This window comes from Mustela putorius, unplaced genomic scaffold (genome assembly GCF_011764305.1).
Source record: "Mustela putorius furo isolate JIRA1106 unplaced genomic scaffold, ASM1176430v1.1 tig00003867_pilon_pilon_pilon, whole genome shotgun sequence".
In the NCBI taxonomy this organism is placed as follows: domain Eukaryota; kingdom Metazoa; phylum Chordata; class Mammalia; order Carnivora; family Mustelidae; genus Mustela; species Mustela putorius.
Window position 1 is genome coordinate 13,617,919 of NW_025422019.1, and position 72,089 is coordinate 13,690,007.

At 39.1% G+C, this 72,089-nt stretch overlaps 1 long non-coding RNA gene across 2 annotated transcripts; it reads left to right on the forward strand.

The window, feature by feature from the left end:
* The first annotated feature begins 5,723 nt into the window (after positions 1-5,723).
* LOC101677283 lies at positions 5,724-10,884 on the forward strand. Of its 2 annotated transcripts, none has more exons than XR_006602395.1 (4): positions 5,724-5,805; positions 7,976-8,066; positions 9,748-9,945; positions 10,582-10,884. It is a non-coding gene; the product is annotated as an uncharacterized LOC101677283 (long non-coding RNA). The 2 variants fall into 2 exon arrangements; XR_006602394.1 differs by lacking the exon at positions 5,724-5,805 and adding an exon at positions 6,026-6,205.
* Positions 10,885-72,089: the final 61,205 nt, after the last annotated feature.

A 72,089-nucleotide genomic window follows, 5' to 3' on the forward strand; every position in this document is an offset into this window, starting at 1 on the left:
TATATAAAAGTATACATAGAGCCTCACTTAGACATTAGAAATAGGTTTGCTGATATTTTGTCATGCTCAGCCTCTTACCCAAAACACAAAACTTTGGTAGTTGTTCAACATGAGAAAAATAGTTGTGGTGTATTATCAAATCCTGTGAGAGACCGAAGCTTCAGATGAATCAATAATACAAGATGACTTCTGTCTTAGTGAATTAGGCCCAAGAGCTAGAAATCTTTCTGAAAGTCAAGACAAAGATTTCACTGTACCAAGACTGAGGGAGTTTTTACCAAATCCGGCCCTATTAAGAAAAAAGCCCTAGTGATGGAAAAAGTGTTTTCTGTGTCCTATAGCAGTTTTCCTCTTGATCCAACTAAGTAATTCCTGGGGCAGGCAGAGGGGTAGGGAACGAGATTGTTAAGCTTTGCACATAAAAGCTATACCTTCAGAAACCGAAAACTTCATTTTCAGTGCAGTACTTTATAAACTAAATAGCCCCCAACTCCAACCTTTATCAAGCAGTCTGCCTTTAATATTCAGAAACCAAAATTACTTTCTACTTTAATCGATGAAAAGCAAGCTTTCACATATAAATGGATTTTTTTCCAGAATTCTTTATAAACCACTGAAAATGGATGTGTATAATGGAAGTCCACTTGGTTCTCCATAAAGCTAATTCTGGCTGGCTAATTCCCTTCAGGCAACAGCAAGCATTGTTCTCCTCAGCTCCTGTATAATTAATACTAAGATACAAATATATTCCTATCTATTTCAGGGGGAGTAGAAGTGAGAAAAAGAGAAGGGGAGAAGATACTGGTGTCAAATGAATTCTTTAATACATTTCCCAACTAAAGGGAAAGATAAATTAAATGTGCAATAAAAATTTAATAGCAAACAGTGATTGCACTATAGGAACCCTGATAGAAATAAGCATAATGGCATAATAAATTTTCTTGTGTGAGGAATGATTTTTTGGAGCTTTAAGCTTTGACAATTCTGGTAAATCTTATCCGTTTGTTAGCAATTAATAATATTAAATTGCTTCACATCTCCCTAGATAAACATCAGCAATCTTTCAAATCATTGTTGAAGAAATGCATATAATGGAGTGCACACTGCTATAAGATTGTCAAATTTCTATGAGATGTTTAATAGCACTGTTCCAAGGAGAAATAAGAGCGATTTAATCTTTACTGCTGATATAAATACATCAACAAATATTTGTTAAACCCCACTTTGCACTTAGCAGAGACAGCTAGCTGCCCATCAAAATCCATTCTTGCCTCGTCTTGACAAGAGTTCCGGCTTGTCTGGGAAGTGGCTGGTCGGGAAAGGACTATATCCCCCGGTCCCCGAGGAGGCTGATGTGGCCACGTGACTCATCTCTCCAATAACACTGACTGGAAGTTATGTTTGGGTGCCAGGTTTTAAGAATGGGATGTGGCTCCTCTAAACTCTTTCAGCTTCTGCAAGCTTGATGCAGGAAGCAATCAAACCCCAGGGAAGGGAGGAACAAAACATTGAAAGTTCTGGCGCTGAATTCACTTGTTCATGAACAGCCACACCGGGTTTGGTTAAATGGATAAGATATAAGACATAAGATGCAATATGTTTAAGCCATTATAGATCTGCGGGTCTGTTTGTTACAGCTTTTTGACCCAGCCTGACTAATACAATAACATTCTCGTAGACTTTGTGAGACCCATAAAGACGTGAAAAAACTTGTGCTTTTAAAAAGGGTAACATTCCTCTGCTTAAGGAGACAAAACATACAAAGTAAAATTATACAATGATATGTAACTGTATCTTATTTTAAGAGTGGCTAGAGGACAGTATAATAGTAAACTAACAAATAATTGGCATTGGCAATAAATGTCAAGCATTCAAAGGAGAAAAAATATTTATTTAAAATGTGTATTTAAAATATATCCATGCAGAAATAATAGGTTCTTCTGGTGAGAGTTACATATCAAAATCTAGTGCTGGTAATGAAATCATTTATAATGGAGTTTATTCATTTGGAAAATTCCTCAATAGGGCATATAAACCTAAAGCTCCAAATATCAGCAACCCTTTTTTTGATATATTGTAGTTCTTTTTCCCTGGTTCTAGGATCTCTGATTCACCTGCAGTTTTAAGCTTAATTTTTCTGGCAATGACTACCTTTGACCTGGCTAGTCCACTTACACTCTTAAGTCGTCTCCTTAAAACAACACATTATCATCAATCTTTTCCCATAATGTAAAAGTTATCCTAGCATTACTCAGGAAATCTACCAATTTTAGCTGAAAGTGATGCAGACCAAATACCAGCCCAACTAGAAGAGTTTCAGAAATAAGATGTATTCATATTATTTTTTGACTATATATTGTATCGCTATTTGTTAGACACCGGGATGTAAAAATGATCAAAACAATACAGCACATTCTCTTTGGCACATATATTCTAATGAAGCTCCCTCTAAGGGATGAGGACATCACATGTTATACAGAAAGAACTGGATATATTAAGCCTGTAAGCCTAGAGATGACGTGATGGTAAAAAGATAATGGTCTTCAAAGACTTAAAGGCTTTTCCTATGGAATATGGATTAGACTTAGCTAATGGCTTATGGCTTCCGTCCACTGATACATACCAAGCAATTAGAACTAACTCCTGGCACATGTAGGAATTCAAAAGGTATATTTTGAGTGAATAAATGAATGAATGAATGTCAGTCTGGGAACTTAGTTACAATCCTGCTCATTAGCAACACTGAGCAATGGTGGTTAACTATGTCATTTATTTGCTGGGAGACTTTGGGGGGAAAAAATCAGTTAGCCTCTCTGAGAACCAAGTCTGCTTGGGGAGAGCTCTAGGAAGCTTGATATATTGGGGCCCAATATAAGGAAGCATTGCTGAAGATCAATCAACACAAATGGTCTCACTTTCCAAAGGCAATTATTTACTGGAGGTTCTCATGCACAGTAGACTCGGACGATGGACATTTTCTTTGGGAAACATTCAGACATTGGAGACTGGGACACTGGGAAGGGCTCAAGCTATTATCAGCTTTTCAGAGGAAACCTGGGGTGGAAACGGGCAGAATAGCCCTAGGACAATTAGGAGAGGAAATAGGAAAAAGAGCTAGATGGGGAACCAGTACTCCATCAGTAGTCCACAGGGTGGAATTAAAGCACTAGATAAGGCTAACGAACTTAATTTTGTGGGCGGGATCTCACCGAAACTTTGTCCTGTGGGGTGGGCCACCCAGGAAAGAAAGACAGGAGCTTGGGACACACATATACAAGGACTCATCCCTGAGCATCCAGGTCTGTTTGCCCATGAAAACCCAGTTTGTTTGTTTCAACCACTCGACCCTGAGCCTGGGGCTTGACGGACTTCTGTGCCTTCTTAGACAAAGGTAGTAAGGAGTGAAGGGTGTTCTTACATGCTTATTAACTCTGTGACTCTGGGAAGGTTACTCTGACCTTCAGCTCATCAGTAAATGAGAATCACAGCATGAAGCTGGTAAGGTGGCCAGGAGAATTAGCCACAAGGGTTGGTTCTGAGCACAGAGCTTACTTCCTGACCTATGCTAGGTGCCTGTCTCATCAATGTGTTACCCCCCTTTTTCCTTCCAGTCCTGAAATTATATAATTCTGTCCCCCAGACAAACTTCAGAATCTTTTCCTTTTCATTTCCTGTTGGGAAACTTTAATTGATCCTCTGAGAAAAATCAAATGGCATTTATAGTTCCACAGAACTGGAATGTGTCATTAGCTCAAATGCATCTCCCTAAACTATAATAAAGACATTTCCTTCAGTATCACAGTCCCCCATTTGGGCAATTTTGAGATCCATCTATTTTTTCTTCCCCCTTCCTGCTGGTGGTACCCTGAATTAAATTAAGACTGTAATTCTTAAATTAATATATAAATTAAGGTGTAATGCATTCTGGAAATTCCCTGACACTTGGAGGCTCTTCTCTAAACTGCATTTAAACCCACAGAGTCAGCGTAGCATCCTAGAAAGGAGATTTTTACATCCATTTCAAGATATGGCAGAAAACCTAAGACTGCCATTTTTCATCTAGAAATTTTTCATCTAGAGATTTTTCATCTAGAAAAATCTCTCATTACTGAAGCACATTTGCCTCCTGATTAGTAGGAGTCACTAGACTTGCATCAAATAAAAGTATGTTGGCATTACAACGATCAAAGCAGAATCAACTCTGCTCTTTAGTCTTCAAGCTCCTTTCAAACCAAACAAAAAAAATGGGCCCAAATATGTATGTCCCAAACAATACACTCCCATGGGAATGGGAGTAAAAGACCCTATTCCATTTACAAAGCAACTTTCCCTATATTTAGATCACTCAATTTATAGGATTCCAAAAACTCAAGACGATCTGATAGCTCTCCTCCCTAGCACAATTTGGTTTTTCAAAGAAATTTCTTCTTAAAAATTCTAACCCAACTCTCAGAAATAAGTGCTTTAGTTGGGATATTTCCAGCCACATTAATGTTTCTTTCTTTTTATACTTGCAAACTGTCTGATCCACTTTGTGTGGTTTTTCTTTTCAAGGGGTCTGTCTAGGCTGCATGCAACAAAACAAAACAAAAGAATCAAGCAATCACACTGTTGTCCAATATTCAAAAAATGGTCATTAATGCTTAGAATAATATTTTCAGGACACTTAAAATTCAAAATTATGCCAAAATCCTTCTAGGACTATTAGACCTTATTTTATGTTAATCTATATGGTCTGACTTGATTTCATAACAAACCTCTGGTATGTGGGTAAGTCATTTGTCCTCAATACACTTCAATATAATTTTTTTTTTCCTACCTAATAGCCAGCCACATAAGGTGAGGGCAGGATCAGGGTGAGAAAATATGAAAAGTCTTGTAAAATATTCTGAAATAAATACATCAGAGGGAGAAATGGGTCTTAAGAGCAATATTGAGGTAAAGAGATGATCAGCAGTAACAAAAGAAAAAAGAAAAAAGTTATTTCTTTACATTAGTGCCTAGAAGCAACTAAAGTGCTAAGAACCACAGAGCTTTACTGTTTTTTTATTTGTTTTCAAGTGGATAACCCTTATTTCTAAATTTACGTTTGGGTTGTAATGAGTGGTAAATGGTTAGTTTAGGCCTTCAGGCAATTTCCCGCATGAAAATGAGAGTCATTTCTAAGGTCCTACCAAAATGCAGTCCTTCATTTCCTAATAACTAATTTGACAGAAATCTAACATATGAAAATTTGAAAAGGCAGATTTTTTGCATGGAACCTCTCAATTTCAATTCAAGGAGCAACTCTTTTTTCTTTCTGGTTGCAACTGTACCTCAAAACTTTTCATGCTGTGTTGAAGTCTTGGTAGAAAGAGAATGTGAAGATCTCAAGGCACACTGGGGCGCTTCCTGGCGGGGCCCTTGAAGCACAATTAACCAAGGAAGCAGGGAAGGGAGGCACCAGCTTGAAAAAGGAAGTCCTGTTGAGCTCTGTCGCTGAGAGCAGGCAGTGGCAGAGAGGCGTGCCACACTTCAGGTCCTGACAGATGGAGAAATGCAAGCTCAGAGATTTGAGGACAACAGAGTTTAAACATAACTGAGGCAAGAGTTGAACCCAGGTCATCTTGACCCAAATTGCAAGCTCCCTTCCTGACATCACAATATCTCTGTATTTTGTAACTCTGATTGCCTGGTATAAAGCATTGTGAAGGTCATCTAAACCATTCACACCACATTAAAAGAAAAGGGCTTCCCGGCAAGGCTTAGAATCCCAAACAGATGTCCACAAAATATAGACGAACAAACCAAATGCTGATCAAGTGAGTGAGTATCAAGAGGATAGAAGAAAAATAGAGAGTAAACAGATTTGGGGGCTGAAGGCCTGGCTTCAGAAAAGGCTGCTACTGGGCACCAGTAGACATCCTAAGACCCTGACTTAATTTTTTGGAGACTTGCAGAAGTAGGTAGATGTGACTTGTCCAAATAGCTACCATTATTGTTAACTGTACTCCCTCCCATCCTGCCTGGTCTGACCAGAGGCATATGAGTACATGGTTGTCACCACAGGACCATGCAACATGATTGATGGAAAGACACCAACCGGCACTTTGGATACAAAAGTAGGTTATGAACTCACCCATGACAACTGACAGAGATAGCTGCATTGACAGAGGACTATACGTCATGCTCCCAGACAGAAGGGGAAGCTCTGCAAATCTCCCATGTAAGCGCAGGTACAGCCCTACATACAATGTCAACATTGTACCAAGTACAAGAAGTTCACATTTTCCACTCCCATGGCATTGGTGTAGAGAGCGATGGGGAGAGGGAGATTTTGTATACTCCCCCATCCAACTCCCATATCCCTCTTTCCATATTCCTCATCTGGAGATTCTTGCTCAGTCTGCCTATTCACCATATGCTTGGAATTGCTACTAAACCATCCCAGTAGGTCCTTGAGTGAATCCTCCAAAGTCTTTATCAACATACAGCTTGTCATAAGAGGTCCAAGAATCAGGCTTGTTTTAGGTCCATTCTTTTTTTTTTTTTTTAAAGATTTTGTTTACTTACTTGACAGAGAGACACAGAGAGAGAGGGAACACAAGCACAGGGAGTGGGAGAGGGAGAAGCAGGCTTCCCACAGAGCAGGGAGCCCGATGTGAGGCTCAATCCCAGGACCTCAGGATCATGACCTGAGCCAAAGGCAGACACTTAATGACTGAGCCACCTGGGCCACCTTCGGCCCATTCTTACAGAGGATGTGATGTATGTGTATATGTTAAAAAGCTGAAGTTGGGGTTTCCAATCCTGGCTAGTCTGGAAATGGTGACTTCTGGGAAACATTCTGTTTGAAGATATCATTAGAAGTCTCATCCAATCTTCACTGTGATTGCTTTCAGGCCTTAGCTGATTTCTAATGTCCCCAGCTGATCTAAGTTAAGCTGGAAAGTAAAGGCCTAATTACAGCAACTACTTTTGACTATTATAAATGATGTAGCAGCTGCCAGAGATAGTAGGACCCTAGCCATGGCTCCTACTCTACTCAGGTTATGAGGAACCTTATTTAACACTTAAACTCTGTAGGCTGATGAAAGAAAACACGATTCTGAATTCAGCCATGCTTTCAAATATGCTTTTTGAGCTAAAAAGCATTCCTGTACCTAGTAATATTATATGTTCATACATCTGTTTATTAAATCTAAGTGTGTGTGTGTGTGTGTGTGTGTGTGTGTGTGTATTTCTGGGGTCTGTGACTAAAGCTTAGGAATCATTATACTTCATTATGAGTAAAAGGGAGCATGAGTGGCTCAGTCCATTAAATGTTGTCTCACCCTTAATTTTGGCTCAGGTCATGATCTCAGGATTCTGAGATCAAGCCCCACATGGAGCTCCATGCTGGGTGTGAACCCAGCTTCTGTCCCTCCCTCCTCAGCTCCCCACCCCAGCTCATGCATGCTATTAAAAAAAATAATAATAGGGGGCGCCTGGGTGGCTCAGTGGGTTAAGCCACTGCCTTCGGCTCAGGTCATGATCCCAGGGACCTGGGATAGAGTCCCGCATCAGGCTCTCTGCTCAGTGGGGAGCCTGCTTCCTCCTCTCTCTCTCTCTGCCTGCCTCTCTGCCTACTTGTGATCTCTCTCTGTCAAATAAATAAATAAATTCTTTAAAAAAAATAGTAAGTATGAAGACCCAGGTTCTAGTTCCTGCACCAATACTATTAGCAGAGAAGTAAGTTTACATCTCCAGAGTGATTTACCTATGTTCATCTACAAATAAAATAAGGTAGTTAGACTATGTTAATGTTTATCCAAGCTTTTTCCTGAAGTTTCTAACTGGCCCCACCTGGGGTGCTTATTGAAAAGCAGAACTTTATGAATGCAACCCAGACTTCAGTTTGGAATCTTTGGGGAAGAGAACCAGAATACTTCACCTATAGCAGATTTCCCCACGGGGACACTGAAGCATAGTAATATTTGAGAACCACTTGTTTCAGGTAGTTGGCAATCCTTTCTATCTTGGATATCATTCAAAAACAAGGACAGAGCAACCAATCTCCATGAATCTCAACTGACTGCACAAACAAGGTAAATTCAGCAATTTGGCCAGAATGGGTTAGGTCACCTCCATCATATTTGGTATCAAGTAATTAGGTTATAAAACAGACAAAAGAGTACATACCATATGATTACATTTACATGAAGTTCTAAAGCAGGCAGAACTCATCAATGGTGGGGAAAAAAAGAGAACACTGTTGAGAGGGAGAGGGGGAAATTGAAGGAGCACAAGGGTACTTTCTGAGTGATAATACTTTATATTTTGATGGGGGGGGCTGCATTATACAGAAACATGCGTTTCAGAAACTCATTGAATAATGCTGTTAACATGAATGCATTTCAGTTTGTGTAAATTTTCCCTCAAAGAATAAATAGTAAATTTGTGTCACCAAAAAAAAAAAAAAAGAGAGAGAGAGAGAGAGAAAGATAAGATATTGGTGAAGGCACTCAATATTTTCAGTCCAGAAGACTGGAATTGAAATCCTGCCTCAGTTATGTTCCAACTTTCTTCCTTCCTCAAACCCTGAGCTTCCATTTCTCTACCTCTCAAGTAGGTATGACCATAACAATGCCTATTATCTTAAGCAGTAGGATTACAAACATTTCTAAAAAGAGATCAGAGGTAAGGGGATCTGGTAGGAGATGCAAGGTCAGGGAGTGGAAAGGGGATTGATCTGGAAACTTCATTTGCCTGGCAAAATCCATCTGAGGTGGCTTTGGCAAAAATGGGGGGAAGGGACAGATGGAGATTACTACTGCTTCTCATATGATTATTATGAAGATTAATAATAAAATATGGATTTTACATAGCAGAGTGCCTGACATAAAAAAAAATCAATGCACAACTGTTCTCATTATTAAGTTGAATAATATGAAATTGCTGCTATTCTACTCTTTTTGACTTTCAAAAATGGCAATTCCATTCAGTTCCAACGTGATGTAATTTAATATTGAAATCCCAGTATGACACAATCAGGCAATTTCTCCCAAATTATTCAAATCCTTTTTAAGTAAGAAAAAGTGAAAGCTATATTACTGACAATATAATGATTTTTTTTCCTTTCATACCTATTTTTTTCTTTTAATGAAAATTCAAAAGGCTTCACCTCAAGTCACACTACAGTCATTTTTCTGAGTAATGATATGATAAAAAGTGAGGCAGCAGGTGGGAGTTTTGATAGAAAACACCCAGGAGGAAGTCAGATGAGGGATTTTTATGCCTTGTTCTAACTATTATTATAACAGGCTGTCCTTCTTGTAGAGCACACCCTGTTTCAGTGACTTTAATTATGACCCAAAACTCTCCTGATCAGATGTTAATGTGGCTCATGGACTCCACTCGGTGCTTAAAAAGTCACAGAATCTCTGCCTGGTGGTAATGGATGGCTCTGTATTTCCTTCCCTTAGAGGCCATCTTATAAACAAGAACTAGTCATATGGGGCGTAAAAATAATTAATGGACTTTACTGAGCTATTAATACTATGTTACTAACCAGATGAGATATCAATCTGTTTTAATTTGCTAATTTTACATTCATGTTTTACCTAAGAGCGGAAATGATGAGTAAATCATTTTGACTCTCATATGTTTATATTTTACATTTTTAAGCCTTGAAGGTGTGTATGTCTTGATTGAAATTTATTTTTTCAAAAAAAATTAAAATTAAAAATAAATAAATAAAAAATTTATTTTTTCTCTGAGTTCTCATAGAATACCTGGAAAACTTTCTCAATGGAATAATATAAAGCTAACATTTCCTAAGTGATTACTACTCTGAAGTCCAACGTCTCCCCCAGCAAATATAACATGTGTAGCTACCTGAGGCCACATCCCCGGGCTATCATAGAAGAACAGAACCAACGCAGAGAACTAGAAGGCTAAATGCTCTATCGGAACCCCAGAACCCAGGTTTGGCTAAGTGCATCCACAACAATTACCACTCGTCAATAATTAAGTCAAGAATTCTATCTCTTGGGTGACAGACAAAAGCACTGAAGAAAAGTATTCTTTCAAAAGTAGAAAGAAAAGAAAAGTATTCTTTTAAGGGGAGGGTATGTGATTTGGTGAGTGCTGTGAAGTGTGTAAACCTGGTGATTCACAGACCTGTACCCCTGGGGATAAAAATATATGTTTATAAAAAATAAAAAATTTTAAAAAAAAAATAAAAAAAAGTAGATTTAGTGAGGGTTTTCTTGTGTCTTTCATGACCATTTAGTTGTTTCTGTTTAGTTGGAAGATGGGGGAGGAGAGAGTTGATTTTGCCTTTTTTTTTTTTTTTTAACCTGCATTTGTATGGACCTCTATCCCTGACTTGATCTGGGGTCGGACCTGGGGAACCCCTCTGAGATTCTATTTCCGGGTCTCAGTGAATAATGTTAAGTCAGGAAAGAACGTTGAGCTTAGAACTAAGAAAATGGACTGGAGCTCTTCAATTTCCTTTGATCTGATTCAGCTCAACATATGTAAGCAACAGCATGAGGGGAACATGAACAAAATATGAATAAAAAAACACCTCCGTTCAGGTTCTGTTTCCACTTCTGGCAGGAGAAAGACCATACCATACAAAAAGCGAGAGAAGCACAATCCCTCTGCCCGCCCCCCCAGGTTCAACATCCAGCAGCAACTGTACAGACACTGACGTGGAAATCCTGGCACCCTGGGAGACCGCGGTCTCCTAGAGAGCACTGGACTGGGGTTCATCATTGATAAAATGGGAGGATGCCAGAGTCTAGAGCGCAAGTAAACTACACCCAGAGGGCCAATTTCAGCCACACACGCATTTGGATTGTTTGGGGGTTTTTTGTTGTTTCAGCTCTGCTGAAGTGTTATTGAACAATAAAATCTTATTTCAAGTGTGCCATGTCATGATTTTTTTTTTTTTTTTTTTTTTTTTTTAGAAATCACAAGTAGGCAGAGGGGCAGGCAGAGAGGGGGAGGCAGGCTCCCTGCTGAGCAGAGAGCCCGATGTGGGGCTCAATCCCAGGACCCTGAGATCATGACCTGAGCCGAAGGCAGAGGCTTTAACCCACTGAGCCACCCAGGCGCCCCCAATGTCATGATTTGATGGACGTATACATTGCCAAAGAATTCCCACCTTTGGGTTATAATTAACACATCCACCACCAATCACATGTACAAAACGGTTTTGTAGGAGAATGCTTGGTTTTACTCTATTAGCAAGCTTCAATTATACAATACAGTATCATCAACTATAGTCACCATGTTAAGCATTATATCCTCAGACCTCAGTTACAACGGAGTTTGTAGCCATTTACCAGCCTCTCCCTATTTCCCCCATCCCCCACCCCAGCCCCTGGCAATTACCTGTACTATCTACTTCTATGTGTTTGATATATTTTTTAGATTCCACTGTTAGTTTGCAACTTCCTTGGGGGCTCCGCTGTGGTCGCTGCCCTCCCCCATCCCAAGTGGAAGGCAGGGAGAGAACAAAGAAAGAACCAGGCTATTTCTTTTTCTTTTTTTTTTTTTTTAATTTTAATTTATTTATTTTTCTCAGCATAACAGTATTCATTGTTTTTGCACCACACCCAGTGTTCCATGCAATCCATGCCCTCTCTAATACCCACCTCCTGATTCCCCCAACCTCCCACTCCCCGCTCCTTCAAAACCCTCAGATTGTTTTTCAGAGTCCATAGTCTCTCATGGTTCACCTCCCCTTCCAATTTCCCTCAGCTCCCTTCTCCTCTCCATCTCCCCTTGTCCTCCGTGCTATTTGTTATCCTCCACAAATAAATGAAACCATATGATAGTTGACTCTCTCTGCTTGACTTATTTCACTCAGCATAATCTCTTCCAGTCCCATCCATGTTGCTACAAAAGTTGGGTATTCGTCCTTTCTGATGGAAGCATAATACTCCATAGTGTATATGGACCACATCTTCCTTATCCATTCATCTGTTGAAGGGCATCTTGGTTCTTTCCACAGTTTGGCGACCATGGCCATTGCTGCTATAAACATTGGGGTACAGATGACCCTTCTTTTCACTACATCTGTATCTTTGGGGTAAATACCCAGGTGTGCAATTGCAGGGTCATAGCTCATTCTGATCAAAATTCCACCAGTATTTTTCAAAGAGCTGGAGCAAATAATCCAAAAATTTGAATGGAATCAGAAGAGACCCCGAATCGCTAAGGAAATGTTAAAAAACAAAACTTGGCGCAAATGGATTATGGACATTGGGGAGGGTATGTGCTTGGGTGAGTGCTGTGAAGTGTGTAAACCTGGTGATTCACAGACCTGTACCCCTGGGGATAAAAATATATGTTTATAAAAAATAAAAAATTTAAAAAATAAAATAAAATAAAAATAAAAGTAAGAGCTAAAACCATAAAAAAAAAAAAAAAAAAAAAAAAAAAACTTGGGACATCACATTACCTGATTTCAAGCTTTACTACAAAGCTGTGATCATCAAGACAACATGGTACTGGCATAAAAACAGACACATAGACCAGTGGAACAGAGGAGAGAGCCCAGATATGGACCCTCAACTCTATGGTCAAATAATCTTCGACAAAACAGGAAAAAATATACAGTGGAAAAAAGGCAGTCTCTTCAATAAATGGTGCTGGAAAAACTGGACAGCTATATGTAGAAAAATGAAACTCGACTATTCTCTTACACCATACACAAAGATAAACTCAAAATGGATAAAAGACCTCAACGTGAGACAGGAATCCATCAGAACCCTAGAGGAAAACATAGGTAGTAAGCTCTTCGATATCAGCCACAGCAACTTCTTTCAAGATATGTCTCCAAAGGCAAAGGAGACAAAAGTGAAGATGAACTTTTGGGACTTCATCAAGATCAAAAGCTTCTGCACAGCAAAGGAAACAGTCAAGAAAACAAAGAGGCAACCCACGGAATGGGAGAAGATATTTGCAAATGACAGTGCAGACAAAAGGTTGATATCCAGGATCTATAAAGAATTCATCAAACTCAACACACACAAAACAGACAACCATATAAAAAAATGGGCAGAAGATAGGAACAGACACTTCTCCAACGAAGACATACAAATGGCTATCAGACACATGAAAAAATGTTCATCATCATTAGCCATCAGGCAGATTCAAATTAAAACCACATTGAGATACCACCTTACACCAGTTAGAATGGCCAAAATTAACAAGACAGGAGACAACATGTGTTGGAGAGGATGTGGAGAAAGGGGAACCCTCCTACACTGTTGGTGGGAATACAAGTTGGTGCAGCCACTTTGGAGAACAGTGTGGAGATTCCTCAAGAAATTAAAAATAGAGCTTCCCTGTGACCCTGCAATTGCAGAACCAGGCTATTTCAAATTGGTGGGCAGCAGCTTTATGAAGCTGGAACTTATGAGTTTTATGTTGTGCAGAGGCAAAAACATGACCTCCAAACTGCCTGCTAAATTTTAAAGTTTATACAGAGGCCTTATCTGGGTTCAGTCCTGTATCTGTCCATAGAGCCTCAACACCACATCGGGGTCTCAAGACCATGTCCTCCGAGCAGCCTCTGGGCGTGGAGAAAGTAAGCAGAGCCCACATTCTCTGAACAGAGGAAGGGGGAGGAATTCCTAATTTCTCAGATCTCAGCTCTGGAGTCAAGGGGCAGTGCTCAACCTCTCCATAATCTTTCTCCACACTCCACTGGTCCTGACCTGTTCTTACAATCTCATGTCCCGCGCCCTCCCAGTTTGCCACAAATGGCCCGCAAGGGGTTTTACTAGACTGGAGTTGGCTCCTCTGGCCCTATCTGGCTGCACAGGACACAGATGGAATAGAAAACACAAGTTTAAACAATGATATCCAAAATCAGTAACAGTATTTTCCACCAGGAGTTCTCCAAAATAAAATGGCCTTGGACGTTATCAGGACCTTGTAAGGAATCACCTGTGCCATTATCCAAACAGAGCGTTGCATATTCATACCTGATGAGTCTACTGATGTATCAACTTTACTAAGTTACAGTATCAATTCTTTAAATGTTTTGCTTGTTTCCTCAAGTGATGTTAAGTGTTTAGTGGAATCCATCACTGAATTCACCTGGCTATGAGATTTTTCTTCGTTGGAAGGTTTTTGATTACTGATTGAATCTTTCTGTAAGTAATTGGTCAGTTCAGGTTTTCTAAGTCTAAATGATTCCACCTTGATGGACTGTGTGTTTCTAGGAATGTATCCATTTCTTTTAGGAATTCTTTTAGGCTATCTAATTAGTTATAATTGTTCCTAGAAGTTTCTTATTATCCTAATCCTGTTTGGTTCAATAATCCTTAGTATTTCTGTTATCAGTTCTAATGACTCCTTATTTATTTCTGATTTATCTGAGTCTTCCTTCTTTTCTTAGTCTACCTAAAGGTTTGTCAATTTTGTTCATCTTTTCAAAAAAGCCAGCTCTTGGGGGCGCCTGGATGGCTCAGTTGGTTAAGGTCTGACTCTTAATTTCGGCTCAGGTTATGATCGAAGGGTTCTGAGGTTGAGCCAGGCATGGACCCTGCTGAAAATTCTCTTTCTCCCTCTCCCTTTTCCCCATCTGTGCAGGAATGCTTGTACGCATTCTCTCTCTCTCTCTCTCTCTCAAAACAAAACAAATCCAGACAAAGAAAAAAACAGCTCTTAGTTTTACTGATTTCTTTCCTATTGTCCTTTTAGTCTCTATATCATTTATTTCCACTCTGCTCTCTTTTATTTCTGTTCTGCTGCTAACTTGGGGCTTGGTTTATTCTTTTTCTAACTCCTTGATGCATATATAAAGTTAGGTTGTTTATTTGAGGATTTTTTTTTTTTTTTTTTTTTTTTTTTTTTTTTTTTTTTTTTGCTTATAAAGTATGCGTTCAAACTGCTTTTACAGAAAGATTGAACAATGGACATTTTGGTCTGCTCATCTCCAGTGAATACTCAAGTGCCCATTAAAAACTTTTTCATTTACTATAGTTCTGTGGGTCTTGAACCTGAAATCTACCTTGGCTTTGAGAGCAAACTATTTTGGGTGCCCATCCCTCAGGTGGCAATCTTAAGTTAGGGCACAACATGTCCAAATCCTTCCCTTCATTCCTTGGGGAGAACTGGGAATTAGGTGTTCCCTCCTGACTATATAGTGCTGTTTTAGGGGTAAGGCTTATGATGAATGTGTTCTCATCCTTCTCCTACACATGTTGAGGTGGGTATCTTCTCATTTGCCAGAGGTGTAGGAATCACTCCTCTAGTTTCTGGATTTCTTTCCGAGGGAATTGCTGCATGGATAGGTATACATTCAGTGCCTCCATGAAAAGAGGGAAGTTCAAGATCCTCTATGTCATCTTCTTGGTAACCCCCCCCCCGACACACACACACACACACATACACACACACACACACTCATTTGTTTCCATGCCATCTATGGCTGCTTGCTTGCAACTACAACAGAACTGAATACAGGGGTTGCAACATATGGCCCACGAAGCTGAAAATATTTGTTATCTGCCTTTGACAGGAAAAGTCTACTGATCTCTGAACTACAGTCATTCATGAGGAAGGAAAGAATATCACAACAAAAGCAGGAAGTTATGAATAATCATAATACATGAGAGGGCAGAGAGAAGACAATCTGCTCTCAGCAAGACAGAGTGGGGGAAGGAGAGTGTCAGTTTAGAAAGTCCACGTTCTATTATGGTTTCTTGATGATCAAATCAAAGAATTTTCACTTCTTTCTATAGGTAGGAAAAAGAAAGCCACTGGAAGGGTCTTTTATGAGCATAATGAACTAAACTGGAAATCTCCAGGAAAATTACCTTCAGGATGCATCAAAGAGAAAACTGTAAATGGACCAGCTCAAGTAAAACCTAGGATTCCCTTATACCCCATTCTAGTCCAAAGATTACTGCTTCTCCATAAAAGTGAAGCATTTTGATTTTCTTCATCCAAGCATTTTTCCTTTCACACCTTGTTTTTTCTACTTTTTTCCCTTCTTAACTTATTGAGCATAGCTCTGCCAGTTGGGATCAATTCTTAAAGCCCGAGAAGGAGACATCTGTTGCTGAAGCGGGATTCACTGCTCCGCAAGCAGCCTGTAAGTTAATAATGGGACCCTATCACTGAATAATAACTGTTACTTTCCTCCTAATGTCCCTAAAGCATTATTAAATGTGGCACTTACAGCCCCTTATATGCAATTTACCTCTGTAAAAGGTCATCTGCAAGTACAGTACTTAAAAATATGCCACAAGGAGCTGTGATATTACATGTTGAACCATTCATTACCTATCACCAGACCTACATCAGACAAGTCCCATTTTTGAATGTAGACACTTTCTATTAACAACAACAATGGAACCTTCTTTGGTATGTATTCACTCCCAGCAGAAAACATCCCATCTCTCTCAGTTTTCTGAATGTTCAGAGCATTGCCTGGGTTAAGGAGGAATACCATCAGATTAAATATGAAGCAGGTGAGGTTTGCTTTCAGTGAGTCCCACAGCTCTTTTCTGGGACCTGAAGGATACCAAGGGTCACCATGCCTCCTTCAGGCTATCCAGAACCCCCTACTCTAACCACACTCTAGCTTTCTGCTCTCAACAGCATCTTAGCTTCTGGACCTTACCCAATTTTTTCTCTTTCCCAAGACTGACATGTCAAGGAAGTTCCAGGTTAAGACAGTGGATTAAAAACACAAACCTGGGGCAACTGGGTGGCTAAGTGGGTTAGGCCTCTACCTTCAGCTCAGGTAATGGTCTTGGGGTCCTGGGATCGAGCCCCACATCGGGCTCTCTGCTTGGTAGGAGTACTGCTTTCCCACCCCCCACTCCCCGCCTGCCTCTCTGCCTACTTGTGATCTCTGTCAAACGAATAAATAAAATCTTAATTTAAAAAAAAACACACACAAAACTAATATTACACCCTCTGTATTAGTTAGGTTAGGCTATTAGTCAGGTTAGGCTATCATAAACTGTGATGAATATCATAGACTATGTGAAACTATAGACTGGTTTCACAGCAGAGTTAATTCTCACAGTTCTAGAGTCTGGGAAGTCCAAGATCAAGGTTTTGGTAGATTCAGTTCTCAGTGAGGGTATTCTTTCTGGCTGCAGTCAGCAGTCTTTCCACTGTACCCTCACAAGGTGGAGAAAAGGAAGGCTCTGGTGTTCCTTCTTTGAGTAAAGACACTAACCTGATATTCCCCTCTAAACCCAGTTATTTTCCAAAGGCCTCATCTTCAAACCATCATAGTGAGAATTAGAATTTCAACATATTAATTCAAGGGTGACACTAACATCTGGCCTATAACATTCTGTCCTTGGCCCCCCAAATTCATGTCCTCCCATACAAAATGCAGTCATTCCACCCCATTAGCCCAACTTCTTGACACCAATTCTAAAGACTAAGTCGTTAAACTAAATACAAGTGACACTCAAGGTCTAATTCATTCAGAAACAAAACTCCTTCACCTGTGAATCTGTGAAACCAGACAAGTTATGCACATCTGAAGTACAATGGTGGGACAGGCACAGGACAGACATTATCATTTTAAAAGGAAGAAACTGGGAGGCACAAGGGGATAACAGCTACCAACCAAGTCTAAAACCTAGCAAGAAAATCACCACTAGATTTTTAAGGGCTGAGAATAATCCTGTTTGGTTCAATAATCTACCTTTTGGAACCAATGGGGCCATGTCTCCACTTCTGTGGCTCTGCCCAATGGGAATTGCACCCCCAAGGCTCCAGAAGACCACTGTCTGGCTTGTTGAAACCAAAGCAATGGTCTTCCCCTTTGAAACCAAGGAAGCATTTCTGATGATTTCTGAATTGCTTTTGGGTTCATTGTTTCCTTATCTTGAAGAACTGTCATGTTCATAGCCAGATAGCTCTCTGCTCTAGTCCTATATGCTCTCTGAAATCTGAAAGCCTTTCCTCATTTGGTTCCATCTCCATCCCCTTCAGCCCAAACCAGCAGTGTTTCCTCTGCTGTGGCTGATTAGATCCATGGGTTCACACTAATAACAATCACAAATGGTGGCTCAGCCACACCCTTGGTGTTCTCTTTAGAGCAAGCTTCTCAAGTGTTGAAATATGGAGAAGCTGAGAATTTCCTAAATCTCTAAGTCCTGAATTCTTTTCATTTAACAAGTCCTTCTTCAATTCATCTCTCTCTTCTTGAATGTCACTATGCAGTCAGAAGGACAAAAGGCACTCCTTCAACATTTTGCTTAGATCTCAACGTTCAATCGCATCACTCATTACGTTCCACAGAACACTAGAACCTATTTGCCACTTTTTGACACAAATCTCTTTTTCTTCATTTTCCAACAGCATGTTCCTTCCTCGCCTCTGAGTCTCCAGCAGAATCCCCCTTCACATTTCTATTTCTAGCGGGTTCCTCAAGTTCCTCCAGCCTCTACCCATTACTTAGTTCTAAAGCTGCTTCTACATTTTTCAGTATTTGTTATAGCAGCACCCCACTTCTCAGTACCAAAGTCCATTTGGCCTCTTACAGCAAAATACCATAGACAGAGTGGCTTAAACAAAAGAAATAAATTCATTTCTCATGGTTCCAGAGGCTGAGATGGCCAAGATCAAGGTTTTGACAGGTTTGGTCCCAGATGAGAACGCTCGTTCTGGTTTTCTATGTCTTAACATAGAAAAGAAGAAGAGCCCAGTATTTATAGCCCAGAATCCCCTTTCCTACTGCCTAGTCTGCTTTCTCAGTCCTTTGGTGTGGGAACTATTAGTTTCTCCTCATCTTTTTCAGTTGTGAAATCTACATTTTGCCTCTGACAGTCTTAGTTTATATCTGTCTACCTTCAATCCTTGCTGTCCTGTGACTGAGTCTACACTCCGTGTTTGTTGTCTTCACACTGTGACAGCATGATAATAGGATGGGCCAACAGCACGGTGTGTGGGAGACAGTAAGAAAGAGATAGAAGGCAGCATTCTAACACTTACTGAGCCTTAACCATATACCAGCAGCTAAATAAAATTGTTTTTTTAACTCCTCAAATAACTTTGAAAGGAAGGTAATGTTATTTTCCCCATTTTACAGATGAGGAAACAAATCCTAGTTTGTTTTTTTGTTTTTTAATACGCGCGCGCGCGCGCGCGCGCGTGTGTGTGTGTGTGTGTGTGTGTTTACTTATGTGTGAAAACACCAAAGAGGACTCTGAGCACAGGTAATACTTCTTAGTCAGCACTTTAAGAGATACCACTTAAAAGCCGGAACAACACTCTTGTGGTTAGATTTGATCTATATAACCTGACCCCCATCCTCATTCTTCTTAACTCCATGGCCTTTCCTCTAACTGCTCTTCCCACCCTAGATTCACTCAGCATCCCTGGCCATCCTGGTTTCCTCACACATTCTAGATATGCTCTTTCTCAGGACCTTTGCATTTACTGCTTCCCCTACTTAGAATGCCTTCCTCCTAGTAGCTGGTTCCCTCACCTCCTTCAGGTCTTTTGCTTAACCATCTATCTCCTCAACGATAACCACTTAACTGAAAACTGCAACTCCCCATCATTTTCCTCCCTACCTCTCTTGCCTCTACTCTTCTCCATTGTACTTACCATGATTTGATAGGCTGTTTTGTGTATTTCTGTCTCTCTCTTCCCACTCGAATGGGAATTCCACAGGACGGGGGCTCTTTCTGATTGTTCACTCCCTGCGCCTAGACCATTTCCTGGCCATAGTCGATGTTCAATTCATATTTACCAAATAAAATGAAGTAAATGAATACAGTTTTGGAAAAGTTGAGTTAGACAAAGTTAACCAGATTTTTTAGTTGCAAGAGAAAGAGCTTTTAATATTCCGATGTGTATTTTCTTTTACCAAGAACAGAATCTAGCATGCAGTTTCCCAAACTTCTGTGAACATAGAACCCTTCTTTCATGGAACAGGTCGCAGAGAATTGTGCTTAAATAGAAGTGGAGTTGGAAGAGTAGATTTTGATGAGAAAGAAAAAGGGAAGGACACCAAAATCCAACATGTCTTAGGTGAAGTGGGAGGGAGCAATTCACTCACTCACTAATTCGTTCATTCATTCCTTTGTTTGTTTGGAAAATATTTATCAAGTGCATCCAATGGGCCACAAACTTTTCTAGACCCAGGAAAAGGCAGAGACCAAAGAGGTGGAGGCCCCAGGTCTCAGAAAGTTCACATCTTCTACTGATTTCTCTGGTTTTGCTGAATGCTTTTAATCCTATAAAATGCAAAGAAAAAAAAGTGTTCCAAGCCTGTGTCACTGCTATTTTATGACACTTCTTTCTGATTAGAAAGATACTAAAATATAATTAATTAATCGCCAGATTAAGAATCCACATGTAAATCTGGGAAGGAACACAAGCTGTGGATTTCCCTACTCCAGCTCCATCCCTTCAGGACCTGTCCTATAATCAATACCCTCCATCTAGAAGGTATGACTGAGGAATCCCTGATGACCACCACCACAGAACCGCACTCTTTCATCATATCCTCTACTGCAGCAAGGGAGATGATCATAATGCAGAAGAGAGGGGGATGGCTAGAATACTAATTGGAAGGAGGGTGCTTTATCATCTCTAGGAGCCAATAAAAATAAAGAAAGAAAGAAAGAAAGAAAGAAAGAAAGAAAGAAAGAAAGAAAGAAAGAAAGAAAGAAAGAATTTTATCTTTAAAATGCTCCTGTCCTCCTGATACACAGAACAGGACAACAACATGCTGCTCAATGAGTTATTGTGGCTACAATCTCACTCTGAAAATTACTTGTCATGGCAACAGGCAAGCGTCATCCCCAAAGCCAGCAGCCTGAAGCAGATAGATTGTTTCAATTATCTAATTTTCACAATGAATGAACCCTGCTTATAGGAAATCCATAGGTGGCTGGCAGTGGCAAATGGCAGCTGTGACACGTTGGGAGCTGGTAGATTTACATTCTCTCTCAAAATACAGAACAGGATTGTAATTTTCTGTAAATACAGAAGTAAAAGAGGAAGAGTAGAAGGAACTTACAAAAATTCCCATTTTGTCTTAGCTCTGGGATGTGGATGTTCTTTCCAAATCGTCCTCTCTTCCCTTAGGTCAGACAATCCTGCACAGAGGCATAGGCCCTTCTGTGGTGTCCCCTCTAACTGCACCTCCCTCTCTTCCCACTGTGCCTCTTCCAGGGCTTTGGAGGTGTTCTACATACAGCCAGCAGATGTCCCCAAGAACTCCTTGGCCTCAGTGGAAAGTGCTATCACGCAATGTAGATTTCTCATCAAATGTATGGTAAAATTTTGTATAAAGCTCTCTGCTAAACAAGAAATTCAGTTATGCTACATTTGAATTACCTCTCCTTTCTTTGTCTTCTCCCAACATTTTCAGGCCAGTCGTCCAGAGCATTTCTAAGGAAGCCAAAGGGGTAATATTAATTTCCTGCCTCACCCAGATAAGTGACCTTGGTTTTATAAAACCGAGGAGGATATAGGCCTTGTGATTGGTGTGTCCCCATCCTCCATCTCTCCCCTCAGAAGCATGGACCTCACCATCATGGTCCTTCTTCATGCCTTCTCACCTCTACTATGGCTCCAGTTTTACCTCCCCTTTTCCCACCTCAGTTCCCATCTCCTACTCTCTCCAACCCTACATAACTGTTTGTGACTTTCTAGGAAGGACTACAGCAAAAAATCTGTCATTCCCTGCAGCGATTTTTTTTCTCCTAATAATCAAATCTTTATTCATGCAGATTGAAGGAAGAAGGAGGAGGAGGAGGGAGAGGAGGGGGAGGGGGAGAAGAAGGAGGGGGAGGGGACGGGGGGGAGGAGAAAGAGAATTTGATTTTATTATATTCTCTTTTTATTGGTGGTGCTGACATTCATGGAGTTGATGTGTTTTCTAAGTCATGCCTGCTGAATCCCTAAAATGAACAGGGACTTGGGCATTCAGTTATGCTTCAGTTTCATATACCTATTTGCCAAAGTTCAGTTTACAAAGCAAAACTCAGAAATGATTTTTCTTTTTACTACAACAAAATAAGAAAAAGGTTTTCCAAAATCTGTTGGACGGTGTAAAATGTATGCCTCTTCCAAAAAATCTAGAGCCATATTTTTCCCCAAAAGACTCTGGTGACAAGTAAGAGAAGTTATAGTCATCAGTGTTTTAAGTTCCGGCCTTGGGAGAATTTCTGATCACTCTTCTCTTTTCAGTCTTTGTGCAAAGAACGTCTGTCTTCAGTTCAACAGTTGAGACTCTAATGGCCAAATCAGTAAATGTTTATTTTGTAAATTAGTAGAAGGCGAGGCAGAAGGAAGCTCAACTTTTCACTGATATTTTGTTTACAGTGATAGAAAATGCCATCAGATAAATTTGAGCCAGAAAGCTCTTTTCTAACAGGAGCGTAACATTTATTAATAAGAAGTTGAGGATTATTTTGTTTCAAAAAAATGAAAAATGTGTTGTAGCATTTTTAGATGTTCTGTATCATTGCCTTTTACTCATGATGCATTGAGGTGATGATGAATTCTTCATAACAGAATCAGTATATTGAGTGTTGGAGGTATTAAACACACTGCAGTGCTTGCACAATACTTGAAGAATAAATGTAATTGCGCTCTTCGAGTGGGTCGGCTTCAAGTGAGAAGTGTGGAAAATCAAAGGTAAAACAATTTAAGGCTTCATAAAATTTAGAATCAAGACTACAGTTTCTAGAATCAGAACTAAAGTTACTCCCATTCTAGTGTGGGGTTTTTTGTTTTGTATTATTTTGTTTTGCTTTCCAACCACATGCAAGTAACTCTCCCTGCACCAGCTGAGTGTCCTACAATTCAACTCAATTCTGACACTACCTACCCAGGGATAACAGCAGATTCTACCACTAAATGTTCAGTCTCACAAGACTTCTCTCCATTTCTGATACCAATCAGAAACTCAGGTTGTGGGTACCTGGGTGGCTCAGTGGCTTAAAGCCTCTGCCTTCAGCTCAGGTCATGATCCCAGGGTCCTGGGATGGAGCCCCATATCCGAGGGCTCTCTGCTCAGCAGGGAGCCTGCTTCCTCCTCTCTCTCTGCCTGCTTCTCTGCCTACTTGTGGTCTGTCTAACAAATAAATAAATAAAATCTTAAAAAGAAAGAAAGAAACTCAGATTGTTAACCTGTGTCTCTCACCAAATGGTTACAAATCTTGAGTTCCTACCACCCCTTCCTTGAGATCAATTACTTTGCTAAAACAGCTCACTACACTCACAGAAACATTGTATTTATTCACTAAATTACCAATTTATTGCTAAGGATTTTTTTTTTTTTTAATATATGAATCAACAGCCAGATGGAAGAGATACAAAGGGCAAAGTCCTGAGCAAAAGAGCTTTCATCCTTTGTGGAGTATGGGGCCTGGCATGGTGGCACATGGAAACATTTAATTTCCCCAACCCGGGAGTTCTCTGAACCCAGTCTTTTGGGGTTTATGGAGGCATCATTATAGAAGCATGAGTGCTTAAATCATTGGCACTTGGTAATTGATTCAAGTTCTAGCCCCTCTCCCAGGGAATCAGGGAACCCCTCTATTCTGGGTTGGTTCCCTGGGTAACCACCACCCTTCCTTAGGTGCCTGCTGAAAGTCACCTCATTTAAATAAACCCAGTTGTCATGGATAGGAACCTGTGGTGAATAACAACACATCCATTTCACCTTTATGTTTTTTTTTTAATTTAATTTTTTTTCAGTGTTCCAAGATTCATTGTTTATGCACAACCAGTGTGCATAAACACAGTGCTTCATGCAATACATGCCCTCTGTAATATCCACCACCAGGCTCACCCAACCCCTTATCCCTCTTCCCTCCAAAACTCTCAGTTTGTTTCTCAGAGTCCACAGTCTCTCATGGTTCATCTCCCCCTCCGATTCCCCCAACTCACTTCTCCTATTCTTTACCCAATGTCCTCTATGTTATTCTCTATTCCACAAGTAAGTGGAACCTTATGGTAATTCACTTTCTGTGCTTGACTTATTTCGCTTAGCATAATCTCCTCCAGTCTTATCCACATTGATACAAAAGATGGGTATTCATCCTTTCTGATGGCTGAGTAATATTCCATTTTACATAGGGACCATATCTTCTATATCCATTAATCTGTTGAAGGGCATCTTGGCTCTTTCCATAGTTTGGTGATTGTGGCCATTGCTGCTATGAACATTGGGATACAGATGGTCCTTCTTTTCACTACAGTCGTATCTTTGGGGTAAATACCCTGTAGTGCAATTGCAGGGTCATAGGGTAGCTCTATTTTTAATTTCTTAAGGAATCTCCACACTGTTTTCCAAAGTGGCTGAACCAACTTGCTTTCCCACCAACAGTGTAAGAGGGTTCCCCTTTCTCCACATCCTCTCTGACGTTAGTTGTTTCCTTTCCTATTGATTATGGCCATTATAACTGGTGTAAGGTGGTATCTAAATGTGGTTTTGATTTGAATTTCCCTGATGGCTAATGATGATGAACATCTTTTCATGTGACTGTTAGCCATTTGTATGTTTTCTTTGGAGAAGTGTCTGTTCATGTCTTCTGCCCATATTTTGACACGATTATCTGGTTTTTGAGTGTTTAGTTTGAGGAGTTCTTTATAGATCTTGGATATCAGCCCTTTGTCTGTAATATCATTTGAAAATATCTTCTGCCATTCCTTGGGTTGCCTCTTTGTTTTGTTGACTATTTCCTTTCCTGTGCCGAAGCTTTTGATCTTGACAAAGTCCCAAAAGTTCATTTTCGCTTTTATTTCCTTTGCTTTTGGAGACATGTCTTGAAAGAAGTTGTTGTGATTTTAAAGCGATTTCAGAAAGTGGAGACAAAAGACTACATATGAACGAATGATGCTCCCCTTCTTCTTATAACCCCAAGGTTTTGGGAGCTGTGAGCCAGGAATATGGATAAAGACCAAATATACATGAGATGTACATTTTGGTCATCTTAATGGTCAAATATGTGTTTCTCATAAGTCAAGATATCACAACGACTTTGTGAAGAAAGGATTTCTCGTGGTAAGGGGAATGTTAGGTAAATGTACAGTTGGTACATCCATCATGCTTCTATTTATACTTTTATTCCCAAACTGTATCATTTATATTCTTAAGTTTCATGGCATTGAAGAATCCCCAAAACCTGACTTCTTATAAATTGCAACAACCATATTTTCAAAGCAGATCAATTTACAAATATTTCTACTTGGACTTCCTACTTATATATGCCAAGAGAGGAAGTTGAGTGAGGTGTGGCTTAATTCTCATGGTGCTATATATTAAGAATTACAGCTATTTTTTGGTGTGTGTGGGGGGGGTCTATCAGAACACTACAGCTTTAAAAATACAAAGATTTTGAAGACTTCCATTTAATATCTTTTTAAAAGATTTTATATTGATTCGACAGAGAGAGACAGATCACAAGTAGGCAGAGAGAGAAGGGGAAGCAGGGTCCCCGCTGAGCAGAGAGCCTGATATGGGGCTCGATCCCAGAACCCTGAGATCATGACCCAAGCTGAAGGCAGAGGGTTTAACCCATTGAGCCACCAAGGTGCCCCGAAGACTTCCATTTAAACAGACTTTGAGCAAAGGCTCAGACCACCAGGTAGGGACTGTCAGATATCAGGTTTTGAGTAATCAGTATGAGGTCAGATTCCAAGAGCTCAGCTTGGATCAAGACATGAAGCAGGTGCCCAACAGAGAGAGTGCAGGCAGCATGCCTCCCAAGACCAGCACCGAGGAAGCTGTCACATAAGGACACACAATAAGGCTGTGCCCACTGATCCAAGGGCTGAGACCAAACATCCCATGAAGTGGTTTTAAAAATGGGTAGATAAACTTGACAGATGGCATGAGAAGACAGTTTTTATTCATTCAATAAATATTTATAGCACCTCTTTTGTGTCAGGCACTCTGCTAGGTGCTAAGGATATAGTGATGAATAAGGCAGATTTGGTTCCTGCCTGAGTTTATAAACCAGTGGGAAAGCAGACTTTTTTTTTTTTTAATCATCACACATGCAAAATATACACTAAAAAAGTAGCCCTAGCCTTAAGTGCTATGAAAGGAAAACACAAGAAACAGTATGAGGATATATTTTTATTTTGGACTCAGGGAAGACTTTCTGAGGAACCAACTTTTAACTGAGACATGGAGGACTGGTAGATGTCAGACTAAAGGAGGGAGGAAGAGAGCTCAGGTAGAGGTAAGAAAACAGGTGCAGGGGTTGTGAAGATGGAAGACCTCACTGGATCCAGGTTGTGATAGAAGTCCGTCTCTACTGCAGCACAAAAGGGAGGGGAGAGCAATGAGCAGGAGGCTGGGCTCCTGCAGGGAACTGACAGCCATGATAGGATTTGGGATTTTATGCCAAGGGAAATGAAAGGCCATTAAAAGGCTCCAACCAGGGATGCCTGGGTGGCTCAGTGGGTTAAGCAGCTGCCTTCGGCTCAGGTCATGATCCCAGCGTCCTGGAATCGAGTCCCACATCGGGCTCCTTGCTCAGCAGGGAGCCTGCTTCTCCCTCTGCCTCTGCCTGCCATTCTGTCTGCCTGTGCTCGCTCTCCCCCCACCCCCTCTCTGATAAATAAATAAAATCTTTAAAAAAAAAAAAAAAAGGCTTCAACCAGGCTTGTTAAGTGGTTCCTACTGAAAATTATCTAAAAAGCTCACCTTGGCTTTCTGAATGGGAGCAGGGAGAAAGTGGAAGCCAAAAGAGTAGTCTGGAGGTTGCTACAGTGGTCAGAGAACCAGTGATTGGGCTACAGTTGGTCTGCAGGGATAGAGAGAAACTAGAGGGGATTCATGTTTCAGCTGTCCTCTGCTCTGGCAGAGAGGCACCCAACCTCCACTTTCAGTCCCCACTGGGGCATCCATCCCAATTGACATCATCCAGTTGCATCTAATGGGCCCATGGGCCCAACAGCATCAGAGAAAAGAACTCAAGACCACTCCAGTAGTTATCTGGATCAGTAATCCCCCCAAAAAGCTTTTCATAACTAAGATTCACTTGAAAACCATTTTGTTAGATTGAAAGACTGTTTAAGGTGAGCAAAAGGACCCCACTGCCTGCCAATTTTTTTGCATCTGTTTGGCAGGAGTTGTCTGAAATATGAGATCCAAACACGTAGAACAGACCTAACCACAGGAAAAGCAAGGTTGCTTAGTTGCAAACCTGCAAGAAATCCATCATTTATTATTAATGTCACCATGGGCATGGAAGGCTTTGATATGGACGCTGGAGATACCTGCCTGCTTTCCACCAAGCATGACAACTTTACACTCTTTTCCCTGCCCCAGAGCCTTTAATTCATGGGGAAGAAGCTTCCTCAGTGGTTTGCCCTCCAGACCGTTGGCACAAAAGTAGAAGTTTTGAGTGCAGAAATTGAATCATTTCAAAGGGGATGTGGGATTTGCTCTCAACACAATTTGGAAAACCACAAGGTTTAGTGGAAACAGGCCGGAAAAGGAAATGAGGGCTTCTGAGCAGGACTATTTGCGGGGCACAGTCCATGTCATTTAAATGTGACACCCTGGCTTGTCACTTAAGGTCTAAAGTTCCTGACTCTTCCCCTCGCCTCTAGGTGCCCCAAGGCAAAAAACACTTAGGGCCAGACACAGAAGTAGGTACAATTGGCTCACAAGAAGCATCTCAGCTGAGTGCTGTGAGTTCCCAGAGGCACCTGGCATAACCGGGTGGGGTGGGAAGGACAGTGGGCAGGGCCACACCCTCTGGACTTCATGGGGGGCATACTACAGAGTGTACTACCCAGAAATCAGAGATATGACCCCCGTCTCATCATGCCAGCTATTCATGCCAATAGCTTGGTTTAATAAGCTCCCCTTTCCAGTCTGCTAAGTCTTCCGCTCTGCCACAGATACTGATTCCTTTAAATCAGAGAGAAGATAAGCTCTCTTTGTCAGTTCCCTGTATTGGTTGTGTAGCATTCATTCATTCATTAGTCACTCAGCAAAGGTTCGAATGACAGACACTAGGCTCCTTAGACAACTTGATGACCTATTGGAGGGCCCTAGTTCTCACTTGTACATTGGGGATCATAATCCCATTGCAAGATGACTTTGAGATTTAATGAGATATAATTTTAAAGTACCAAACACAGTGCCTGGCAATCAGTAGCTGCTCTGTTTTCCTTTCTCTTGCCTTCCACTTGCCCTTGCCAATTTTCAACATAGTCTTTCTTGTGGCTGAACTTGTGCCCAGGCAGAGAATGAGGCAACAACACAGCCCTTAAAGTAGCCAGTGGGAGATTCTACAGCAAATATTTTAGAGCTATCTCTGTGCTCATGGGAGAATGAATAGGAAACCCCTGTAGTTCTCTGTAGTCTCGGGACATAGACCTCCACTGGGCTGGTATCCCACCTCCACAACTGGGGGATGCATTTACTTCCCCTTCTCTATGCTGGTGACTTCTAATGTGTAACCCTTTCAAGGCCAAGTGAAACTTCTTTTCGCTCCATGGGCCCCAAATTGGGCATTTTATTTTAGAGGGAAGAGCTTCTTTGGTTGACCTCTGGATTTCCTAAGAAGGCACAAAGCTCTGCTCCGCTGCAGCAGAGGACCTGAAAGGTCTCAAAAACATCTTGTTATTTGAAAAGGTACCATAAAACACCAAGCAAGGCTGACCACACAGCAATTGAGAAAAATAAAATATTCATCAGAAGGCATTACTGGGAAGAAAACAGCATAGTTAATTTCATGAAAACTCCATTGTAATAGAGGAGCAAAATTAATCACGCAATAGCGTTATGACTTCTGAGCCTCAAAGCCAACATAAAATAACGGAAGAAAAAAAGGAAAATAAAACAAATCTCTGGCATCCATGTAGACAATGCATGATTGGAAGTGGATGGAAAAATAACAACAAGTAAAGTGTATGCTGGCTGGAGTCCTCTCGTTTACTTAGGAAAGCAAAACTTACATTTTGCTAATGTTAATGCTAATAGTTCTATCTTGTTTGCATATGTTTGATGAGAGCACTGGTGAAGTAGGAAGACCTGAAAACCAAGGGCAAAAGGCAGGCAAAATAAGAATGGGGTTAGTTTTGCCAGCCTCAGCAGCAAAATTGTGCATGCCCGTAGTATAACATTTTCCCACATAAAGTATCTAGCGAGTCCATTTTTTAAAAATTCTGTCTCACTGCAGGGATCATTGAGAAAAAGTCCTGCCTATGAGAGTCTGCATTCCAGGGAGTGGAGCTGGAAAGAGAGTGGCTAAACCTGAAGGAGCAGCTAGCACAATGGAGCACCTGCTCTCTCCCATGGCCTGTGCCATGCCTACCTCGGATGGTTTCGGAGAAGACCACATAATATAGCAAAGGATATGAAACAAACAACACAAATGCCACGAGCTTTTGCTTTGTTTTGTTTTGTTTTGTTTTTTTGCTTTTGGAATCCTTTGAACTTAGAATACTGATCAAAGGGATAGATGAATTCTCTAAACCTACAGAGACATGGCCTCAGCCTAAATGGATACAGGATTTTGCGGAGGGGCGGCGGGGGACTGAATATCTCCTGCTTTTATGATTGATGTGCCCTTTGCAGAGCTCCTCACTCGTTATTCCTTGCTCTAATTAAAAAGCTGCTGAAATGAAGGGAAGGTTAAGCAAGTGGTTTTGTTACCCACCCCCTCCCCCGCCAGGAATCTTGGAGTCTCTGCAGATGTTTAAAGAGATTGGACTTGTGGGATAAACCTCCCAATTATTTCTCAAATCCCAGCAACATCCATGCACTCTTCACATCTTTAAAGTTCAGAAATTGATAGTAGCCAAACCATCTTGCTTCTGTGTTTTCCCTTTTCAGTGACAACTGTGTGCGCTTTCCCCTCTCATTTCAAGCCTTCTTTAGAAGTACACCTGTGTAGGGACGCCTGGGTGGCTCGGCTGGTTAAGCAGCTGCCTTCGGCTCAGGTCATGATCCCAGCGTCCTGGGATCGAGTCCCACATCGGGCTCCTTGCTGAGCAAGGAGCCTGCTTCTCCCTCTGCCTCTGCCTGCCATTCTGTCTGCCTGTGCTCACTCCCTCTCTCTCTTTGATAAATAAATAAAATCTTAAAAAAAAAAAAAAAAGTTCTCAAAAAAAAAGAAAAGAAGAAGTACACCTGTGTAATCCCAGCAGGTCCTTGTCAGAGATGGATGTGAGATACAGGCCTTTTTTTTTTTTTTTTTTTTTTTTAAGATTTTATTTATTTATTTGACAGAGAGAAATCACAGTAGACAGAGAGGCAGGCAGAGAGAGAGGAAGCAGGCTCCCTGCTGAGCAGAGAGCCCGATGCGGGACTCGATCCCAGGACCCTGAGATCATGACCCGAGCCGAAGGCAGCGGCTTAACCACTGAGCCACCCAGGCGCCCAGGATACAGGCCTTAAATCACCTGACATCACTGTCTGGGTAATTCAGAGTAGATGACGTAGATAACATTGCTCCCACCTTCTCATAGAACCTGAATATTTTAGATTTCCCAGTGGACCTTCCTGATTACCCAGTGTATGTGTCAATGAAGAAAATTTGGCCCAAGAAGGCTCAAAACTTGCCTGAAATTGGCACCTGGAAAAAGTTTCATTTACACTGGCCCTCTTTTCCTCTCAGGACCCCTCCTCTGGGTGATGAGGAACCTAGTGAGGGAAGCGCTTCACTGTAGGCTGCTGAAAGAAGTGGCAGAAGACCCTAGGAAACCTAGTGGTAGAAATCCAGAGACGTGAACATCCCAGGGTGTGCAGGAGTCTGTCCGTGTTCCCCACACAGAGTCTGTGAGAAACAGAAAACAAGACGTACATGACGGTGATGACAAATACACGTACTGAAGCCAACACAGCCGTAGGCATAAGACCTGAGGCTTGTGATCCAGAACCGAGGGAATCAGGAAGAATGGGGGGAATAAGATAAAGTGTATCAAGAGGTGCCGAGAAATGCTGTTGTTTAAATATAGAACCAAAATAGAGACTTAGGCATTATTCCTTATTTAATTTCCATTATATAACTTAATGTAATGTTTAAAAGCTGAAGTCTGCAATAACAGAAGTATTCCAAAAAATGTAAAGGATTTTGCACACACACACAAAATGATAAGTAACTCGTTTACTTGGTTACAACATCAAATAATACAGAAAATCTTAGGATAAAACACAAGTCCTATCTGACCTCTCTCTCCCTTTTCTCTACCTGAAGAAACCTTTTTTGTCTTTCTAATGTGTTTTTGTTGTTCAGCAATTTTCTAATATATATTTCTTGACTTACCACTTAACCATTTTGTTATTTTGTATCATTTTGTTTTTGTTGTCATCAGGTGAACAACTAAATATTTAGTTAAACTAAATTAAGTAGGTTTCATGTCTATAGGGCTATTTATAACCTATGAGGCCACTAAAGTATGAAAAGTTATATGAGCACTGTTATCTCTAGGTAGAAGTAATGAGCTTATTTATTTCTCTCTGAGCTTTGACATTTTTCCTAAGTTTCTTACGTAGAATTTTTCTTTTTACTCCTAAACTCTAGGAAAAAACCATGCATTAATAAAACTTAAATAGGGAGACATCTAGTTAGGAATGGTGAAACCAAGATATGTCTACCATCAAGCAAAAACCACACAATGAGTGAGAGGGAGAGAGAGATGTGAGAGACAAGGCAAATCCTACCCTCACTAAAGTTAGAAAATACCCATAACCCATACATTAAGTTTTTATCAAATATGTGGAATAGTCAAAACTATCGCATGTACCTTTTTGTTCTCACATGCCAGAAAATGTCCTGTGTTATATGGCAAGGCCTTGAAAAGCCCAAAGTACAACTCCCTTATTTAGGGCAACAAGGTTAGGGGATTGAGAGGCTATTGATGTGGCACCAAATTCTTGTTCCTCTGAGGGATATGAGGACAAAGGAGGAAATCAGAGGCATGCTGTCTTCTCAAGAAGCCAGGTTCTGGTGTGGCCGTGTAAGTGTTCTGTTTTGCAGCTGCTTCTTATAATCAGATAAAAAGAAGAAATTAAAGAAACACTTAGAACATTCAGGAGAGAGAGAGAGAGCAATGAGAACAATGTCTAGGAATGAAAATTATGCAAAATAAGTAAGAAAAGACTGTATTGCTTTCTCAGATAAGGATCTTCCAGGCGGAGTGAAGAATTGCTCATCATTAAATAAAACATAGAATGAAGTAATAGAAAGCTATTGCAGGTCCACAGACGATATAGCAGATGATATTATTGTCGACAAGTATTCATTCTTCCCCATCCTCCATCCGCGTGGTGTACTGCCCCTATTCATTAATGCAGAATTCGACCACATGACTTCCTTTACTCAGTGCAACGTTAGCAAATTGGCATAATCTGGGGTTTCTAATGAGATTGCACGATTGGGTATATTCTCTCGAGGCTCTGACATTGCCATTAGGTAACTGTATCATATATCACGTAGTCCCAGAAGTAAAAATAAATGGGTGCTTACAGACTAAAAAGATAAGCCATGGACGAGGAGAAAATATTTGCAAAACACTTATCTGACCAAAAGTCTACTTTTGGTCAGTTTGGTGTACTCCAAACTATACAAAGGACTCTAAACACTCAATAATAAGAAAATAAACAACTCAATTTTAAAATAAGCTAAAGATTTGTACAAACACCTCAGGAAGAAGCACAAATGGCAAGTAAGCACATTAAAAAATTCTCTACATCATTTCTCATTAGGAAATTGAAAATTAAAATGTAATACCTCTATACACTTATTAGAGTACCTAAAGTACAAAAAAAAAAAAAATAAGAAGAAGAACAACAATAGGAAATGTTGGCAAGGATGCAGAGTACTAGGAGTTCTCATTAGTTGTTCGGAGGGATGTAAACTGCTACAGTCATTTTAGAAGCAAGTATGACACTTTCTTACAAAGATAATTATAGTCTTGCCATATAATTCTGCAGTTGTGCTCCGAGTTGCTTCCCCAAATGAGTTGAAAACATGTCTGCAGAAAATCCTAAACAAAAAAGTTTAAAGCAGTTTTATGCATAATCACCCAAAACTGGAAACAACCAAGATATCCTTCAATAGCTGAATATATAAACAAACTGATACATCATAGGGACAATACTATTCAGTGACAAAAATAAACAAACTGTCCAGTGACAAAGACATGGAGGAGACTTAAAAGCATATTGCTAAGGGAAAGAGGCCAGTTACAAAAAGCTGCATACTATAAGATTCTAATTATATGACATTCCGGAAAAGGAAAAAGTAATATAGGGAGAGTGAAATGTTCAATTGTTACTAAGGTTTAGAAGAAGAGAGGAAGGGCTAAAGCAGTGAAACAGAGAGCATTTTTAGGGCAGTGAAACTGTGTAATACAGTAATGACAGCTCATGACATTACACATTCATCAAAATCCATAAAACTTTACAATACACAAAATAATGAACCTTAATTAATGCAAATTTTAACACTTCATTTGGGAGGTTGGGGATCCCAAGAAACAATGTAGTGTGACAAGAGAATTTAATTGCATTAAAAATACATGAAACAAACTTCCTGAAAAAGTTAAGCGGGATATGTGTTTGGCCAAAGTAAACTTGGAAATGGGTAGAATCTGTAAGACTAAAGGCAAAAGGAAATGTATGTAAGCACTGTACTCTAGTTCATAAAATTGTGTCCCATGAGTTATGGGTTATTAATTCTGAGCTGCTGTGCATGTCCACTGGAAATGAATATCAAAGAGATGGTGGGTGGTGAGAGCCAGATTTCTCACTTTTGCAGTGGGAGGTTACCTCCCAGCAAGGGGAAATAGCTAGCATGACCATGTGGTAAGGGATTATCACTGGGGTTAGAGACCTCAGTAAGAACTCAGGTATAACCTAAGATATACTTCATTACATATAAAAATATTTGTATATGTATGGCTAAATATTGGTTAGTATATACACATGTATTTTTGCTCTAGCAGATAAGAGGGGCTACAAGAAATGGGGTAGAAATTCTACCCCAGTAGAAATGAACACACCTCATAGCCATATCTTGGTTTCTAATATCATTTTCCAAGAAGGGACCAAGGCATACTGGCTAAATGGCAGTTTCTAGGACTGAGGCAGGAAATATTTAAGATGTTCCTGGAGCATCTTACAACTCAGAAGGTAAGGAAGTGCTTGAAGGGAAAAGAATATACAAGTATACTGATGAGAATATATCAAAGGGGCAAAATAGATAAATGAAAGAGCTCCCGATAGTCACAGCTGAAACAATTTAAATAACAGTGAAAATGCCACTTTATTTCTGTGAACTCCTTCCTCAAAATCAATAACCTCAATCTAATCATTAAAAAAAACTGAAAAATTCCAGGAGAAATACATCCTATAATATACCTGACCAAAACTCCTTGAAACTGTCAAGGTCACTGAAGACAAGAGAAGTTAAACTGTCACAGCCATGAGCCCAAAGAGACAGGACAACTAAAAGGAATATGGTAATCCAGATAGGACTCGGGAAGAGTTAGCAGACTCTAGGCGAAGAATTAAGGAAATATGGATAAACTACGGACTTAAGCTAATAACTATGTATCAGTATTGGCTTACTAATGATAATAAATACACTAATGATAATAAATAAATAATTAATAATAAATAAATAAATATGGGATATTAAAAATAGGGGGAACTTCCATATCAATTTTTGAAACAGCTTCAGAAGAATAGGCATTAATTCTTCTTTAAATGTTTGGTAGAATTCCCCCGGGGAAGGAAAACTTTTTAACTCTTTCTATGAAGCCAGCATTACCTGATTCCAAAACCAGAAAGACCCCATCAAAAAGGAGAATTACAGACCAATATCCCTGATGAACATGGATACAAAAATTCTCACCCAAATACTAGCCAGTAGGATCCAACAGTACCTTAAAAGGATTACTCACCACAACCAAGTAGAATTTATTCCTGGGTTTCAAGTTTGGTTCAACATCCTCAAATCAACCAGTGCGATAAACTACATAAATAAAAGAAAGGACAAGAACCGTATGATCCTCTCAATAGATGCAGAAAAAGCATTTGACAGAGCACAGTATCCTTTTCTTGATTAAAACTTTTCACAATGTAGGGATAGAGGGAACATAACTCAATATCATAAAATCCATCTCTGAAAAGCCCACAGCAAATATCATTCTCAATGGGGAAAAACTAAGAGCTTTTCCCCTAAGGTCATGAATGCAGCAGGGATGTCCACTATCACCACTGCTGCTCCACATAGTACTAGAAGTCCTAGACTCAGCAATCAGACAACAAGAAAGAAATAAAAGGCATCTAAATCAGAAAAGAGGAAGTTAAACTCTCACTCTTTGTAGATGATATGATATTCTATGTGGAAAACCCAAGATACTCCACCCCAAAATTGCTAGAACTCATACAGGAATTCAGTAAAGTGGCAAGATAAAAAAAATCAATGCACAGAAATGAGTTGCATTTCGATACACCAACAATGAGAGAGAAATTAAGGAGTCAATTTAATTTACACTTGCACCCAAAACCGTAAGATACCTTGGGAATAAAACTAACCAAAGAGGCAAAGGATCTGTACTCAGCCAACTATAGAATACTCATGAAAGAAATTAAGGAAGACACAAAGAAATGGAAAAACATTCCATGCGCGTAGATTGGAAGAATAAATATTGTTAAAATGACTCTGATACCTAGATAAATCTATACATTTTTCAATGCAATCCCTATCAAAATATCAACAGTTTTCTTCAGAGAGCTGGAATAAATAATTCTAAAATTTGTATGGAACCAGAAAAGACCCTGAATAGCCAAATGAAAGTTGAAAAAGAAAACCAAAGTTGGCAGCATCACAATTCCAGACTTCAAGCTCTGTTACAAAGCTGTAATCATCAAGACAGTATGCTACTGCTCATAAACAGACACATAGATCAATGGAACAGAATAGAAAACCCAGAAATGGACCCTCAACTCTATGGTTAACTAATCTTTGACAAAACAAGAAAGAATACCCTATGGGGAAAAGACAGTCTCTTCAATAAATAGTACAGGGAAAATTGGACAGCCACATGCAGAAGAATGAAACTGGACCATTTCCTTACACCATACCCAAGGATAGACTCAAAATGGATGAAAAACCTAAATGTGAGATAGGAATCCATCAAAATCCTAGAGAGGAACACAGGCAGAAACCTCTTTGACCTCAGTTGCAGCAACTTCTTGCTAGACACACCTCCAAAGGCAAGGGAAACAAAGGTAAACATGAACTATTGGGACTTCATCAAGTTAAACACATTTTACACAGAAAAGGCAACAGTCAACAAAACCAAAAGACAATAAATAAAATGGGAGAAGATATTTACAAATGACAATATCAGATAAAGGGCTAGTATCCAAAATCTATAAAGAACTTATCAAACTCAACACCCAAGAACAAATAATCCAATCAAGAAATGGGCAGAAGACATGGTCATTTCTCCCAAGAAGACATACAAATGGCTAACAGACACATGAAAAAATGCCCAACATCACTTGGTGTCAGGGAAGTACAAATCAAAACCACCATGAGATACCACCTTACACCAGTCAGGGTGGCTCAAATTACTAAGTCAGGGAACAATAGATGTTGCTGAGGACATGTAGAAAGGGGAACACTCTTACACTGGTGGTGGGAATGCAAGCTGGTGCAGCTACTCTGGAAAACAATAAGAAGGTTCCTCAAAAAGTCAAAAACAGAGCTACCTTACAATCCAGCAATTGCACTATTTGGTATTTACCCCAAAGATACAAATGTAGTAATCCAAAGGAGCACCTGCACCCCAATGTTTATAGCAGCAATATCCATAATAGCCAAACTGTGGAAAGAGCACAGATGTCCATAGATAGATGAATGGATAAAGAAGATGTGATACACACACACACACACGTGTATATATTCCAAAGGAATATTACACAGCCACTAAAAATGAAAGTTTGCCATTTGCAACAATGTGGATGGAACTAGAGGGTATTATGCTGATTGAAATAAGTCAATCAGAGAAAGACAATTGTCATATGATCTGATATATGGAATTTCAGAAACAAGGCAGAAGATCATAGGAGAAAAGAGGAAAAAATGAAACAAGATGAAACCAGAGAGGGAGAAAAACCATAAAAGACTGTAATCATAGGAATAAAACTGAGGTTTGCTATAGGGGAGAGGGTTAGAGGGATGGGTAAACTGGGTGATGGATCCTGGGGAGAGTATGTGCGGGAATGGGCACTGGGTATTACAGAAGACGATGAACCACAGACCTATACTCCTGAAGCAAATAATATACTATATGTTAACTTCAAAAAAAAATTGGGGGAACTGTGTGGGGAGTGCTATATGGGCTTTCAATACTATTACTATAAATCTAAAATAGCTTTAAAAAATTAGAGCCTATTCATTTAAAAAAAGTTAAAAACATGGGACAGATCTGACCCTGTAGAAAAATGAGGAACAAAGTCCAGCCAGACCCATAGCAGGAAGCAGAGCTTCTACCCAGCCCAGATGACCTGACTCACAGGTGGAAAGGAAATTCTGAAAATTATTGGAATTCCTAAAATAGAGGACATACAACCTCAGTTTTGCTAAATATTGCCAAATTGCTCCCCAAAGTGGCTTTACTATTTAAACTCCCACCGAATGCATGAGTTTCTGTCTACTCCCTTTATTGCTACCACTTTGCAACACAAAAGCTTCAATTTTTGCTAATTTAACCAGTGAAGTTTTTACTTCCCTGAACTTGTATGTTGCTAATCTCTAGTAAAGATGGACATCTTTTACCAGTAAATACTTCAGTCAGCATTTCCACAGATAAGGACTTTTTTATTTTGTAAAAAAAAACTGACTCCAATAATATTACCATGAAATTAACAATACAGGTTTCCTCTGCTATTAGAAAATCATGCAAACTCAAAGAGGATAGAGCAAATAAGAATTACTGTTAATTGATATGGATTTGTTTTTATGTTCCTAGATTCAAAAAATAATCTCCTAGGTTTTTCTGATACCTTTCAGGCACATCTTGCTAACAGATGCACAAAATAAATCAAGATAAAGCCTGGATGCTCACAGAGTTCAAAGCTCTGGCAGCTTGATGCTGAGATGTTGTCATTCCCAAGGAAGGAGTGGTCAGGGCCACTCTCGCTGCTTCGGGTGTTCACCTCCCTGACAACAGCTCACGCAAAACAAATGCTAACTGCTACTTTTATTGTTCATATTTTATTTATTTTTTTTTTGTAAAAGCAAAGATTTTTTGGATCTCTTCTGTTAGCAAAAACAGGTAATAATAATGTAGATCTTCTGTAAATGCAAAGTAATATAATGCGAACTTTTGAAAAGTGGGGGAGACCTACAATTTCTTTGTGACATCTTAATAACTAGTCCAAATTCAATGTTCTCATTGAATTATTTTTTTATTCAATAAAATTCATATTATCTAAAATATCTTTTAAAAGTTGATTTGCTTGGATCAGGATCCAAACAAGGTCTACACATTGCATTTAGATTATGTATGTCAAAAGTCTCTCTTAATATGTAAGAACTCTCCCTCCCCCTTGTGCTATTTATTTTTTTTTTAAAGGTAAATTATTTGTCTTACAGAATATCTAGATTTGGCTGATTAAATTCTTATGATGTCATTTAACATGGCCTACATTCTCCAAATTTTCTCTAAACTAGGAGTTAAATCTAAAGGCCAGATCAGATATGGATTTTTTCCTTTGTTAACAATACTTCACAATGTTTCTGTACACTTCCTATTGCCTTACACCACCCCCCCCAAAAAAAAGTAATGTCCTGTTTGCTCCTCTTTTAGTGACACAGAGATTTAATTAGTGGATTCAGGTCATGACAGCCTGATCCATCTGTTACAAAGTTTCCCATCTAATGTTTCTTATCTAATGGTTTTAGCAACTATTGATGACCATTATCTAGATCCATTAAGGTTTGTAAATGTGGTTTTCTATTTCTATCATTTCTTCTCATTTTTCACCCATGATTCTTAAAAAAAAAAAAAAAAAGACAACACAAAACTTGACTTTGCTAATTATTTTCCTGCTCTGAAATACTTTTCATGCAAGAAAGACAACTGACTTTCTTATCTGGAATACAAACTAAGAATCTGGGAGACATTGCAACCTTCCTCTGCCAGTGGATGAGGGAAGCTGACTCAGGAAGTACAACATGGGGATTTCTTCAGCATGTGATTTCTTTTCCAATGCAATTAGTTGAGCACTGAATGCCTCATGCCAACCGCCCTCATCTTCACCCTCTGAGATCCTTCTGAGGGCATTTGCCAGGACTTCATCTGGAGAATATGAAGACACTATCTGTGCCAAGCAGGCTGTGTAGAAACCGACGAAGCGGGAAAAGGACAGTGACACTGTCGACATTGGTATTACAGATAGGGTTTGACTGTCTTTGAGGTAGCTTTCTATTCTGAGGGACTGGAAGCAACATGTAGTAGCCCACTTGGCACTCTGTCACTTAGCTTGATTTCTTATTCTTTAACTCTTAGGATATATGTCAGAACTGATAAAATAGACATGCAACAATCTTTAAAAATCATGCCAAAACTTACATTAGTACCTTCTCTATCCTGAAGATATTTGCTTGTGTATAATACCAAGAACAAGACCAAATCTTTGTCTATAGACAAAGATATATGATTTGTTTGTAGTCAAAGATATAAAATTTGCAGAAATCTTTCTAAGTCTAGAAAAGCACAAATCTCCTCCATCACCAATAATAGGAACTTGTTAGTCCCTAGCTATATACTATGCCAAGTGATTGAAAATTCATCATTTGGTTTTGACTCTTCAAACTCTGCAAGGTTGTTTTATGAATAGGTACAGTACCCATGATTGTTCAGAGTGTTAAATGGTAGAACTGATATCATAACCTAGACCAGTACTGTTCTAAGGTCTGCATTCATTCTTTCATCCCACACCACCATCAATACTTATTGAGTATCTTTGATGTCCAAGGCACTGTTCAAGGTGCTGGAGAAATAGAGCAGTACGGTGGCTCCTACCCTCTATAACTTTGCTACCTGTTTCTCATGTGTGGTCTGAGGTCTAACAGCAAAAACATCACCTGGGAGCTTGTTAGCTATGAAGTATCTAGGATTTCATCCCAAACCTACTGAAAAGAAATCCGTATTTTAAGAAACCTAGGTGTTTCATATGTACATAAACATTATATTTGGGATGCAGTAATGAAGAATTTTCAATCTAACTGTGAAAATAGCACACAGAATTTTAAAAAGAAAACTAACCACAGATACAAGCCATAGATAAGTAAACATTGAGTGCAGCAAGAAGTCAGCTCTATGGGAAGACATGGGGAACTAAAAAGTGTGCAGCACAGATCCTGCAAAAACTGTTTGGAGGAGGTAGAGGTCAAGCTGAGTCATGCAGGATGGATGGAGAGAGCATCCTATGTAGAAAGACTGTGACAAGGAAGCCATCAAGATGAAGACATTGATAGAAAATCTGAGCACCAGAACTGACTACCCGGAATGACCACTCACCAGACTCTCCAGGAGAGGGCAGAAGCTCTGGTTTCATCTCTTCGCCTAGGATCCTCCCACAACCTAATACTTTGTTGGTATTGAATAAATATTCATTGAATGAAAGGCACGTCATAAAAGTAACACGCCTTACTAAAATATTTTATATGTTTTTAACTTTCCTTATAGTTACTGACGTTTTCCTAATGAATCTGTTGGTGATGGTGTTACCTTGAGGAGAGATGCCCAAACATTGCTGACCAGAACTTTGTTTGGAAAAAAAAAAAAATGTATACACAGGATTAATTTCCTTAAGTGCTATGCAGAGATCAGGAAACTACCTAAGCATCTGATTTCATGGATGGATATATTATAGCCAGTATTTAGGAATATTTCCTTAGAATAGGGTCATAAATTGGAACTACTTAATGAAAGATATATAAACATTTTAAAGTTTCAAATCACACTGCCAAATTGACTTTCAAAAATTATATTCCCTTCAGCAGTACCCTGATCTGGAAGAATTGCTTAGGAAAAAGAAGGTACAAAGAAGTTGGTTAACCATTTGATGAATAACAGATAATTGCTTCTGTGTTGAGTTATTATTATTTTCCAGGAAATTTAAGAGCCACTTTACATTTTAATTCTCAACACAGCCTTTAAAAGATGTATTATTATTATTATTATTATTATTATTGCCATTTTACAGACTAGGAAATGAAGGCTAAGAGGCACTTCACAGTTGTCCCCAAAGTCAGAAAGCTATTAAATGTTGAAGTCCTTATTTGAAACCAGGTCTGTAAGTCCCTAAGGTCTGTGCTCTTCCACTGTACCAGAACTCCTGCCCTCGATATCTACTGCTACAAATGAGTTACCCCAAATCCAATGGCTCAAAAGAGCCACTGTTTTCATTATATCTCCCAGTTTGGGGGCTAGGACATTCTTTTTCTCCACATGGCATTAGCTGGGGCAGTTCATGTAAAGGTGAAGTATCAAAGTCCAAGGTAGCTTATTCACATGATTGCAAGATAATGTTAGCTATTGACTGGAAATTCATCTAGGGCCATCCATTGGTGGCGGGGGGGTGGGGTGTCTTACTTTTCTTCCACATGAATCCCTACATTGTGATGATTGAGTTTTCTCACAGCATGGAAACTGGGCTCCAAGATAAGTATGCCAAGAGTTAGGAAATAGGGTGAGCCTGGGTGGCTCAGTGGGTTAATCCTCTGCCTTCGGCTCAGGTCATGATCCCAGAGTCCTGGGATCGAGCCCCACATGGGGCTCTCTGCTCAGAGGGAGCTGGCTTCCTCCTCTCTCTCTGCCTGCTTCTCTGCCTACTTGTGATCTCTGTCAAATAAATAAATAAAATCTTAAAAAAAAAAAAAAAGAAAGAAAGAGAGGAAATAGTAGCTTATAATCTCCCATGACATAGGCCCTGAAACTGGCACAGAATCATTTCTACCTCATTTAATTCTTCAGAGGGGTCACAAAGCCCACCCAGATTTAAAGGAAAGGTCTATATAGCTATAGACCCCCATACCAGTTTCAAACAATCATCTTTAATTTATCACATTTCCTAAAATAGAATGCCAAAATTACATGCGTTCCAGTTACGTATCATATATACTTATTCCAGAATAGTCACAGATGCTAATATTGCAAAGAAAAACGTTGTTTGCCTTTATAAGCCCTTCCATTCCATACTATTTTCTGTAACTATGTACATGAGGTATTTTAAGAAGAAATAAAGACATCTTCTTCCAATTTTACCATAAAGTTTCTGTTTATGTCAGAAATCAGAAGTGGTCAGAGAGAATGCTGAATCATGGAAAGTGTGCTTTGCACTTTTCGTTTTCTCTCTCCTTTGCTATATGACCTGCCTGGCTAAGTCACCAGCAAGAAGCTGCAATTTGAGAAGTGACAACTCTCTGGAGGGAAGATGTGGTTTCCAGGATGATAGCAGTTAGATAGATGCTGCTGTTTCTTCAGTAAAGCATGGCAGAGTGATGTGCTTCATCGGTAACTGCTGAAGAGAGCCCTGGTTTTCCCAATTACAGGATAAAACTGGCCTGGCTTCATCAGTGTCATTAAGCCTTGGTTAGAATTTAAATGAGGTTCCCATTTTGCAAATCCACGCAGATCTCATTCTAAGCCAACACAGGTGTATCTGGCTTTCTGGCAATGATAAGCAGTCTTGATATATTTCTACTCCATTAAAAATTTCCCTTCCTTCCGCATCTGTGTTAAGACCCCCACTTGTAGTTGGCCAAGTGCACCGGTTTCAGGAGTCAACCAAAGCAGCATATAATCCATTTTCCCAGTTTAGGCAACTGTGGAAATCCAATCTAATTTCCATTTATCCATTTAATTTAATGCCTACTCTCCTCATCTAAATAAATCTCCCTTGGAGACTCTCTCAGAAATCCAGGTTCTTATTCCTGCCCTCTGCCCAGCTAAGTCTCAGAGTCTCGACCGTGAGGCCAACTTGGAAGAGCAGCCACAGGGCGAATGGATGAGAAGTTATAAAATTGGCCTTTACAGTGCAATAGAAATTTGCTTTATGAACTGATCTCCATACAGGATGAGTGTATGATGGGTGTACCTGATCTAGCCTGTCACACTCTAGATCTAGGCCCATAACTTCAGTGTTATCTGCTGCTCCTGAAATTCACACAGAAAAGGAAGTATTCTGAATCATATATGCTCATTTGAAAATATATTTACAGAGGGACTGCTAGCCCCTGCAAGACTATGTAAACAATATGGTGGAGTGAGTGCCATGTTCCATGTTGCCAGGAAGTTGCCAGCAGCTACAAAAATGGATGTGGATCAGGACTGCTGGGGAGATGGTGCTAAAATGACCATGGTGAGTTGACAAGCCAGAGATCAGCCTTGGCTGCCCAGTTTTGAGAGATTCTAGTTATTCCAGATTCTAACCACTTCTCAACTTGCCTACACCCACTCCACTTGGAACACCTGATAAGAAGAAAGACATCCTTTAATTCCTTCTCCTCTGTGCACAATATACTAAAACTGGAGCAAAAGCTAATGAAGTTCTCTCTCCATCATGAAGGTGGGAAGGTATACATAACCAAACATCTTTCCAGCAACAGAAATCCAACATAGAGCATCCTAATGACATTCTTTTGAGCTACTTCATATTTTCTGAAAGATGACTTCTGTGGAGAGCAATAACTATTTTATAGTGTAATTCAGAGAAGAATAAGGAACTAATTCAGGCTTCATTTTATTTAGCTACAAAATTAAAATACTGAAACACATCACTTAAAGGATTTCAGGTAACATTACATCTAAAGATACACAGAGAGGTTCTTGATCACACTGAATGCTCAAAAAGTAATAATATAGTTTTTTTTTACAATGTATAATAATAACATAATTCTTTTTATGATGGAAATGGTAACAATCAATGAAACATGAAAGCAAAAACACATGTACGTTTATAAATCTGGATAAATCTGATTTAAAAGTAGGGTGGTGTAATGAAATGAGTACAAACCCACGTACCTTTGATCTAGAAATTCCATTTTTTTATGATATATATTTCTCTAAGCCCAAGTTTTCAGAAGAAAATCCTGAGGCAAAATATACATATAATGTTCTATCAAGGATACAATCTCAAGGAAACTAGAAGAGGGAATAAAGAAATGAGATGAGGAATAAGGGAAAACAAATACAGAGTGGTGTATTATGAACTTGGCCACAGCACAGCCTTACCAGAGAGCACACCTGGTTGCTCTGTCAGACCACACATCTCCCGAGAGGGCATGTGAAAACACTATACCTGGCAACAACCCATCAGGTGGAAAAAGGGAGAATAATTATCCACCGGCTCCATAATGTTCCCTATTTGGCAGTGATCAAGGCTCCCTTCTCAATTTGTAAGAATACAATTAGTGCCAAGCTAACTGTGAGGTCACCCAATAGCATCCCAGTGAAAACTACAGCCAAGAAAATCTGATGAGGAACATTTGCAAGGAAATACTCGCCCATGATCTTAATGGACATTATTTTGTATCAAGAAACTGAAAAGAGGCTGAATAGCCATTCTTAGGGAAATGGTTAAATATATTATAGTATACCTGTACCACTATAATACAGGTATAATTAATGTCATAAAATCATAATATAATGTTATTATATTATTATCATTATAAAAATAATTATATCATTATAAATATCATTATAAAAATAATGACTGAAATCTACTTATCCAAAAATCCCAAGGCTTATTAAAATGAGTCATAGAATTACACACTTACCACAATTTACTTGAATACAAAAAAATCTCCATATACATTTATATCCATATAGAGATGACATTAAATAGATAAATAGTTGCTAAGATACCTATCAAAATATTAGTGTTTACAGCTGAAGAGGGGAGTATGGAAGACCCTTGGAAGTTTGATTTCACATTTATTCCAATTATTCTTGTACAACTTGAATTTCTTAATAAAAAAAGTTAAAGGAAGAAAAGGTAGAGAGTGAGGAGAAAGGGTGGAGAAGGGCAGAACAGAAGATTGGGTTCCGGATTTCACGATTTCTGAATCCTGGTAGGATGACCAACTGTCCAGCCATGCCATGTGGTTCCCCCTTAGCTCCAATCCTAGTACTTACTGAAGTGAGTCCTGAAAGCTTTTGCTTTTGGAAAGTTTGGACACTATGTTTTAGTATTATAATGATATATATATTTGAGAGAAATCCAGTATCAAGATGAAACAGAGTTTGAATGACTTTTGTTGAATGACTTTTGTTGAAATCTACAGAAGAAAATAATCATTCTGAAAAGAAGGTTCTGGAGAGCATATGAGTGAAACCAGAGCAGCCAGACATATCAAATCCCCTCAGTTGAATGTGGTCTCAGGAAGGTAGGGTAGAAAAGGACAAGACAAGCAAAAGAGCAGAATAAGCTAATGACTACTGAGAGGGCTGAAGATTTTGCTGAAGCAATCTAGGTAAAATACGCTTTCCAAATGCATCCTAAGTGACAGCCGAGAAAGAGCCTTACAGCCATCCTCAGTCTAATAGTCAGTGCAGGGAAATAGGAGCTCTGCTGAACAGTGAGGAACTAGCCTCATTTTTTCCAATGCCTTTTAACTAAACAGAAGGAAAGAAAAAGGAAATAAATCTCGTAAGTGGTAAACAAAAGATCTTATTTTGAAGTAGGTCAGACTAAGTGTGATCATTCAAGTCAATAAGAACTAGTGATGCCAACATATTCCAAGCTGTCTTGTGTGTCTTCTAGGTCATTAACTTTTTCAAGGGTCTTTGACTTTTAAAGCAGAGATAGACCTCGAAGACTATCTTGCAGACTACTTATTTTGAAAGCAAAAAATATACAGGCATGGAGAGTGGTGGCATGCGGTGTCACTTGCTGGGTCTTATCAGAAGACTTGGGTGTAGTCCTAACTCTAACCTGATGACCTTTGTTACCTTAAGGAAGTTGCTCAACTTCACGGGAGCTCTGTCCCCTTCTCTGTAAAGTGAACACTTTAAAATATGATATGTCTCTGAATGCCCTGACATATTGATACTGTTATGGAATATTTCTCTTAGGGAAATAGGACATTTTCTTGAGCCACAAATAATCACACCCTTCTACTTTATATATGGGCTAACTGATATCTAGGAGCATTGAACTACTTGTCTAAATGCTGGTACCAAGAACTTGCATGAAGAGGTTTAAGAAACTGCATATAGTTTATTTTTTAAATGTTACACATGCTCATTGTTTAAACCAAAATGTAGGGAAAAAATATTACAAAAGAATCACTGGAAATCTTATCACCTAGAAAAAATACAACAGAAATTCGGATGAAAATATATCCTTAAATAACTCTCTTTCTCTCTCACTATGTGTGCAACATCCTGTCTCTCCCATTGGATGACAAAGGTGTCAAGCAAAGCTTTAGTTTTGATATTTTCTTTGCCAAACATTCTACTAGTACCCAGAGTTTGAACACTGCTCAGATATGTGAAGAACATATGCTATAAATAGAGCTCCCTGGAGGGGAAATTTCAAAGCTCAACAATTTTTGTTAAGATTGTAAGATACAGGGGCACCTGGGTGACTCAGTGGATTAAGCCTCTGCCTTTGGCTCAGGTCATGGTCCCAGCGTCCTAGGATCAAGCCCCCATCGGGCTCTCTGCTCAGTGGGGAGCCTGCTTCCCCCTCTCTATCTGCCTGCCTCTCTGCCTCTTGTGACCTGTCAAATAAATAAATAAAATCTTAAAAAAATATATTGAAAGATACAGAAACATTGGGTTAATCCAGTCTGATCAGCAAGACCACTGTGAAGAAATCCCTGCAAGGATAGAGAAAAACAAGACCAGTGGGTGCTTCCAGGCACCAAGGATTGAGCCAACAACTGATGAACACTGGAACCCACCAAACCTGACTTGCTCCCCAAGTGGCTGTGGGGGATCAGGATAAAGAGGTATCCAGAGCTGTGTCAGTAGGAATATTCCTCCTTTACTCAACAGAGGTTCACCTGTGTTTTTTTGAAGGAATCTTCTCTAGGGTCAGGAGCAGTGATCAAAACTAGAGATTTAGTCTTGGTCACATCAGACTAAAAGGAATTAAGATATATTCCCAGCTGTGGATCCGACAATATCAACCAACCAGAAAAAGTTACAACCCTCAAGTCTTTGGCTTGGTAACTGATGCCCCTACCCAAAGGAATCAGTATTTAGTTGTATTTGTGGGCATCTCCAGCCTCAAGGGAACATGGCTGTGAGCCAGAAGTAGCCTGAACTAATCCTATGGGTAAGAAAAAGTTTACCTACTGAGGCCATCATAGGAAAGGGAGGGAGGCCCAACAAGAGGAAAAGACCCCCCAGTTAGAGGCCAACTGGAGACTTGGGCATTTTATTTTAAGAATTTATAAGGAAATATAACATCTTATTTTGAAGAATAAGCTCATAAAATGGAGCATATTGATTACATATATATGTCATACTTTTAAATAAATGGTACCATATTATACGTGTCATTGGGCATCCAACTTTGTCATTCAGTGCTATATTATGGCTGCCATTCTATGTTATTTAATGTAGGCTGACATCCTTATTAATAGCTGCATACTATATATGAGGTACATCTAATTTAATTGTTTATTCATGGACATTGAACTTGAAACTTTTTTGTATAGCATTATAAGCAGTGCTATAATGATCATTATTAAACATTTACCTTTTTTTTAATTTTTTATTTTTATAAACATATATTTTTATCCCCAGGGGTACAGGTCTGTGAATCACCAGGTTTACACACTTCACAGCACTCACCAAAGCACATACCCTCCCCAATGTCCATAACCCCACCCCCTTTCTCCCAATCCCCCTCCCCCCAGCAACCCTCAGTTTGTTTTGTGAGGTTAAGAGTCACTTATGGTTTGTCTCCCTCCCAATCCCATCTTGTTTCATTTATTCTTCTCCTACCCACCTAAGCCCCCATGTTGTGTCACCACTTCCTCATATCAGGGAGATCATATGATAGTTGTCTTTCTCCGCTTGACTTATTTCGCTAAGCATGATACTCTCTAGTTCCATTCACGTTGTCACAAATGGCAAGATTTCATTTCTTTTGATGACTGCATAGTATTCCATTGTGTATATATACCATATCTTCTTGATCCATTCCTCTGTTGATGGACATCTAGGCTCTTTCCATAGTTTGGCTATTGTGGACATTGCTGCTATAAATATTCAGGTGCACGTGCCCCTTTGGATCACTACGTTTGTATCTTTAGGGTAAATACCCAGTAGTGCAATTGCTGGGTCATAGGGCAGTTCTATTTTCAACATTTTGAGGAGCCTCCATGCTGTTTTCCAGAGTGGTTGCACCAGCTTGCATTCCCACCAACAGTGTAGGAGGGTTCCCCTTTCTCCGCATCCTCGCCAGCATCTGTCATTTCCTGACTTGTTGATTTTAGCCATTTTGACTGGTGTGAGGTGATATCTCATTGTGGTTTTGATTTGTATTTCCCTGATGTCGAGTGATATGGAGCACTTTTTCATGTGTCTGTTGGCCATCTGTATGTCTTCTTTGCAGAAATGTCTGTTCATGCCCTCTGCGCATTTCTTGATTGGATTATTTGTTCTTTAGGTGTTGAGTTTGCTAAGCTCTTTATAGATTTTGAACACTAGTCCTTTATCTGATATGTCGTTTGCAAATATCTTCTCCCATTCTGTCAGTTGTCTTTTGGTTTTGTTAACTGTTTCCTTTGCTGTGCAAAAGCTTTTGATCTTGATGAAATCCCAATAGTTCATTTTTGCCCTTGCTTCCCTTGCATTTGGCGATGTTCATAGGAAGATGTTGCTGTGGCTGAGGTCAAAGAGGCTGCTGTCTGTGTTCTCCTCAAGGATTTTGATGGATGCCTTTCTCACATTGAGGTCCTTCATTCATTTTGAGTCTATTTTTGTGTGTGGTGTAAGGAAATGGTCCAATTTCATTTTTCTGCATGTGGCTGTCCAATTTTCCCAACACCATTTATTGAGGAGGCTATCATTTTGCATTGGACATTCTTTCCTGCTTTGTAAAAGATTAGTTGACCATAGAGTTGAGGGTCTATTTCTGGGCTCTCTATTCTGTTCCATTGATCTATGTGTCTGTTTTTGTGCCAGTACCATGCTGTCTTGATGATGACAGCTTTGTAATAGAGCTTGAAGTCCGGAATTGTGATACCACCAACGTTGGCCTTTGTTTTCAATATCCCTTTGGATATTCGAGGTCTTTTCTGGTTCCATATAAATTTTAGAATTATTTATTCCACTTCTTTGAAAAAGATGGATGGTACTTTGATAGGAATTGCATTAAATGTGTAGATTGCTTTAGGTAGCATAGACTTTTTCACAACATTTATTCTTCCAATCCAGAAGCATGGAACATTTTTCCATTTCTTTGTGTCTTCCTCAATTTCTTTCATGAGTACTTTATAGTTTTCTGAGTATAGATTCTGTGCCTCTTTGGTTAGGTTTATTCCTAGGTATCTTATGGTTTTGGATGCAATTGTAAATGGGATTGACTCCTTAATATCTCTTTCTTCTGTCTTGCTGTTGGTGTAGAGAAATGCAACTGATTTCTGGGCACTGATTTTATATCCTGACACTTTACTGAATTCCTGTACAAGTTCTAGCAGTTTTGGAGTGGAGTCTTTTGGGTTTTCCACATATAGTAACATATCATCTGTGAAGAGTGATAGTTTGACTTCTTCTTTGGAGATTTGGATGCCTTTAATTTCCTTTTGTTGTCTGATTGCTGAGGCTAGAACTTCTAGTACTATGTTGAATAGCAGTGGTGATAATGGACATCCCTGCTGTGTTCCTGACCTTAGCGGAAAAGCTTTCAGTTTTTTTCCATTGAGAATGATATTTGCGGTGGGTTTTTCATAAGTGGCTTTGATAATATTGAGGTATGTGTCCTCTATCCCTACACTTTGAAGAGTTTTGATCAGGAAGGGATGCTGTACTTTGTCAAATGCTTTTTCAACATCTACTGAGAGTGTCATATGGTTCTTGTTCTTTCTTTTATTGATGTGTTGTATCACATTGATTGATTTGTGGATGTTGAACCAACCTTGCAGCCCTGGAATAAATCCCACTTGGTCATGGTGAATAATCCTTTTAATGTACTGTTGAATCTTATTGGCTAGTAATTTGGTGAGAATTTTCTCATCTGTGTTTATCAAGGATATTGGTCTATAGCTCTCTTTTTTGATGGGATCCTTGTCTGGTATTGGGATCAAGGTGATGCTGGCCTCATAAAATGAGTTTGGAAGTTTTCCTTCCATTTCTATTTTTTGGAACAGTTTCCGGAGAGTAGGAATTAGTTCTTCTTTAAAAGTTTGGTAGAATTCCCCCGGGAAGCCATCTGGCCCTGGGCTTTTGTTTGTTTGGAGATTTTTAATGACTGTTTCAATCTCCTTACTGGTTATGGGTCTGTTCAGCCTTTCTATTTCTTCCTGGTTCAGTTGTGGTAGTTTATATGTTTCTGGGGATGCATCCATTTCTTCCAGATTGTCAAATTTGTTGGCATTGAGTTGCTCATAGTATGTTCTTATAATAGTTTGTATTTCCTTGGTGTTAGTTGTGATCTCTCCTCTTTCATTCATGATTTTATTTATTTGGGTCCTTTCTCTTTTCTTTTTGATAAGTCTGGCCAGGGGTTTATCAATTTTATTAATTCTTCCAAAGAACCAGCTCCTACTTTCGTTGATTTGTTCTATTGTTTTTTTTGGTTTCTATTTCATTGATTTCTGCTCTGATCTTTATGATTTCTCTTCTCCTGCTGGGTTTAGGGTTTCTTTCTTGTTCTTTCTCCAGCTCCTTTAGGTGTAGGGTTAGGTTGTGTACCTGAGACCTTTCTTGTTTCTTGAGAAAGGCTTATACCACTATATATTTTCCTCTCAGCACTGCCTTTGTTGTGTCCCACAGATTCTGAACCATTGCATTTTCATTATCATTTGTTTCCATGATTTTTTTCAATTCTTCTTTAATTTCCCGGTTGACCCATTCATTCTTTAGAAGGATGCTGTTTAGTCTCCATGTATTTGGGTTCTTTCCAAACTTCCTCTTGTGGTTGAGTTCTACCTTCAGAGCATTGTGATCTGAAAATATGCAGGGAATGATCCCAATCTTTTGATACCGGTTGAGTCCTGATTTAGGACCGAGGATGTGATCTTTTCTGGAGAATGTTCCATGTGCACTAGAGAAGAATGTGTATTCTTGCTTTGGGATGAAATGTTCTGAATATATCTGTGATGTCCATCTGGTCCAGTGTGTCGTTTAAGTCCTCTATTTCCTTGTTGATCTTTTGCTTGGATGATCTGTCCATTTCAGTGAGGGGAGTGTTAAAGTCCCCTATTGTTCATGTGTTTCTTTGATTTTGTTATTAATTGGTTTATATAGTTGGCTGCTCCCACGTTGGGGGCATAGATATTTAAAATTGTTAGATCTTCTTGTTGGACAGACCCTTTGAGTATGATATAGTGTCCTTCCTCATCTCTTATTATAGTCTTTGGCTTAAAATCTAATTGATATGATATAAGGATTGCCACTCCTGCTTTCTTCTGATGTCCATTAGCATGGTAAATTATTTTCCACCCCCTCACTTTAAATCTGGAGGTGTCTTTGGGCTTAAAATGAGTTTCTTGGAGGCAACACATAGATGGGTTTTGTTTTTTTATCCATTCTGATACCCTGTGTCTTTTGATTGGGGCATTTAGCCCATTAACATTTTGGGTAACTATTGAGAGATATGAATTTAGTGCCATTGTATTGTCTGTAAGGTGACTGTTACTGTATATTGTCTCTGTTCCTTTCTGATCTACCACTTGTAGGCTCTCTCTTTGCTTAGAGAACCCCTTTCAATATTTCCTGTAGAGCTGGTTTGGTGTTCCCAAATTATTTCAGTTTTTGTTTGTCCTGGAAGCTTTTAATCCCTCCTTCTATTTTCAATGATAGCCTAGCCTGATATAGTACTCTTGGCTGCATGTTTTTCTCATTTAGTGCTCTGAATATATAATGCCAGCTCTTTCTGGCCCCAGGACTCTGTGGATAAATCTGCTGCCAATCTAATATTTTTACCATTGTATGTTACAGACTTCTTTTCCCGGGCTGCTTTCAGGATTTTCTCTTTGTCACTAAGACTTGTAAATTTTACTCTTAGGTGATGGGGTGTGGGCCTATTATTGATTTTGAGGGGCATTCTCTGAACCTCCTGAATTTTGATGCTCGTTCCCTTTGCCATATTGGGGAAATTCTCCCCAATAATTTTCTCTAGTATACCTTCTGCTCCCCTCTCTCTTTCTTCTTCTTCTGGAATCCCAATTATTCTAATGTTGTTTCATCTTATGTTTTCACTTATCTCTCGAATTCCCCCCTCGTGGTCAGTACAAACAGTAGCTGTTTGTTCCTCTTTTGCTCAGCTTCTTTATTCTCTGTCACTTGGTCTTCTATATCGCTAATTTTCTCTTCTGCCTCATTTATCCTAGCAGTGAGAGCCTCCACTTTTGATTACACCTCATTAATAGCTTTTTTTATTTCAACTTGGTTAGATTTTAGTTCTTTTATTTCTCCCAAAAGGGCTTTTATATCTCCCAAGAGGGTTTCTCTAATACCTTCCATGCCTTTTTTGAGCCCGGCTAGAACCTTGAGAATTGTCATTCTGAACTCTAGATCTGACATATTACCAATGTCTGTATTGATTAGGTCCCTAGCCTTCGGTACTGCTTCTTGTTCTTTTTTTTGTGATGAATTTTTCCGCCTTGTCATTTTGTCCAGATAAGAGTATATGAAGGAGCAAGTAAAATACTAAAAGGGTGGCAACAACCCCAGGAAAATATGCTTTAACCAAATCAGAAGAGATCCCAAATCGTGAGGGGGGAGAGGGGGAAGAAAGGGGATAAAAAGAGGTTCAGAAAGAAATAAAGAAAATAAAACAAAACAAAACCAAAACAAAACAAAAAAAAAGAATTTAAAAAGAAAACGAATAAAGAAAAGTATAATATATATATATATATATTATATATATATATATATATATATTAGGTACAGTAGTTAAAAAACGTTAAAAAAGAAAGGGTAAAAGTTAAAAAAATTTTAGCAGAAGAAGAGAAAAAAAATGAAAAAGAAAAAAAAATTAATTAACTGCAAGACTAAGAATCATAGGGTGAAAGCCATGAGTTCCGTTCTTTGCTTTCTCCTCCTCTGGAATTCTGCTGCTCTCCTTGGTATTGAAACTGCACTCCTTGGTATGTGAACTTGGTCTTGGGGGAATTTCTTGTTGATCTTCTGGAGGAGGGGCCTATTGTAGTGATTCTCAAGTGTCTTTGCCCCAGGCGGAAGTGCACCGCCCTTACCAGGGGCCGGGCTGAGTAATCCGCTTGGGTTTGCTTTCAGGAGATTTTGTTCCCTGAGTGCTTTCCATAGAGTTCTGGAGGAGGGGAATACAAATGGCAGCCTCCTGGTCTCCAGCCTGGAGGAGCCGAGAGCCCAGTGCCCCACTCCTCAGTGCGCCTGCAGAGAACAGTGCCCAGTAACTCCCATCTGCCTGACCTCCGACCGTGCTCTGAGCTCACCAAGCCTGGGACCAGTTCAAGATAACCGCGAGCTCTGAGCTCACTGTCGGCTCCGTCTCTGTAGCCGGCCTCCCTGTTCTAATACCTGTAAGCTCTGCGACACTCAGACACCCCTGATCCTTCTGTGACCCTGCGGGACCTGAGGCCATGCTGACCCCGCATGGGCTTCGCCCCGGTTTAGCCTCTGGAGCAATGTCCCTCAGCGGAACAGACTTTTAAAAGTCCTGATTTTGTGCTCCGTTGCTCCGCCGCTTGCCGGGACCCGGCCCCTCCCCCCGGGGTCTATCTTCCCGTCGCTTTGGATTCACTTCTCCGCCAGTCCTACCTTTTAGAAAGTGGTTGTTTTTCTGTTTCCAGATTTGCTGTTCTTCTTCTCTTCGATCTGCCGATGGATTTGCAGGTGTTTGCAATCTTTAGATAAGCTATCTAGCTGATCTCCTGCTAGCTGAAGTAGTCTCAGCCTGCTACTTCTCCGCCATCTTGACTCCTCCCCACTAAACAGTTATCTTTTGACATTTGGCTCATTATTTTCTTACAACCATTCCCTAGAGGAATTACTGTTTCAAAAAGGATTCAAGTTTTCTCTTTTTGTTGCCATCTGACAAACAGCCCTTGAGAAATACTGTAGTAATTTGTACTCTACTAACAGCGCATGACAATGTACATTTTCCTGTATTCTATTTACATGTTGTGTTATCAACCTTTTTGATATACAAATCTAACACATGGTGGGGGGGAGCTGTTGTTTTTGTAAAATATTGAATGCATTTTCTACATTTCTTGGTCATTTTTATTTTTCTGGTTGTGAATTACCTGTTTAGGTTCTTTGTATATTTTTTTCCAAGGAGGATAGTAATTTATTTCTTAAATTCTTTATAAGAGTTGTGAGTTTTTAAATATTTTATAGAAATTAATCCTGATCCAAATTAGAAATATTTTCCTCATTTTTTCATTCTTTAAACTGTTTCATGACATTTTTTTCCATATGAGAGTTTATCATCTAAGTAGTCAAATATATCATCTTTGTCTTTTGTGGTTTATACTTTAGAAGCTTTTATTCAGCCTCAAAATAACCAAAATACCATATTTTCATCTTGTATTTACATATAATTTTTACATTTAAGTTATTGATTCACCTAGAACTATTTTAGGCCCTCAGCTTTTTTCAGTGCCTAGCCACTTATTTCAACATAAATTTTTGAATAATTAGTTATTGGATAATCCATCTTTTCTCTACTCGCTTAAAATGCTAAATCCTCAAATATTCTTGGAAACTTTTCTAGATTCTGTATTTTGTTTCACTTACCTATTAGTTCATTACTTTTCCATACCACATGGTTTGTTTACCAATAGTATAAATATGATCCAATGTCAATAAATCCTTTAGAAATATTCAAGAAATTTTAACAAATCCTGTGAGATTCAGGGGTTTGAAATGAAAATGGAATACTACTGACATGAACTGATGTAGAGAACACCCAACGGAAATCACAGTTCCAAATGACCATGTAAACAAAGCCATTTAGAGATAGAGAATTTATTACTCAGGAAATTTGCAGGGGGAGGGAGAATCTTAAAGAATGTTTGGGTGTCAATAAATGCAGCTGGTGTAAACCCATCCATGCGATGGCAGACCTTCTCTACAATTTATATCAGATCCTTTTTATTTCCTTCATTCTTCATGAGAATCTGTGTCTCTGCCTTATATAACAGAGTTCCTAGAATGTCTAAGAACAAAGACATTCAACATTTTAGGGCACTCAAACCCACATGCTCAGTACAGAATAAGAAACATCAGTTTTAAAAGCTACCAAGTGTCACAGGTGTGGAAACACATGTGAAGGAGATTTCTGGAAATAGATGGAAGTAATTTGAGCCTTAAGCAAAGAGTAGGAAAGAAATCCTAGGAAGATAGTCTTGACCTTGAAAAAATGAAAGAAAGAATAGATATCTCAGTGCTTAAGTTCCTAAGTTATAAATATGAACAAGAAAAATGTAATAAACTAGGAGAAATGTGTCTGCATGTAGGATGGGGATGTACATAAAGTAGGGCTGCTCCTTGGGTGAGGCTGTACCCAGGGTGATGCGGGAACAGACTCTTGGCCATAATTTTCATTCTACTGGTCTGCCAAATAATGTGGGTCAATAAACCCTGAATTCAACAGATGATCATGAGGCCCAACGTGAAGCTTCAAAATCAAAACCCATCAGAGGCCCCCTGCTCATGGGATAATTGCTGCCAGGGACAAGCCATAACCCATTGAGAATTCTTAGTTCATCGTTTCATTACAAACAAACAAATGTTACTGATTTTAACACTACAAGTTTTCATAACATGTTTTTCTATTTTATTGTTAGCCACTATAAATTGGATGAAATTGTTTCCCAGTTAAGCATTCAGATCAACATACTGGTGAAGAGAGTATAGTCTAGTGATAAGAGTTAAAATAGGTTGTACTGTATTCAGGTAGGGAAAAAAATTTTCAAGTTCCTAGGAAAATTTTGAGGACCATTTATTCATTCATTCAGAAATATGCATTGAGAATACAGAGTACCAGGCACTATTCCAGGAACTGAGGATAGACTAGTGAATAAAAGGCTCTCTTTCTCAGAGCCTATAGGTAGTGAGAAGTTGGAAAATAAAAAAATAAACTAATCAAATATCAGATACTAAAAATTTCTACAAAGAAACATGTGAAGATGGTTTGTGTCAAGCAGATCTCTGAGAGGAAATGGGACTTGAACTGAGAACACGGGGAAGAGAGGGAGTATGAGCATGACCTTCCAAGGTCTAGAGCAGGAGCATTCCAGATAGAGGAAGCAGGGAGGCCAGAACCTTGGAGAAAATGCACTAGACAGTGGTAGGGGTCGAGGTGTTGGGATAGCAGGACCAAATCAGGCAGGACCTGTTGGGGTTGGATTTAATTTTTTTGAGTAATGAGAAGCCACTGGAAAGTCTGAGCAGTGGAATCAACGGATTGGATTTACATCTTTTTTTTTTTTTAAGATTTTATTTATTTGACAGACAGAGATCACAAGTAGGCAGAGAGTCAGGCAGAGAGAGAGGAAAGAAGCAGGCTCCCTGCTGAGCAGAGAGCCCGATGCGGGGCTCGATCCCAGAACCCTGGAATCATGACCTGAACTGAAGGCAGAGGCTTTAACCCACTGAGCCACCCAGGCACCCCTGGATTTACATCTTTAATTGATCACTTTGGATGCTGAGTTGAGAAATGATTCTAGAAGAACAGTAGCCAAGATTATTTATTGCAGTGACTTTAGGAGAGAGAGAATGCTGTTTGGTTTAGATTAATAGAAGTCAAGTTGCAAACAGGTGGACAGACGGAGAGAACAGATTCAGCAGACACACTCATAGATTAGACCTCCAGGTCATTAAGGTCTGGATTCTGGTACAGATTTTAGGTGATTCCTTAATGTAACTGAGCCACAATTGGATCTTTTGCTTTTAGTTTATAGAATAAAAATTATATAATAAAAAATATATAATAATTTATATTAACTTGCAAGATTTAATATATTCTTTGGCAAGAATATTTTTGCTCAGTTTTTCAGAATCCACCAGCTTCCCTTCTTTCTTCCAGTATACATTTTTTTTTCCTAAGGGCTCAAATAATCTTTTCCAATAATTGATTTCAAAGATAATTCTCATTCCATGCATATTGGCCAATATACACAAATCCTCAGTTTAAAAAAAAATGGATGAAATATCAAGAGCCCTCTTTTGAAGCCGTATTCTCCACATATGTAAATATAACCTTAATAACCTAATCATCGGCTGTTATCACTGATATAACAAATATCAAAAACATGTAAAATCTACGTCTCTGCCAGGATGTCTCCAGGGAATGCCATGAGCATCGAGCAAGTCAACCACGTAGGGAGAGGTCTATTAAAAGGTGAAGGGGATTTTTGAATTTTAATTCCATCAGCTTTCCTACTAATACACGCACACACAGAAACACACACTAGTGATAAATTCTATAAACAATTCCTATAAACTGATGGTCTTTATCAGATACACTGTGACATTATGGAGTATGCCACCCATTTGCAAATTCAGATATGACATTATTTTATTAACTTGTGAAAATGATGGCCTATCTAAAAGGAAAATAGGCCATTTTCCTATCTCCAAAGACATCAAGCATTGAAATTAGCAGTGTGTGATTTATCTTTGGGCCCTATATTTCACACCAATGAGGAAGATCCATTATTATCTTTGTAGGGAAGCCACTGCACTTCCCTACAGGCAATAAAGCAGTATCATTTCATTGAGAAAACACATTCTCCAGGCAGCTGTTGCTTCTTTGTGTTTCCTGCCTGAAATGTGCCAGGGGACAAGGAAGAGCGCAAAAGCAGGGTCACTGAGAGCCAAGTGGAGTAAACTTAATCGTACCTCAACCCCAAAACGCAATATTCTCTGAAGATGGAAATTCTTGACTAACCTCGTGTTTAAAAAAAAAAATTACCCTCTAATAAATTTATGCCATCATAAAATCATCTGAGCTCAGCTAAAATGGTTTTATGGATATGGTTAGAGGGCATTATTTTAAAGTTATGCTGGAGGCAAAATGACAGTGGTGAAGGCCACACATACAAAAAATTATGTCCTGATCTCTTCACGCTGATACTGGTTCTAGTATCTTTATTTTCTTAATGATCACATTCAGATACTAAATCCATTTTCAATTATTTCATTAAGAAAAGAACAAAATCCCATTTCATGTATATTTTTCCCTTTGAGTGCTTTACCCCCCAAAAGGCAATAATATTGTAAAATATTTATTCCATTAGTTTTAGGTAATTGAAATGCCAAGAGCTAAGCACTTAATCTCTGCCGGCAGGGAGAGCTGCCTGCTGTCACTTTTTATTAAGTCTTTTTCTGTTGCTTTTTGCATAGTCAATAGCAGCATCTGAACCCAAGAAAAGATATAGAGTAACATTTAAACAGCAGTCTATGATAAGGTAATGTTTACATTCAGGATAATATGAAAATGTCTACTTTAGAGTGGCAAAGATTTTTCTCCAGGTTAACTAATTAGAATGTTTATTAGCTACATTCATTATTCTGACAAGCTCAGGAATTTTCAAACATTAGTAACTTCTTATGTACCATATTCCCTAAAGAGCTTGTGTCTGCTAGAATCTGGACAGGTGGATTTCAGAGGCACTTGATATTTATCTTCCCATGCCTACAACGTACAAAAACAGAATACAGAGAGTTCATCCTTAGTACCTTCAGGGCATGGAGAGGGCCTCCAGTAACTTCCCTCATCATTTTTATGACACCCTTTACAACACTAGCTGGTTAATGTACAGCCTTCCCAGCTGGACTCAGATCGGTGACTTACCATAGTAAATGGACAGCAAACAAATCTCTTAGTGGCACTAGCTGGAGGAGGAGGGGTGTATTTCTGCTGCAAGAGGTGGTAAGCACACAAGCGGGGCTTACAGCCTCCCTGTTACCTGAGACACTACATGGCAAGAGGTGAACCCCTAGGAAATCTAGAACCTGAGGCATAAAACCTGACAATCCCATAACTCTGACTTAAACTACGTTTAGCTTCTCTTTTCTGCCACAGAGGAGCGGATATTATTCTCAATAGCATCATATCCTAAGCCTAAAATGGACAACCATACTAATTTTCAAAGTCTCCCACCAATACTCCATGGGGAAAAGGGCATGGTCTTTAGAGTCAAAATTATCTGAGTTTAAGACCAGTCTTCCCTATATATCAGCTGTGTGACCCACATCAGATTACTTGACCTCTCTTGGATTCAACTTTCTCAACTATAAAGTAAGGGCAATCCTGTCTCACAGACTTATCATTGTCAGGATTGAGAGAGATGGGAGGCAGTGTAGACAAGTGGTCCAACCATGGATTCAGAAATCAAACATGACTTTGATTCCTGATTCTACTATTTACAAAGTATGGCCTTACACAAGGTTCATGAACTACCTAAACCTCTATTTTCTAATGTGTAACATACACAGAATCACAGTATTCACTGTGTCACATGAAACGCTTACTAAGACAACTTTTCAGTGATTCTCGTGATCTAGTAACTAGTAATAGGGCAGTAACAAGAGTAACTGCCCTCATTGAGCTTACACTCTAGTAAGGGAGGGCCAACAACAAACAAAATAAATGAAAACCTTTTACAGTATTACTTGAGAAAACAATAAATTCAATGGAGAAAAAAATTGAACAGGAAAGGAGAAATTAAATGTTAAGACTTTAGCTCTTGACCTGGCACTTGGTAAATACCAACTATACACTGTTGTTTCTCAGTCTCTAGTAAGGACCTTCCAAAATACTATCATGTATTCTTTTTCATTCCTCAGAGTTCCCCTAAATTTCTCATGTTTCAAGAAGAAGTTGAAGCCAAAAACGACGTCAACAGAGAATGAGTCTTTTCAGGCCTTTCTGGCAAACAGCTATACCCATAGGTTACTCACAAACATAACAACAAAAAATGGTCTCTCATTTCAGTTCATGATGAGGATTAACACAAATACCTTGTTGAGATAATATCTGTAGTGAGAGTGAGTTGCTGTAGAAGTTTTAAGCAAATCAACACACTTAAGCCTCATTAGTTGTTTCCTATTTTGAGAGTAGAATGACAAGAGAAATTAACTATAAAAGAGTATCTCATCCAAGCCTTGAGTAAATCTTTTTAGAAACTGGCAGGCTGTGAGCTCTCCAGGTCTATATGACAAGCGTGTATACATTAGGGAGTTTGTTGAGGGGAGCAGAGTAGAAGTGATAGAAGAGGTAAGTTCACGGGGAGCTTTCATAAAAGATAGGTAGCTTCTGGAATAGAAAGAATAGCTTTCATTAGACAAACACACAAACCTCTAGGAAATCTACAAGAGAAAGACTTCCTCAGGGCCAAGAAGACAAAGTTCAGGGCAAGCATTGCCTTTATCCTGGGGAGAACTGAGCACTGTGATGACCAGCTGTGGGACACTCATGGATGATACCCTTGGCCCAGGTCTTGGGATCTGTACAGAAGAATTCAGCCACAGATCCACAGCAAAGGATCAATGTGGCAGAAACAGTAACATACCAGACATCCATCCAAAGCCAGAAATAACTGGGGAAGATATTTTGGGAAAATCTGTGTTTTGAGGAATGAAACTGATTGGGATGAGAGGATAAACCTACCATGACTACTTTTGTAAGTAGAAGTGAGTGTCCTTTTTTTCCAAAATCAATTTCAGTATCCTATAGCTAAGCTTTATTTAAAACAAAAATAAAAACAAAACTCGTTAAAAATTATGAAGGTCCCTCTGTGTGACAGTGACTTATGAAGATGTCAACTGAATTCAGATAAATTTCTCTGGAGCTGTTGTCTACAAACTATGACTAACTTCGCTTGTTTCTTAAATGACAATGCCACTCTCTCAACACACATGAGTCTTTATTTCATGAGATACATAAAGACAAGTGTTAGTCTCCCCCATGTCCATGGAAATGGAAAATAAGATTGCCCACTCAATGCTAATGGGTTAAGTTAGCATTGGTGGAGAGTATACAGCTGCTCTTCCCAGTCTCATGCAGTTGCAGCTGCATTATCATCCTTTACTGCTCTCTCTTCAAGCCTTCACCCATTCTTCATTCCCCCAGGTGATCAATGATTAGTTTGGGAAAATGGCAAAAACACGCATAGCTGAAGCTCTTTCTGACTCACTATCTCCTTGCTATAAAATGCATTCCTCTCTGCTCTAGGAGTGGAGGGAGGCCTGTCTGATCCATTGCTCAGGTGAAAATCTGCCTAATTCGAGGATTTGGTTTTAGAAGTCCATTTGATTTACACACCAACCTTTCCTTTCCCTCTCTTTTCTTCTCGGGAGCCTGTCTACTCATACAGAGCATGTGATCACAATTATTCTCCTCCTGGCAATAAATCAGAAGACCAGCCCTTGTCTGTCTGGTGTTGTAGCAGGAGATGAGTTCAAACTCTAGCTTCTGGGATGTTGAGGAGGGAATCTGGGAAACTAAAAAGGAGAACCAAAGACAAGAAGATTCTAAAGTTATGTAGGGAAACAAAGGATCTAGAAGAGTCTAAACTATTTTGAAGGACATGGACAAATTTAAAGAACTCATACTACTTTCACGGGGCCCCTGGGTGGCTCAGTAGTTTAAAGCCTCTGCCTTCGGCTCAGGTCATGATCCCAGGGTCCTGGGATCGAGCCCCACATTGGGCTCTCTGCTTGGAGGGAAGCCTGCTTCCCTTCCTCTCTCTCTGCCTGCCTCTCTGCCTATCTGTGATCTCTGTCTGTCAAATAAATAAATAAAATCTTTAAAAAAAAAAAAAAAGAAAGAACTCATACTACTTTCATACTGATCTCAGTATTTACTATAAAGCTACAGTAGTCGCAAGAGTGAGGTGTTGGCATAAGGATGGATGTATAGATCAATGTAACAGAATAGCATGCCCAGAAGTAGACCCATGCATATATTGATTTTGAAAAAAGTACAAAGTAAATCAATAAGGAAAAAATAGTCTTTTTAACAAATGGTGCTGGAATCTGAACATCCAAAAGCAATTCAGAAAAGAAAAGAAGAGAAAAAAAAAGAAATCTAGGAGAAAATACAAAAGTTTTGGTTACCTTAGTTCAGGCAAAGCCACAAAAATCATGAACTATAGACACATAAATTCATTCATCACAATTAAAAATGCCTGCTATTCAAATAACTCTCTTAAGCAAGTGGAAAACAACAACAACAAAAAAAAAAAAACCAAAAGCTTCAAACAAACAAATAGGCTATAGACCAGGAGAAAGTATTTGCAAAACATTAGGTCTGAAAAAAAGAATTTGTATCTGAAATACATAATGAACTCTCAAAACTCAATAATAAGAGAACAAACAATCCAATAAAAAATAAGCAAATGGGGGTGCCTGGGTGGCTCAGTGGGTTAAGCCTCTGCCTTCGGCTCAGGTCAAGATCCCAGAGTCCTGGGATCGAGCCCCGCATCGGGCTCTCTGCTCAGCGGGGATCCTGCTTCTTCCTCTCGCTCTCTCTGCCTGCCCCTCTGCCTACTTGTGATCTCTGTCTGTCAAATGAACAAATAAAATAAAATAAATAAGCAAATGATTTGAACAAAGCTTTCAATAGAGATACAGGTGATAAATAAACACATGAAAAGATGCCTAGTATTTATGTTTATTAGAGAAGTGTAACTTCCTTTCAATTTTTATGGTAAACCTAAAACTCCTCTAAAAAATTTATTTTTAAAAAAAAACTGGAAAGAATACTTCAGGGGAAAGAAAAAAGAACCCCAGTTCTTGGCTATACCACCATGACAAATTTCTAAACTGAATAAAGTAAGAGGACACAGATGAAGGAGGTGGATTTCTTCCCTTGAATATGATGATGGCAGCATATTACCAAAGTTAATCTCACTTCAAGATTTTTCTCCCAGTTGAGTTTAATTAACAAGTGGTAGACTTCAGAAAACTGGCATAAACTGAGTGACTTCCAGATAAAGTTAAAATCTAGATCTCCTTCATCAATAGGATGGTCATATAATTTATTTTTCCAAATAGGATGATGAGATTTTGCCCCACTTTGGCAAAATGGGGGCTGCCAGAGAGATTGGGGCATATGGTCCTTGTCAGCAACCACTGAGTCTCTGCCATGGACTTGGACAGCACCAACGGCTGTGCGCTAGAAGCAAAGCTTTGCCTATAACTATTGCCTCACTTTCCGAATACGGTGACGATGCGGCCAGTGCTAATAATCATCAGTGTCTTAGAAGCAGCTTGGAATCTTTAAAAAAAATTAAGGTTCACCACAGATTTGGCATTGGACTAATTCATCTTCTGAGCTCCTGAAGAGATCATAATCATTCTAGTGAAATCTGCTAAAAGAACATCAATGCTACCCAAAAGACAATCTTTGGCTAAAAGGGAACAAAATAAGAAACGGGAGAATTTTGATTTCATTAAGTCTTTTAATTCACAAGGGCAAGCAAATTTTATTTCTGACTTTAATTCCTTTGCACTTGAACTTGCAAAGCAATTTAACTTTTAGACTAATTTCTCCCCAGGAATTTGATAGTAGGAGAGTGTTTATATTCAATTTGGGGCATTTCTATGTTCTTGACATTTTATTATTGGGAATATCTCAATGTTGTCATTTAATTTTATAGTAGTATCTCTGGTGGGCCATATTGGAAAATATGGCTAGATATAATTTGGAATGGGAAATAGAACTGGGAATCAATGAATATTCAGCCTTGAGCAATGAGTGGCCTCAGAGTTCATTTAATTAATATACTCTTCTGCCTCCTTTCAGAGTCTTCCAGGGGCATAATCTGCACAGATCACTAGGGATCCCAGGAAGATACCCAAAAGAATAGTGGTTAGAAGGGGCGGAATAACTCTGAAGCTAGAAGCAGACTTTCTTTTAGACAACCACATCTCCCTGGAGAGTGTATCCACACCCCTGGTATTTTTCTTACACAGGAAAAGCAAACCAAAAGATGTTAGCATCACACACCTGGTTTCTCTCCACACCCTTCCTCGCTTTTCTTCAGGAGAGGCAGAACATGTCACCTAAAGGGAATTTTTAATCTGTGGGTCTCAACTGGGAGGAACGACTGCACACTCCTGCACATGCGCGATGTGGACTAATCTGTGGGTCTCAACTGGGTGGAATGACTGCACACTCCTGCACATGCGCGATGTGGACTAATCTGTGGGTCTCAACTGGGAGGAACGACTGCACACTCCTGCACATGCGCGATGTGGACTAATCTGTGGGTCTCAACTGGGAGGAACGACTGCACACTCCTGCACATGCGCGATGTGGACTCTACTTTCCTCTCCCCTCCCAGACAGTGGGAGGCGGTGAGCTGGGGAAGTGTGCTTGAGGGTCAGGTTCCAGCTACCCTCCGCTAGGCTGTCGGCTGATAACAAGTTAGCAAACACGTTTTGTTTCTCCATCTGCTCTCCTTTTGTCTTATTTCTCAGTTGGCTCAGAAACTTCGTGGCGAAACAGCGGGGTTATTTAACAGATCCCTCTAGAACCTCCAGCAAGCCGCTCATAGTAAGCACCTTAGCAGAAAAACGGGGTGCTCCGTCGATATTTATTAAATGAGTGATGAGAGCCGAAATGTACAAATCACATCAAAGAGACGTTGGTTCCCAAGTCAGAGCAATTCCTGACTAAAGATTGACAATGTAAAGAAATGTGTCAGTCTTGGAGGGGTGGGCTTTAATTCACTAATGTAGATTAAAAACAAAACAAAACAAAAAACACCACACAGAGGAAGACTGACAAGTAGATTCTTACCTAAGCAGTCAGGAGAGAGGGAATTGACCTGTAGGATTTAACAAACTATTGTGGTGTACAAAAGAAGCCCTCAAGCAATCTGTTTCTTACTAATATGAAGAATTAATTTTTTGATAGAATTATGGGATAATAAATAACATATAATAAAAACAAAAAATCAAGACCCTGAAATCTGAAAATCCATAGAGAATCATTACTAATATTTTAGTATATATCTTTGTACTTTTTATTTTACACTTAAATGCATATGATTATATATAGAATTTTTACCAAAGTAGGATCATAAATTCTGTATTTGTCCTTTCACTGACAATCTTCACATTCACATTCTCAATGGATGTACTACCATATCGTACTTTTTAATGAATGTAAATGTTACATGATTTATATGTAAAATATATTAAATATATATAAAATATATCTCTATTAAATATATTAAATATATACAAAATGTATTTCATCTACCCTCTATTTTTGATGTATAATTGTTTTTCTCTATTAAAGTTTTTCTCTATTAAAGCAAAAAGCACAAAGAACAAACTTATGCATACCCCTTAGGCATACGTATCTTTGCCACTGATAAGCTTTGCCCAGTATGGATTGTTACCATATGCCAGTACAGTTCTAGAATTTTCTCAATAATAATCTATGTGCCAACATTTTATTGAGCATATTTGGGTGCTTAGTCTCATTTGACCTTTATGAAACCCCAGTGACATAGTCTCTTGGTTTTATTTAAGAGGATGCAACTGAGGATAGTTAACTGGTCACGTCAGGAGTAAAGGGGAAAAACTCAAGTTGCACCAGATCTTTTTCCAAAGCTGGACACGAGCACATAGTCAAATTCCTCTTTGGCTTCAGGACATGTTAAACTTTTCCCAGGTAATTTGTTAAATTTTTGGTGCTACTATAAGTGAGATTTGCTTTCCAATTTATTTTCTAGTTAATTATTGTTGTTATATAGTAAAACAATTATTTTTAAAAAGACACAATTATTGAAGTCTTTTGAACTCATTATTTCCAATACCTGGTTTCAGTTGATTGTATTAGTTTTTCATTCGGATCTCATTATATTTCCCATAAGTAATGATTTCCTCCTTTCCAATTTTCGTGCTTCTTTTATTTGCCATTATTTTCATTTCTTTTTTTTTTGTTATTGTTATTTTCATTTCTATTTTCATGAACAAGCATTTCCAAAACTACGTTAAATAGGAAGAATGACATTAGGTATTGTTTTACTTCATCTGACTACTTCTAATCCAGTGTGTCTTTGGTAAACTGGGGACTAGTGTTTGCTGGAGATCAACCCCCCAACCTCACTCATGTTTAATATGGATTCATCTATTCGTAAAGTTTAAGATTTTGTTTTTTTTAAATCATAATGTTGAATTTTATCAAATACAAATTTGACAACTATGAAAATAACGTTTTCTCTTTAACCTACTAATATCATGAATTATATTAACAGATTTCCTAATGTTGTACCATACTTGCTTTCCTAGAATAAATTCTACTTAGTCATGGTGAATTATTCATCAAATATACTGCTGGATTTGTATCCCTAATATATTATTTAAGATCTTTGCTTTATGTATAAAAGAATTTAAGATTTTTGTTTGTTTTTATTCTGTGCCATCTCTTTCAAGTTTTGCTTATGAGGCTTAAACTATCCATGTAAAAATAAATAAAACTACTGCAAGGGTCTTCTTATTCCTGCTTTCTGTAAAGTTTAAATAATATCAGCATTATTTATCTCTTGAAAGACCATAAAACACTGATGAAACCATTCAGGCTGACAATTTTCCTGGGGCTCATTCTTCAGACAATCTCTTGATTTAGAGTTACTGTTATTGATATCTTCTATCCTTTTATGTGTCAATTTGGTAATTTGTCACAAAATTATATATTTTAATGAGATTTGAAGTTTAATAGCCTAGAATCTTACAAAGTATTTTTGTATAATTGGTTTAAGTTGTTTATACTTGTCCTTGCTTAATTTGCACGTTTATTTTTTAATCTAATTAGATTACATAATCTTTTCTCTATACTCTTGTTTTTTGCAAAATAAGCTCTTGGAATTTAATATATATCAGTTTTCTTTTTCTTTTCTTTTTTTTTTTTAAAGATCAGGGTATCTTTTTTTTAAGATTTTATTTATTTATTTATTGGGGGAAAGGGCACAGGCAAAAGAGAGGAACAAGTACACTCCATACTAAGCATGGAACCTGAGGTGGGTTTTGATCCCACGACCCTGATATCATGACCGGAGCCAAAACAAAGAGTCAGACCCTCAAACTGCCGAGCCACCCAAGAGCCCCTACTCTGTTTTCTACTTTATAAAATTGTCTTTTAATCTTTGTTAAGTTGTTCTTATTCCTTTGTATTTGTTTTTCTGTTCTTTTCCATTTATCTTGATGATTCATTTATTTTCTTCTTTCTTAAAGAATTTTTTTTAATGTGTGTAAGTGCTATATTCTTGAATTCTTGCATGCTTCCAAATGAATGACAAATTGGCTAGGGATAGAATTGGGGGCATCACCTTTTCCATGGAACTGCTCTAATCATTGCTTCATTATCTTCTGGCATCTAACGTTACAAAGAAATCTGAGGGCCATTCAGATTTTCCTTTCCTTTTTATATACCTGTTTTAATTGTTGGTTAGTTGATTGTTATTATTGTTTTAATGCCATGATGTATTTGGAATTTTTTCTTGATTCTTGAAATGTGACACTTTCATTTTTTTTTAAAGACTTTATTTATTTATTTGACAGAGAGAAATCACAAGTAGATGGAGAGGCAGGCAGAGAGAGAGAGAGAGAGGGAAGCAGACTCCCTGCTGAGCAGAGAGCCCGATGCGGGACTCGATCCCAGGACCCTGAGATCATGACCTGAGCCGAAGGCAGTGGCTTAACCCACTGAGCCACCCAGGCGCCCGACACTTTCATTTTTTATTAGGTTTCCCTCGTACTCATGAATCTTTTCCACAAAAAGTCCATTCGTCATTACGTACCAAGTTGGTTATTATCATTCCACCTATTTCCAGTGCGGAAACAAAAGCTGCCTGCTGAGCCCATAGAGGGCTGGGAAGTTAGATCATTAGCGCTGGTGAAGTCCCCTGAATAAACGTCATTCTGTCAGTACCCTGACTCATCAGCCAGCCAGTCGGGATCACATTTGAAGGACAAATTTGCCATACAGTTCTAACAGTATAAGAGTTTATTGCATCCATATATCAGTTCTTCTAAAAAACTAAAATCAGGAAGGAAACAAGAGGAAGACAATTGCGAGGTAATTCTAGACTCAGCTTCACGGTCGATCTTCACCCAAGATTCTGAGTACCGGAGAGGCACTGATAGCATTTTTGTTTCCTTTATTCGTGTTTACATCACCATCATCATCATCAGGGCAGGGAATTGGTTTTAGGAAACCAGCTTCATGATTTCTTGTCCTTCTAGCTGAGTTTCAATTTCATTCATGGCACTTGCCTTATATTTTTTTCTTCTTCATTTTCGGGGGAAATCAGAGGATCGAGCTTTTATGTGTGCATGCATGGTGTGCCAGGACAAAGGGTTAGTGGACAAAGAAAGCATTTTCCGTGGAGGAAAAAAAAAAAAAAAAAAAAGAGCACCCCTTGCATAATAGGAAAAAAATACATCTTTTCTAAACATCTAGTTGCCCATGCCTTAATCTCAGAAAAGAACTAGAGGCAACAGGATTCAGGAAATTGAGAAGAGAAACAATATGTAAGCCATCTTGGGGGTGCAGGGGCCGTGGGGCGGGGATGGGGGAGGATGGCTAATCTGATCTGATTGTAACCAATCAACCATCTTTGGTGAGGAGAAATAAGAAAAAACAGTTAAGTCTGATAGCATCAACATTTTTTCAGGGACTAGGTATCTAATACCAAATATACAGTAATGAAGATTGGTGGTACCATGCAGAGAAACCACCATTTTTAGGAGTTCATTAATTAACATTCACTTTGCACCTACTAGCAATTTCTTTAAATACTCCAATGAATAAACACTCACTGTTTCTCCCTTTTAGTAACAATCTCCATTAATACCACTTGCTTCCCAGGAAAGGAATTCTGGATAACTTCAAGGACACATAATTCAGTTGTGAAATAAAAGGATCGGTGATTCTCCAAAATTATTTTGTATTGCTGCATAACATCTGAGAAACGGGAGAAGCTCTAGTAGGGATAAAAAGCTATGAAAAGAATCTGGAGACTGAAAAACAAGACTAATCTTGGTTGAGTCATTACCTGTGTAGGCTGGTACATTTCACACATACTGATACTTCACATGATAGCTCCTTGAAACTCCATATCAATCCCATGAGTGCATACCATTATCTCAATATTACAGAAGTAGAAATTGGGACTCAGAGAAATTATATATAGCCACAGAATAAAGAGCAGAGATCTTCTCTTCAAAATATATTGAAATAAAGAGATCATAATCTCAGACTCAAGGGATTAATTTCCAGAATTATTGGGATTCAAATTATAAAATTAAACTGTATGACTCACAAATCAATTTCTAGATTAAATGTTGGCAATATATTCATTCAATAACTTTTTAAAAAAATCTTTAAGGGATGCCTGGGTGGCTCAGTCAGTTAAGTGTCTGCCTTTGGTGTGAGTCATGATCCCAGAGTCCTGGGGTTGAGCCCCATGATGGGCTCCCTGCTGAGTGCGAAGCCTGCTTCTTCTCCTTTGCTGCTCCCCCTGCTTGTACTTGCTCTCTGGTCAAATAACTATATAAAATATTTTTTAAAAATCTTTAAAAAACAAAACGTCACTCTATTCTATTATCCCAACAAAGATTACAACACACACAAATTCTTATTTTATATGAATTTAATCTGCTTAAAAATATAACACATGGGGACACCTGGGTGGCTCGGTCAGTTAAGCATCTGACTCCTGGTTTCAACTCAGGTCCTGATCTCAGGGTCCCAGGATCCAGCCCTGCTTTGGATTCTGTGCAGTTTCTGCTTAGGATTCTCTCTCTCTCCCCCTCTGCCCCTCCCCAACTCATGCGTTCCCTCTCTCTCTCTCTCTCTCTCTCTCCCTCCCTCTTCCCTCCCATCTTCTCTCTCTCTTTCAGATAAACAAATCTTTAAAAATAAATAAATAAATAAAGTTACAGGGCACCTGTGTGGCTTTGTTGTTAAGTGCCTGCCTGTGGCTCAGGTCATGATCCCAGCATCCTGGGATTGAGCCTCACATAGGGCTCCCTGCTCAGCGCGAAGCCTGCTTCTCCCTCTCTCACTTCCCCCTGCTTGTGTTCCCTCTCTCACTGTGTGTCTCTCTCTGTCAAATAAATAAACAAAATCCTAAAAATAAATAAATAAATAAAGTTACAACATAGGATTTTACATTTTATAAAGAAGTGGACAGAGGCTTTCTGATGCTCACTAGAGACTCTAAGTTCTGGTCTTACATATCCAATGGGCAGGCTTCATGCACAGTCTGTGCTTTGACGTCTGAAACTACCACCATCTGAAGTTACTGGAGATGAGATGAGACTAAGACATTCCAGCAACCGTGCAATTAATTCAGGAAGTGAATCCTGCAGCCCATCATGACTTCAGATGACCGCAGCCGCCAGAAAATATGTCGCCAGCAACAGTATGAGAGCCTGGGCTCCCACCAGAGCCTCTTTCAGATGGAGGCCTGGGTGCTAAAGAATATTTTATTATTTAAGTCATCTCATTTTGAGGAAATTGGTTACACAGCAACAGATGTCTAGAAATGTTGGTTGGAAACTGGGCATTGCAGATAATACACTGTAACAGCTCTGGATTTGGCCATGTTCTTCAGAAAATTATTGGATTTCTATCGTTAGGAAGTTATTTTGCCTGGAATGTTGCAGCATACGTCATGTTCTCCCACACATTCAGTTGTGTATGCCTATTTTCTGTTCTTATGCCCTCCCACTGCTGCTTTTTGAGCCTGAATCCCATGGGTACTCCGTTGCCTCTGAAATTTGACAGTCGGCCAAGGATTTGAATAGAAGCAGAGTTCACCCTTTTGTAGTTCCCCTGCTTCTAAGGACTCCCCACATTTCTAGCTGCTCTGTCAGTCTTTGGCTCTATATCCTGACCCTTTAATATGTCTACCTCTCAAGCTGTGCATGGTTGGAAAATGTACTCAATTAAGAAAAGCAAGGAACTCACAGATCTGGCTTCACATAGATTTATCTTTCAAAAGTGGATTTATCTCTACTCTCCGCCTGCTTCTCTGCCATGCTTCCTGGAAGTCTCCCCCAAGGCATGTTTCGTTAACAGCCAGCCACAGATTTAGGCATTTTGTGCTCTAAATCTGGGTCTCATTTCTTCAGCACTTTTGTGCTGCCAGGATTCCTCCTTAAAAGTCCCAGTTTTATTCCTTTTGTGTTTAAATATAACTTAGGAGGCTGTGGAGGAAACCCACCACCATCCTCCACAGCCACAGCCATGGGGGATGATGGGTTGTGCTCTTGGTCGATAAAGTCATGAACTCAATTCTCAGCCCTTCCTATTCTTTCAGTCTCACGGCTTTTGTTTTCTTTTTTTTTTGAGACCAGATTCTGCTCCAGTTGTCTCTGCCTCGGATGACTTTCAGTTTTTCCTTTTTATTTTATTCACTTGTAATCACTGTTACCCACCAGGGGCTTGCACCAACACTCTGATAGCCATTATTAAGACATACGATTCCAAAAGCCCATTTTCAAAAGACTTTCTTTTTATTTTGAATATGGCACCTTTAGCCATTGCAAGAGATTATATGCTGAGTGATTGGAGATAACTCGGGAAGAGAGCAATCAGTAATTTTTCCTGCAAAATAGTAAGGGATATATTGTAACCCTTCAATAACTAAGAGCAGAGATCAGATGAATGATAATTCTGATAGCAATGTACTATCTGTAAGAATTTATGCTGCTAAGCGTCTGCTCCACTGGGCTGAACATTGAAGTAACTATTTGTATTAGTTATCTATTGCTGCTTAACAAGTTACCACAAAATGAGCAACTTTAAAAAGCACTTGTTTAGGAGGGGTCCCCTTTCACCATCTCCTAGCCAATACCTGCTGTTTCCTGCCGTATTAATTTTTGTCATTCTAACTAGTAAAAGGTGGTATCTCAATGCAGTTTTGATTTGAATTTCCCTGGTGGCTAATGATGTTGAACATTTTTTC